Genomic DNA, 72,089 nt, shown 5'->3' with positions numbered 1-72,089 from the left:
TGTTTCATTTTAAGTTTTACAACAATCTAAAGATTTGATCCAATCATTAAATCTATTTTATAGTAGCGCAAAATAAGGCTCAAGTCTCCTGATAATCAGTTCATTCCTTTACCCATATCTCCATGCAGAGACAAATAATGTGACGCTAATAGTTAACTTTTTTTTTTTTATCTCAACAGCTTTAGAGGTACAAGTGATTTTTGGTTACATGGATGAACTGTACAGTGGTGAAATCTAGGATTTTAGTGCACCTCATCCAGGCCTCTGACACCTCATCCCCTTCCCTCATTGCCCCTCACTGCCCCAGGACCAGATTAGTTGAGGCAGAAGCAGTTGGAGGTGCTAGAAAAGCATTAGGGTTTTCACCATCTCCAGAATCTGCTTAGCACATGTCTCAACCTAAGGCAGTGCAGGCAGGACGGAGGCAAGAGCCTTGATTCCATAGCGGTTTCTCTTAGCACAGATTCCAGAAAGTTGAGGATGACATGATAGATGACCCTTGATATCTTTCTTCATTCCTTTTTGCTAAGTTATTCTCTGTTGTGTGGTGCCTGTGTGTGTAAGGCATTTCTAGGCAGAGGAGCTTTCCTGGGTCTGGTCAGTTTTACCATCTCATCTGCTGATCAAGATATAAAAGATGGACAGTGTCTGTTGTTTCCACCAATAATCAGATACCAGTCAGAATGCCAGAGTGATCTTTTCCTTTTCCGCCTTGGAAAGAAAGAGATTGTTTCAAGGAACAGCTGTAGGGTTAGATAGAGAGGACTGACTGGAAAGTGATTTGATGATCTGAAGTCCTGGCATTCCATGAAGGTTGCTCTGGGCTTATAGTACAGTACGAGAGATCTTTGTTGAACTGAAGAAGATGCTCTGACCATTAGGGTCATTAGACACTATGGAACCTTCTCACTGAAGTTCCCTTTTTGGAAACTGCTAAACATTGTACCCAACAGGTAATTTTAAATCCCTTATCCCCTGCCCTTCTGAGGATCCAGTGACCATTATACCACCCCTTATGCCTTTGTGAATCCATAGCTTAGCTCCCACTTGTAAGTGAGAACATGGGTGTTTGGTTTTTGATTCCTGAGTTATATCACCTAGAATAATGGCCTCCAGTTCCATCCAAGTTGCTGCAAAGGACACTATTTTATACGTTTTTATGGCTGAGTGGTACTCCATGGTGTATATATGCCATGTTTTCTTTTTTTATGTTTCAGTAGTTTTTTTCGACTTTTAAGCTCGGGATGCATGTGCAGGTTTGTTACATAGGTAACCTTGTGTCATGGGGGTTTGTTGTCTTACTAATAACTAATGGGTATTAAGCCTAGTACCCATTAATTATTTTTCCTGATCCTTTCCCTCCTCCCACCCTCCAATAGGCCCAGTGTATGTTGTTCCCCTCTATGTGTCCATGTGTTCTCATCAATGAGCTCCGACTTACAAGTGAGAACATGTGGCATTTGGTTTTCTGTTCCTGTGTTAGTTTGCTAAGGATAATGGCCTTCAGCTCCTTTCATGTCCCTGCAAAGGATAGGATCTCATTCTTTTTTCACTAATTTGTTGGTGGACACTTAGGTTAGTTCCATATCTTTCCAATTGTGAATTGTGCTGCAGTAAACATATATGTGCAGTTAGTTGTCTTTTCGATCTATATAGTGACTTCTTTTCCTTTAAGTAGATACCCAGTAGTGGGATTGCAGGATTGAGTGGTAAATGTGCTTTTAGTTTTTTGAAAAATCTCCATACTCTTTTCCATAAAGGTTGTACTAATATACATTCCTACCAGCAGTGTATAAGCGTTCCCTTTTCACCACTTCCACACCGGCATCTATTGTTTCTTGACTTTTTAATAATGGCCATTCTGGCTGGGGTAAGGTGGTATCTCATTGTGGTTCTTCCAATAATTTTTAAAAGGCTGAAAAATGTCATCAGGGCACGGTCCTCTCATTGTGCCATCCTCTCAGTATCCCAGAAAAAAAACTGAGCCCCATGGCATGTTCTGTTTCTGTCTCTGATTGTGGCCTGCTTATGGTCATTCCTTCCCCGTCTACTGCAGGGGAAGGAAAATACCCAGCACCTCCCAGGTAGAAAAAGAAGGAAAAAATGTAAAATGTAAAAACCCAAGCTCGGCAACTATAGAAGATAAACAACGTTGAGTCTCAGTATGGTTCATCGGCAGAATTTTCCCCAGAGCCAACGGCCTGTGTCAGAGCTATATTTTCCACTCCGGCTACTGTGATTTGGTTGTGGCACTCTTGGTTTCTTTCATTTTGGTGGAGACAGACTCTGACGCAAGTTTAAGGCTCTGGCAGGTGTCTGGGGGTTTACGAACTTGTCTGGGCCTCTGACACCTCATCCCCTTCCCCCATTGCCCCCCACTGCCCAGGACCAGATTAGCTGAGGCAGAAGCAGTTAGAGGTGCTGGAAAGTTGTTAGGGTTTTCACTATCTCCAGAATCTGCTTAGCACACGCCTCAACCTAAGGCAGTGCAGGCAGGACGCAGGCAAGAGCCTCGATTCCATAGGGGTTTCTCTTAGCACAGATTCCAGAAAGTTGAGGATGACATGATAGATGACCTTTGATATCTTTCTTCATTCCTTTTTGCTAAGTTATTCTCTGTTGTATGGTGCCTGCGTGTGTAAGGCATTTCTAGGCAGAGGGGCTTTCCCACATCTGGTCAGTTTTACCACCTCATTTGCTGATCAAGATACGAAGATGGACCGTGTATGTTGTATCCACCAATAAACAGATACCAGTCAGAATGCCAGAGTGACCTTTTCCTTTTCCTTCTTGGTAAGAAAGAGATTGTTTCAAGGGACAACTGTAGAGTTAGACAGAGAGGACTAATTGGAAAGTCATTTGTTCATTATCAGGACGGAGCTGGGCAAATTCCCAGCAGCTCTGCTGCTGGGTATGACCAGGAGGTCCTTAGGTTTTTTTTTTTTTTTTTTTTTTTTAGATGGAGTTTCGGTCTTGTTGACCAGGCTGGAGTACAATGGCATGATCTTGGCTCACTGCAACCTCCACCTCCTGGGTTCAAGCGGTTCTTCTGCCTCAGCCTCCCGAGCAGCTGGGATCACAGGCGCCGGCCACCATGCCCAGCTAATTTTTGTATTTTTAGTAGAGACGGGGTTTCACCATGTTGGCCAGGCTGGTCTCGAACTCCTGGCCTCAAGTGATCTGCCCGCCTTGGCCTCCCAAAGTGCTGGGATTACAGGCATGAGCCACTGTGCCCAGTCCCTAGGTTCTGACTTTGGCTCTCTGCACACTGTGCTCAGTCCCAAAGCTTCCTGTGCCCCATGCCCAGCCCCAGTGCCCTCTCACTAGCGTTTTGGCTTTCAAAGCCTCAGTGTGGTTTCCTTCACCAAGAACTTCACCCTCATCAGAGGCTCCTTTCTCCTCCCCCTGTAAAAGCCCCGTTTTCTTAAAGGTAACTGGCCAACTGAACACTTTTAAAAATAGGTTGTAACTGCACCTCTCACCCTCCCAGAAAAAGACTTGTAGTTTTCACTGGTAATATCCCAGACAGGGTGTCTAAGTAAATTGGAACGTTCCTGGTCCTGTGCATGTGTGTGTGTGTGTGTGTGCATTTAAGTGTGGGTGGGGAGGCCCTGGGTCTTCCCAGGCTGGTTGGATTTATCATCTCTTCTGCCTTTCCCAACATTTAAGATGGGCAGTGCCACTCACGGGCAGATGCCCACTTCTCTGGAATTGCCCCATCCTGGTAATATTTGTGGCTTCTGAAGGCTGAGTCTGAGATGCCTTCTCTTGGTTCCAAGATTCTGAGAAAGCCTGGGGAATAGCATAAAAAGTCTACCCTGGAAATAGTATACAAGCAAACCAACTGCCCACCCACTTCCTGAGTGAACATTGCTGAGTGTTCCTGAGTCAGGGGCAGACCTAAATTCCTTAACCATCTTTTTCTTCCCTTTCCCAACCTGGCACGGCCTCATACCCCTCCGCCCCTCCATTAAAGGCTGTATTTATGAGCAATGATGGATGCTCCCTGACAGGGCCACCCTAGAAAAAGTTGTGTAATGACAAAAACATGATGCTCTGATTGACCCTTTGTGGTTAAGTACATTCACAATCCCCCCACCCCGCCTTTTTTTTTCTGAGATGGAGTCTTGCTCTGTCGCACATGCTGGCGTGGAATTGCATGATCTTGGCTCACTGCAAACTCCGCTTCCTGGGTTCAAGTGATTCTCCTGCCTCAGCCTCCCGAGTAGCTGGGATTAGAGGTGCATGCCACCACGCCCAGCTAATTTTTGTATTTTTAGTAGAGACAGGGTTTCACCATGTTGGCCAGGATGGTCTCGATCTCCTGACCTCATGATCCACCCGCCTCAGCCTCCTAAAGTGCTGGGATTACGGAAGTGAGCCACTATACCTGGCCAGATGTATGTACCTCTCTTAAGCCCATCTTATAGGTGAGGAATGTGAGTTCAGAGAGGTGATGTGCCCAATCCAAGCCTACACAGCTGATAAGTGTCAGAACCAGGATTGAATCCTGGGCAGTGTGGCTGCAGAGGCCACACTCTGCTGTCCCTTAACAGAGCTATGGGGAACTAATTGGCATATAATTAGCTGAAATGAAGTACTTCGTGGTGCCTGGCACAAAGGTACCACAATAAATATTAGTTCCCTTGCCCCAAGAATGGTTTGCATTTTAATGACTGTGGAATGAAGGGCTTTCAGGATCCATTGGAGTTAGAAGGATTTGCATCCGAGTGCATGAATGCGCTTGTGGGACACCCACGCAAGCCACTGACAATCCTCAGGGTTGGTCAGCCCCATCCTCAGAGGTTTATACCTGGAGCTAAATCCCGACGGGGACTTCTGCCGATGACTTTTCTAGCTTCTGACATTTCAGTCTCTTCATCTCAGGGATTTGGTTCTCTGAGGACTTTGGGGGTAACAGTTTTAAAAATAATGTAAGGCAGCTGGTGATGGCTGCTTTAGGGGCAGCATGTGAGCTGGGCCCCAGGAGGGGAAAGCCATGAATCAGGGGTCATGTAGCAAGACAGGGCTTTCCTACGGGCTGGATTTGGTCAGCATGGGCCCCTGGTTCCCTTGAGGGATTCCCCAACTGTGCGGCCTGGCAGTCGCACTCTGGTCGAATGCCTCCGATTCCCCCAGCCGGCCTGACTCACCCTGCATCACTCAGACCTCTGTCAAGGTGCTGCTCGGAGAGTCAAAGTGGCTGCAGCAGGCAATCCCCTTGCCCACTGCAAGGCTGGTTGGGAGGCTGAACAAAATGGCACATCCTCTCAACTCCAGAAAGGTTGGGCCTTCCTTTCACCCTCCATTTTATGCCTGGAACCTCAAACAACAGAAAAAAACACAAGGCAGAAAAAAATAATTATTATAGTTATTAATGCTTTCTGAACCTCTAACGCCACTCGATTAGTCACAGTCATAGTTCGAGTGCTTGTTATGATAACACCTCGGTGGCTTCCTTAACTGTTGGTAGTGATTAATGGCATCATCTGGTCGAAGGGCTAGGGAGGAGTGTGCCTGTTGACAAGAAAGAGGGACTGAGTAGCAGGGGAAGGAGAGTGGGGACAGGGAGGTGTGGGTGGAAGCCTGGGCTAAGGCTAGCGTTACTGCACCTGAGTCAAGAGGGCAGATCCCTAAGTTAGAGACCACCACTTAATGTTCCAAAGACATCTAGGTGCTCCTGGGTCATGGCTCTTCAGGTGGTGGATGGGCAATGTTCTCTAGTACCTTAGACACCATGGCCAGGCCAATCTCTTTTCATCACCATCACCTTCAAGTTATTCCCCAGTTTGGTCACTGGGAGAGACTTCTCATTGGCCACCAGAACAACTCTAAATTCATATGAACCTTTCAGTTTCCCCACCTGCAACTTGGAAATAAAGATACTGCCACTCTTATTGGGAGGATAAAATGAAATAACAGATGGAAAGTTCCTGGCACGGCATACAGTAGGCACTCAGTACGTGGTGGTTTATTTCACTCTATTTCTGTCTACGGTCCGTCACATCTTACACTTCATTGTCTGTCACCTGTTCCATGACTCCTGCCCTGCCTCCCACACATTCACTGATTCCCATGACCCCGTGTCCCTCCTTTGTGAAGCCTCTTCCCACTGTTCCAGCTCACGTCGACACCCCCTCTCTGAGCTCTTACACTATGGTTGGCCCCGGGTCCTCCTGTTGGGTCCTCCCTACTTGTAGCATGGGTGTAAGTTTCATCTTCTCACGTAGATTTTAGCTTCTCAAGTTCAGGAACTGGGCTCATTGCTTCTTTTGATTCTCATGCCTGACAAGTCACAAGGTAAGCAATAGGTTCTTTAGAAGAGACCTGCGAGGTGGGTAGGGGTGGGTGTGTGGCAATGGAAAGTTACCCAAAGTAATGGGGAAACCATCTGGGGCACTTCTGTTTGGGGATTTCCCTGGACCACGTTTTGTGACCTGTACCAAGCCCGGTGCTTTGTCAAGCTGGAATCCTGCTATGCTCCCCACTTTCCATACCTATTTCTGCCCATGGCACTCATGTGAATTGGCAAAAGTGCTGTGGGATGGAAAATATTGGAATCTCAGGGAAAAGGGTCAGTGAGTGCATCCTTCAGGGCAGGATGTGGGGTCCCAAAACTGCTTTGTGCCTGGCAGATCACCCAAACACTTCCTCCATTTCCCCATGCCAGCTAAAGCAACCTTGGCTGTTATGCTCTGGCCCAGGTGTCTTTCAGGGCCTTTCATTCTCCACACAAAAAGCTTAGGCATAGGGGCCAGTCTAGATCCAGACACAAGGGCCAGCTGGAGAATTGGGAAGTACAGTAACACCTGGCCACCAAGGCTGGTACAGTTCAGCCTGACAACAGTCTGAGGGCAGTAGTCTGTCGTGAAAGGGGACAGATATGTCACCTTGAAGCTGCAGCACTTTTCTAGAGCAAGCCCACCTTCTTGAACATTTCAGTCTCTTTGCATCCAGCTGGGTGTATTCTGTCATATACACAAGTTGCCTTTGGCTCTGAGGCTGCTTTATAAGAACTAGTCCTGGATGGTGTTTGGTCAGGGATGAGGTTTGAGTTTGCTCAGCACAAGCAGATATGCTTAAATTACTCTCAGATTGGATGCCTCAAGAGCCTGGCCTACTCCTCTCCTACTGACCATCTGTTTTCTACTCAACCCAAGCCAACTCACCATTTGACTCCTTCCCACACTTTTAGGATTGTGAACTGTAGAATGCTGGAGTTGGAAGGAGCTGTAGAGACTAGCTAGTCTACCTTCTTCCTCATTCTATGGATGGGCAGACAGACCCAAGACTTGGGGGCGATTTGCTATGAGCTTCTTACAGCCTCTGCATACTACACATGGATAACTGTTTACCTTCCTGCTTCTGGATCAGAGCCTGCCCTCAAGTTATCCCCCATAGCCCACTCTTGTTCCATCAGTTGTGTCTGAATCAAAGACTCCCTTCTTTTTATTCCTTCTATTAACAGCCTTAAAACTCACCTTCCCCAAGAAGAAGCCTTCTTTGATTAATTCAGTTCATTTTTGTATGAGGATTTTCCAGAGAAACAGAACCAATATAAATATATATATGTGTGTGTGTGTGTGTGTGTATGATTTATTATAAGGTATAAGGTATGGCTCACGTGATTATGGAGGCTGAGAAGCCCCATGATCACCTGTCTGCAGCTGGAGACCCAGGAATGCCAATGGTATAGTTCGAAGGCCAGTTGGAGAGTCCCATGGTCTAGATTCTAGTTCAGGTCTGAAGGCCTAAGAACCAGAAGCTCCCAGGCAGGAGAAGATGGATGTTTCAGTCCAAGCAGTCAGGCAGAAAAGGGGAATTCTCCTTTCCCCTACTTTTTTGTTCTACTGGAACGCTTCGTAGATCAGACCATGCCTACTTACACTGGCAGGGGCAATCTGCTTCACTCGGTCCACAACTTCAAATGCTAATCTCTTCCAGAAACATTCTCACAGGCACACCCAGAAATCATGCTTAACCAGACATCTGGACATCCTGTGATTCAGTCAGGTTGACCATAAATTAGCCATCACAATCCTCCATTCTTTATGAGGCTGGTGGCTTGTACTATGTTAATTTTCACTTACCATTGTTTTTCCCCCATGAGTTCCTGTAGGATTACAGCCATACACCAAGTAATGGTGTTTCTGTCAATAATGGACCACATATATGATGGTGGTCTCATAAGATTATGATGCTGTATTTTACTATACCTTTTCTATGTTTAGATACACAAATAACCTACCATCATGTTACAATTGCCTGCAGTATTCAGTACAGCATCATGCTGTACAGGTTTGTAGCCTAGGAGCAATAGGCCTTACTGTATGGCCTATCTTATTGTGTAAATACACTCTATGATGTTTGCATAATGACAAAACCGCCTAATAAGGCATCTCTCAGAACATATCCCCAACGTTAAGTGACACATGACTGTATTTTAATGTGTTCTATATCACCTTCATTAGTCTGGCAGCTTCCTCCACCATTCTGGGAGGCCCAGACAGTAATGGCTGCCTTGCGACCTTTGTCTGGATTCTCACCCTTTGTCCAGCCTAGGACTACAGACTCAGGGATGTTCACAGCCCAGTAAATGGGAAGTATTGCTCGAAAACCGGATCACAAAGCCTCCTTGTGCTGAGGCTGGGGTAAGACTTGGAGGAAGAAGAACCTTCCCTGACTCCTTCGCTGGGGTCAGCCTCTAAGGGTCAGGGCTCACTCCCTGCAGTGTAGAGACTTTGCTGCGGGACAGGATGTGAACATCCTTGGCTTTTGCATGGTCAAGTTAAGTCACTTGTCCGGGGTCATAGTGACACAATCATTGCCAAACCTGTTCATTTCACCAGGGCCCCATGGGATTTTGCCAAGTCAGTCCTCCTTTGTACTTTCTTGCTCAACTGGTGTAGAATTCTAGAATTCTCAGGCAGGAAGGGAATTCATGGCGGAGGGTGGGGTGAGGTGGAGGTCATGTCGTACATCCTCCTAAGCAGACACATGGACGTCAGAGGCACCAGAGGGTTTCCACACTGACCTGCAGTCACCCATTTACACATACCCCACCTCTGAGAGTTCAGGTATTCTTGCAAATGTCTCCATTTCTGCTACTGTAGCTTATCCTGAGCCCTTTACTCTTTTTCCTGGAAAACAAGAAAATGTTTGGGAATTTGTATATTGGGAATGGGCAGGTGTCTACATTCATTTGCCTTAAAAAATTATTTGAAACATTGCCCTTTAAATGGAAAAATCATTTTCCTGATCTTTTTTCTCAAGGACATTTCCTGCTGCCTCCTCCAGACCTACTCTTATCACTCACAAACCCTAGAGGTTCCATGGCCGAAGGAGGACAGCAGCTGGCCATTTCAGACTATGTCCCCACATGGATCAGGACTCCCTGGGACATGATGGGAGTCTGGAGAAGGTGTCGTGGTTGGCAGGAAGTGCCACATTCAGGGATATTGACTTCTGGCTCTTTCTCCACGTGACTATGAGATGAAGCAATTTCTGAAGAGGGTTAAGATAAAAACCTTAGATGTCATCCAGCCTAATCCCTGATTTTACAGGCAGAAGAAGTGGATTTCAGAGCTAGCTAGTGGCAGAGCCATGACTCACAGGCCACCGACCTCCTGACAGGCAGTCCTTTCTCAGAGAGCCCAGCACCTTCTGTGTTTGGTTGTGTTGAGGTGGAGTTGAAGGAGGAAGCATGGCACACCTGCTGTAGGTCATGGGGACAGATGACTTTCCCCAGACCTCTTGCTGCCTATTTCCTCTTTTAATGTTTTTTGAGATGGGGTCTCACTATATTGCCCAGGCTGGAGTGCAATGGCTCTTCATTCATAGGTGCGATCAAAGTGCACTGCAGCTGCCTAGTTCACATTCTTCACCTGGCCCGTTGTTCCATCCAGTCTTGACCTCGCTAGCCTGCAGGGGGCGTGTGCAAGCCCACACTACAGCCCAGGCATCCCCTCTGCAAGGGAAGTGGTGCTGTTGTGGACCTGTAGTCCTTGGGGGGCTTCAATTTGTATAGAAATGACAAGGACAGAGCAAAGGAAAGTGGGATTTAATTTTAAGCGCCCACCTTCCCACCCCCAAGTCAATTTCCTGTGACGCTAATAAAAGCTTCAGGATCTCTTACTTTCATTAGTCCTTTCCACAGCCAAAGTAATTATAAACACATTTTTTTTCTGAAAAGACAGTTCTCCCTCCCATTATATATGCCTCTGGGCCCCATAAAATCTGGCCACCCTCTTCCCCGACCGGATTTACCAAATGTCAGAGTCCCACAACGCACTGAGAAACACCACTGTCCTCCTGGAGCTCTCCCACACAATACAGGCCTTGATTGAGGGTGTGATTCGGTTCAGAGTAGCTGGGTTGAATTTTTGTAAAGAGGTTGCCGTGTGTGCACTTTTGCCGACCTCAAAGCCACCAGAAGGAGGGAGCTGAGTGTACCTTTTTGTAATGATGACTCTCTATGATTTTCTCCATAGAGCGGTGCTTGCACACACTGACAGGAGTCCAAGAATGTGCACTGAGGGAGCATTTCCGCACAGATCTGCATGTTCCTTACCACTCACACATGTGCACACACATATCCATGTGTGTGTGCCAGTGCTTTGGGGCTCTGTTCCATGGGGTGAGTAATTTCTGCTATAGGGACCCTGGATGTGGAGCCATTCTCTGGGACCAGAGATATCCAGTTTATTTCAAGACTCTGGAAGACTGGGTTTTCAGACACCTATGAACTGACAGGACTGCCTTTGTCTGTCATAAATTTCCTTATTGCCAGACTGCTGGCCAGGTTTAGGGGAGAAGGGGGGGTCACCATACTGGAGATGCTGAGGGTGAGTGAGGGAGTGTAGGGTGGAAAGGCAGACAAATAAACCATATCTGCATACCCCTTCCCCATCAGCTCCCATACTGGTCATGGCCCATTTCTTCACACAACAAAAGTCTTCACCAAGGTTGCTAGCTGCAATGGTACAGTCCAGCTAGCTGCAGCAAAAAGGGGGAATTTACTGTAAGGAGCCTGGGGTGTCTCAGAATATCCATGGGATGGAAGCTGCTGCACGACACAGAGGGACTGGAACCAGGAGCAGAAGTCATCAGAAAGCCAGAACTCAGCTTCTCGCTCTCTGAGGCCACGTAGTCACTCCTTTCTGCTTTTCTTGGCAGCTTTCTCTGCATCTCTGAGCAGTTTGCAGAGGACTGCAACTGCACAGCTCTAGAGGCTACCAGTCTTTAATTCAACGGACCAGCCAAGACTGGCTAGTGCTCTAAAGTCCCAAGACCAAATTACTGGGAGACAGAGACTAACAGATCAGCTTAGGTCAGTTGTCCACTTTCCAATCAGCTATAGCCAGGAGACCAGGGTCACATGGCTGCCTGTGGACCAAGGTCAGGGTGGAAAACATCATCAATGGTGTCCCAAGTTAAATGGCTTGTCCTCTGTGAAGACCCTCTGATCAATCCTATGGAGGAAGTGACCTCTCTCCTGAATACCCACAGCACTTTCTCTTCTTGGCATGTATTGCTTTCTATCTTGTGTACTATTATTTTTATAAACATCTCATCCCCTCTCCCACTTATCTATAAGCAAGTTTGTTTATCTCCATATATTTCACAGCTTGCACAAAAAAAGATATATTTAATAATTATCCAAAGTCATTGATAATCTTCAGATAAATCAATTTTCAGGAACTTAAGCAACTTGGCCAAGTGTTTCATTTCACTGAATTGTCCAGGCTTGATTAAATGCAATTAATTCAACCAATTTTTATTGAGTGCCTTCTACACACCAGACTGCTGAGGGCACAACACTGAACAAGACAAAGTCCATACCCCATTGAGCTTCCAGTGTAGTGGTGAAGACCATCAATCAGTCAACACTGTTTCCTCTAAACTAGGCTTTCAGCTGGGTGCCAAGGATAGAAATGTGTAAGTCTCCAGCATTGCCCTGGAGGAGTTGTCTCCCTGGGGCAGGGCAGTGGTGGTGGGGTGGGGGGGAAGGTCACAGATGAATGGTCTGATATGTTGCTGTGCAACATGACAGTATTATTAGTTAAGGGTTGGGGAAGAAGTGCTGTAAGACCCCAAAGAGAGAGTGATTTACCACCTGGAGGAGGAGGGTGTGATCAAGGGAGGTTTTGCTAAGAACAGTGACACATGACTGAACTTGAAGGGTGAATAGGAGTTTGCCAGGGAGAGTGGGAGTTGAGTATGTGAGTGTGCATGTGTTTAGGGAACCGGGATGGGGAAAGGAGACAGGAATGATGGTGATCAAGCCCTTCCAGATGAAGTCATTTATCTGGAAAAAGATTTTAGGCATTGTGAAAGAGCTGCTGTGTCTGGAGGAAGGTGAGACATTTAGTATATCTGGAACACAAAAAATATGGGGAAAAGAATGGGGAGATTGGCCCTGGCCCCTCCTGGCTGTGTGTGCTAAGTCCGGGAGGCAGTGGGTAAGTAGCCACTGCCAATTGCCTTGGGGTCTGGAAGGCAATGATGTTGGCTGGGCATGAGGACCAGGCACAGCCTGGAGACCAACCACCTCTGGCCAGAAACATATTCCAGAAGGCCTTAGGATGAGACATTACTCCTGCCTGTGGTCGTTGACCTCTGGCTCATGGAGCGAGACGGCTGGATGCTGAGATTCTGGTGAAATTTGTCACTCCCAAATTGCAACCTTCCTCAGAAAGCACTGGATCTTCTAACTTTCACTCTCTCCCTAGTGGAGTGGGATTTTCTAAATTTTGCAATTGAATTTAAGAAATCAAAGAAAGTTGTCCATTCGTAGTTTAAAAAAAAAAAACAACCACAGATGTCTGCCTCCAGACCCCTGTGTCTTTTGAATTACAAGCCTGTAGCCCATGGCCTTCTAGCCAATGATATGAGTGGGACTAGAGATGAGGGATTTCCATGGACTGCTCCTGCTCTGGAATGTTCCTTGGAGATGACAGATCTGCTCTCCACTGTCCTCATGTGCCTGGAGGCGGGGGGTGGAATGGAGGCAACTTCCTGGACCTTTCCCTGGCCAGACTCAAGGCCATTGGCACCTGGTCCTCTTCTCTTTCCAGCTCTGTCTCTGTGCCCTCCCCATTCCTGGTCAGCCTCCAGCACTGTTGGCCCACCTGCCTATCTCAGACCTCTATGGCTCTGGGTCAGTCTTAGACAAACTACTCCCTCTCCTCTCCCTGTCAAACATCACTTATCCTTCCAGTCAAAGTTCTGTGTCTCTATAAAGGCTTCTCCATCCCACCTGAGTCAGACCGAAGAGCTCCCTCTTCTGTGCTGTCCCAGCACTTTTGAGTCACTTCTATTATTACCCCCACTTCCTTGGAGGACAGTTATTTGTTCTTATGTTCATATTGTTCTTATGTTCTTATGTTAAGTAGACTGAATTTCTTGGGGACTAGACCTTAATCATCTCTATATCCCTGGTCATGAGCAACAGTGCCTGACACATCACAGACTCACAATACATACTCTATTTGTCAATGAAGGGTGATTATCTGGGTATCTTGACTGTTGGGATTGAGGTAGGATGAAGGCAGCTTTGGGAAGAACTCCAGTGAGCAGAAAAAGGGAAGGGACATTTGGGTGGAAGAAACAGTTTGAACGAAGGCACCTCCATAGAAAGGCATGGACAAACATGGGAGCTTGCAGGGAAGGAGGGGAAGGGGAGGCTGCAGCACAGGGGGCTCCGAGCATGGTCCTGGGCTCCTTGTGTGCATCAGTGAATGCACCAGGCCTTTGCAGAAACTTGATGTATTGGCACTGATCCATAGAGAAGGGAACAGAGGCCCAGGAAGGAAGGTCACACAGCTTATGAGTTGGTGATGGAGATGGGATTAGACCATTCCATTAGACTTTAAAACACATGGCTTATTGGGGCCCTAGAGAACACCTAGTAATTCAGGTTGCCTGGTGCCTACAGTAAGTCAGTAGGTTGTGAGAGGAAAGGTGTACATGACAGAATTATATTATTCATAATATCTGGGTGGTTTTTTTTTCTGCCTTCCATGTGCCAAAACCTGGGCTAAGCATTTTTATATATTATCTCATCAAAACGAACAGCACCTTTATCAAGCGATTACCCCTATTTTACAGATAAGGAAACTAAATGTCAGAGAGTTCAATAATTTTCCCAAGATCACGAAGCCAATAAGTGATGGAGTCATGACTTAAATTCAGGTCTTTTGATGACACAACCCAGACCAATTGGGAAAGAGCTTCATGGGTAAATCGTGAGTCATACTTAATTTCAATTCCTGGTGACATAATGAAGGTACAAATTTTCAATTTTTTTTTTCTTTTTTTTTTGCCATGGGCAAGTTCCAAGCCTGGGCTTCTCTTCCAACACTGTCCCTCCCTTCCCTGTATAGTTCTGCTCACTTGTCCTGTCTTCTTGCTCTGTCCTCTATGCCCACATGTATAGAACTGGATCCCCAATCAAGGCTAACTGCTAGCCTTAAAGAAAGACCTATCTTCTGGCAGATAAGAAGGACTGTTAAGGAAGACGAGGGGACAGGAAAGCAAGGGGAATGTCAAAGAAATAAGGGGCCTGGCCAATATCTCAAGAACAGAAGCAGCTGTGGCCCTGGAAGGGTGGGGGGGACGTCATTTCCTTTTCCAGATCCCTTTTTTCCTTTGAGGTTCAGTCCCAAATGGGTAAAGTTCAAATACTAGTCTTACTCAGAATTCCCTAGTCCTGCTTGCTCAAAAGGTGGATTTTCTGGCCTCACTCCAATCTTCAAAACATCTTTTTGTGGGGCTTGAGAGTCTGCCTTTTAAAATAGCACCCCAGAGAGTCTACACATTGAGGGCCTTGGCTTCTGTAATGCAGTTACATCCATGGGCTTTCGCTGTTGCTGCTGAGAGAACTTGGGGTGCCAGGAAGTTGGGGTTGGATGCCTTCCAGTTCCCTGCCCTAATCAGAGGCATTGACCTGGAGGCCCTGTGTAGGAGTCCCCATCTTTCGGAATTAGTGATGTGGTTAGAGTAGCAACGTGACTCTGTGGACGGAAGAAGGTAGGTCGGATGTGAGAGTCTCCCTCCATGAACATGTGTGCGTCATCTGAGTCAAAGCTTGTATCTTTACTCTCAAAAACAAGTCATTTTTGTTCCTGTCAGCATCTTGGCCAGCCCACAACAAAGAGTACAAGCTGGATGCTTGTACTGTGCTGCGATAAAGAGGCCCAGACACAGGCCTCAGGTGATCCTACAGAGCATGGCTGGAGAGAACAGGAAAGGATTATTCCCCTGGGGGCTGATGGGGCTGCCTTCAGCAACACAAAAACATGCTTACAGAAAACTGCTGGAGGACATAGGAGTGATCTGCTTGCAATGAGGTTTTTCAACCACCAGGAATGGGGTGACCTAGTCCAGAGCCCTCTAATAAAGTGACTTTCAAACTGACTGCACTTCAAAATAATCCTAAGCTTTAACAAATAGAGATGCCCAGGCTTCATCCCAGATGTACGAAATTCAACTCTCAGGGACAGGGTCTGGGACTCTGTGCAAAGCCCCCTGGGAATTCTGGAACAACTAATCTGGCATTGCTCTAGGAAATAGCACTTGGAAAGCACTCCAGCAAAGTGGGAGGGAAAATTATTCCAGCTTGAACACTACAATATCAAGTAATCCTTTCTCTCTTCGCCCTGTCTCTTCCCTTCCCTTTCTTGCTCTCTGTAACAGGCAGGAGGCTCAGAAGAGCTTCTTCTCTCACGCTTCTTGCAGGGCAGTACAGGGAAAGATGTAGCTGTGTAAATTCCAGGAGGGCTTCAGGTATATTTAAATATGGGTTGCTTGCCACATTCACCTGCCTATCAAGTTTGCAGATGACAACGGCAGAATGTGGCACCCAGGTCTTGAAAGTCATGAAGCAGAATTGGATAACATCTGTCCGAGTCATGACAAAGAGGGTTCCTGTGCTGGGAGTGGGGGCTAATGAACCTGGAGATCCTTTCCAACACAGACATTCCCTGATGCCGATGATAACCTTTTCAAATTGTTGTTTTCTTGATTTTTATCTGTTTCTGGCACCTCATTTGATTCCCTATATGACAATAAACCCCAGGTTGAGTGCACTGAAATAATTTAGGTAATGAGAAGCTGAAAGTTACTACAGATGGAAGGAATTAGGGTGTATAAAGTGTGCATTGTGTGAGTCATAGGCTGTGTCTTTAAGCAACAAGCTTTTATTGGTGTCAGCATCTTTCTAGGCACAATGCAAACCCAGTGAGGATGAGATTTGGGGTTTAAAAGTCTTTCTGACCAGAGATGCCTGAGGAAATGACCCAGGGATCAAACAGAGATGCAAGAGAGCAAGGCTTCAAGGAAACTCACCTCAGCCTGTTTCCTCAACTGCTTTCCACACCTTTGTTTGCGGGTGGAAGAATAGAAAATGGGCTTGAATTTTTCAATCTAAAATTCTCTGTTCAAACCTGAAATTCTCTTACCTTATAGGAAGAGCAGCTGTATCTTTCAAGGATAGAATGGGTGCTAACTGCGTGGGTGAAATTATCTGAATCCCAGAGAAATGCTCTTTAGAAGAATCCACCAGACTCCTTCCTTTCTAAATCATACCCTTCTTCGAAGTTCCTTTCAATCCTTGGATCCTCTGTGGACACTGTTCTGATCATTCAAGCACTAAATGATCACCTGCTGTCTGCATACCTGGCTCTGATTCTAGAGTACACACCTGTATCGGCACAATTTATTTAGCTATTAGTCATGTATGTGTTTCTGATAGCTCTCAGTTAGCTGCCTGGGATGAATATTTACCTTTTTGTGCTAGTTTTACCTTCTCAATGGGACTTTGAGCAAATTAAGAGTGAAAACACATCTGTACTGATCCGTTTACATGTCCAATAAATAGATTTTAGTGCCAACTTGTGCAGCCATTGCTCTAGGTCTTGATACAGATATATACCAGGTGGTAGAGGCTATAAAGACAAAGCAGGCTAAGGGGAGTTAAGTGATAGATTCAGGAAAATCATTGAGCTGAAAAATGAATAATAACCTCATTCACTTTTTTCTGTTTATCAAAGAATGCCATATGCTAGATGCTAAAACAATTTACATCTGTGTGACTAGAGCAAGCCATTATAAAAAGGAAACAATCCAAATGGAAGAAATATTTTATCAGGCTGGAAAACACAGTTATTGAATTAAACTCCAAAATGGAAGCCATAGCTTACAAATGGACACTGCAGAAAACTGAATTAATGAGTAAAAGGCAAACTGAAGATAAATTTCCTAGAACACAAAAGCAAAAGATAAAGAAATGAAAATGAAAGAATAGAGTAAATGTGAAATACAGATATCAAAGAGCTAACCTACACATAACAGGAGTTCCTAAAGATAATGAACAGATTCTTTTGGAGCAGAAGCCATATGTAGAAAATATAATGGCTTTAAGTAAAATCTTATTTTAAAAACTGAATGCGCTTACTGTATTCATCAGGAGTCTGGATCGTGTCAGGCTCAGTTCAAACCAGCTTAAACAAAAAAGGAATTTTGCTGGCTCACTTAATGAAGTCCAAGGGTTCACTAGGAATCCATCCCTGCTGCTCTTGCTTTTCTCTGGATTGCCATCATTCTTGGGAGGGTTGTTCCTGTAGGGTGACATTCAGTATCTCCAGACTCACATTCTCCCAGTTTACCAATCCCAGTGGAAAAGAGAGTTCTAATACATGTACCATTAACCTTGGGTTAATCCTCGTTGATTTTGATTGGCTTGGCTTGGGTCATGTACTCACCCTTGAATCAATCTATGCAACTGAGAAGGGTTGTTGCCTTAATTTCACCGGCAGCACACACCCACTCCTGGGATGAGAGGATGGGTCAGCTTTACCTAGAGTCATATGGACTGCAAATAAGGGAAATATCATTTCCCAGAGGAAAATGGGGTTGCTACTTTCAGAAGAAAGGGGGATGAATGCTAGGTAGGCTAAATAACATCACATTGGGCAGATAGAAAAGAGCTACTACTCTGAAATATATTCAGGTAGAACTTTTACATCTAAAATACTACAAAAACTCAATAAATAAGTAGGCAGGGAGAAAACAAGTCAAGCATTCTTCAGATTTATTTTCCATAACTCTAAATGTGAGAAGACAATGAAACAAAGTATTTTAATCTGTGAAGGAAAGAAGTTGTGTGACCTGAGAATTCTATGCCTAGGTAAATTGTCACTCATAACGTATGCACTCGGAAAATACAATTCCCGGAACTCTCCCTGAACAAACCAGTAAAAAATGTATCACAATAAGGATAAATTAGAGTTGGTACAAATTATCACCCAGTCCTATCATTCTACCTCTGAAATATATTACAATTTGGTCCCCTTTCCACTATCAATCTGGTATCGTGTTAGTCCAAGTCAATATCATATTTTATCTGGACCATTGTCACAGCCTATTAAGTTGCCTGTCTCTTCCACTCTCAACCCTTCTAAGCCATTTTGTACATGTCATCCAATGGTCTAGTAAACCAGATCATGTCACTTCCTTGCTTAAAATAATTTTACAGCTTCTTATGGGTATTAGTTCATTCTCCCACTGCTATAAAAACATACCCAAGACTGGGTAATTTATAAAGGAAAGAGGTTTAATTGACTCACAGTCCTGCAGGGCTGGGGAGGCCTCAGGAAACTTACAATCATGGCAGAAGTGGAAGCAAACATGTCCTTCTTCATATGGTGGCAGGAAGAAGTGCTGAGCAAAGAGGGAACAGCCCCTTATAAAACCAGCAGATCTCATGAGAACTCACCCACTATTACGAGAACAGCAGCATGGGGGTAACTGCTCCCATAATTCAATTACCTCCCACCAGGTCCCTCCCCATGTGGGAATTATGGGAACTACAATTCAAGATGAGATTTGGGTGGAGATACAGCCAAACCATATCCTATGGCATGTAGAGTCAACTCAAGTTCCTTACTATGACCTTCAAGACCTTGCCTGATTCCACCTCTGCAGTTATTCCCAGCCCAGCCACACTATCCTCTACTCACCATGCTATAGTCATATAGCCACTGATCAGTTCTTGCTGTGCACATGCTAAGCTCCTTCTTCTCTCAGGGCCTTCACTCATGTTGTTCCCTCAACCTGGAACTCTCTTCCCTCAACCCTTTCTTTTCCTGGCTCCTTCTTTCTCATTACATCTCAGCTTACTTATATCACCTCTTCAGATGTTCTCTGGTCTCAAAATCTGAAAATAAGGTTCCTTTGTTTTTTTGGCACCCTTATCTCAGACCACTAATCACAAATTGTAGCTATATATTTATGTGTTTAGTTGTGTTACATTTGTCTTCTCTTAGAGTATGAACCCCACAAAAGCAGGGACCATGTTTATTTTATTTGTCACTGAATTCCCAGGTCTTAGCACTGTGTATGACAAAGAAATGGTGTGCAATTTATATTTGTAGGAGGAAGGCAAAAAGAAACATTGAAATGGTGTAACTATATATAGAAGCAAATATATAGAAAGAAGTTATGGGAATTGATTTAACTATAATTTCTAAGGTGATGGTAAACTTTTTTTCTATTAAAGAGATGAACTATGATGTTAAAAAATGGAGCAGAAAGCATATTTAAAACAGTAAATAAACACATTCATTATGTAGTGCTTTTGGTTCCTAATTTGGTGCCATAAAAATTGATATAGGCCAGGTGTGGCGGCTCATGCCTGTAATCCCAACACTTTGGGAGGCTGAGGCAGGCATATCACTTGAGGCCAGGAGTTCAAGACCAGCCTGGCCAACATGGCGAAACCCTGTCTCTACCAAAAATACAAAAATTAGCCAGGTGTGGTGACATATACCTGTAATCCCAGCTACTCTGGTGGCTGAGGCACGAAAATCACTTGAACCCTGAAGGCGGAGGTTGCGGTGAGCCAAGATTGCACTACTGCACTCCAGCCTGAGAAACAGGGTGAGACTCCATCTAAACAAAAAAAACAACAACAAAAAACAAACCATACCAAACAAAAGATATTGACTGATGTGATGTGAAGCTCTGAGAGTAGAATTAACCGTGCATGTAGAGTGACTGTGGCCTTGAAGGAAGGATAGAATTCAGAAAATTAGGGAGAGGTATGAAGGGAATTGTGTGTGTGCGTGTGTGTGTGTGTGTGTGTGTGCGCGCATGTGCACCCATGGTGGGGTGAGGCAGGAAAAAACTAGGTGAGCAGAGATCTGGCACTGAGACAGAGTAAATGGAGTGAAGTGGGAGGGTGAGGAGCCCCTAAGACTTCCAGGTACAAGAAAACTCGTGGTAGGTTAAACTCACAGAGGGTAGTGTAGAAAGTGTTGCCATGAGGACAAAGCATCCACCTTAGAGGGGCTTGTTGCTATGTATGTGTGCCTGCAGTTGACACAAGTCTTAGCAGGAGTCCTAAGAAAAGGCTCCCAGCCCATTTGGTCTGTGGACAATAAGGACCCCTTGTGGTGCAACAAAGAAGGTGAGACACAGATGTAGTGAAGAGGCTGCAGGGGCTAGAGATGCTGGCCAGGAAAGGACAGCCTGGGTGGGGCATCATGAGTGAAGAGGGTGCATGAGGATTCTGTATGACAGAGAAGGAAGGCAGAAGGTTCTGGAAACAAACTTGTACTACTCCCCATGAACTCAAAAGCAGGTCTTGTTTAGGGGGAGAGAGCAAAGCTGCTCTCTGTTCTTGGCAAACAGTCTTTGTGTATGTTGATCATGATGTCCCTCAAAGCAGCCCCCATGGGCGTTGCCCCCACTGCTTCACCTAGGAGCTGTGAGGAGTGGTAGATACAGCATTCCTAGGCAGCAGACCTGGGCTGGAATACCTGTCTCTGCTATTTGCTATCTGTGTAAACCCAAGCTGGTTCATTATCTTAAGACTGCTCTCATCTGAAAGGAAGGGATAATAATGCATGATTTCCACATCCCTATGTGAGATCTCCACATGTGATAGGCTTTTTAGTCTGTACTGTTAGTTGTACTTGGTGTGGGGTGGGTGGGCATGAACTTCAGAAGATGCTGTGGGCCTGACCTCCACTGGCTTTTCCTGCAGGTCTTCACTTTAGCTCAGCTTCAAGGGAAGACTCTGTTGGCCAACTGGGTAGAATATTTCTCTGCCCAGCCCACAGTTCTGGTAGGGACTTCAAAAGATGATTTTATGCTGCACCATTGTAGACTGAAAAAGTACCATACCAACCTCTGGGCATCTATCTAGTTTTAGGAAAATCACCAGAAAAGGTGAATCTGCCCTCTTGATCTACTGTAAGTAGCATGTAAAGTATAAGGCGGGTTGCGCAATTGGCACTAGATGGCACTGTAGCAGCCTGGGTGCATTAGATGAGACCTGCTTCAAACAAGAAATATAGTAGCTGGGAGGTGGGGTTGGGCCCAGGATAATGATAAGGACAAATTTCCATTAAATGACTTGCAAGATACTGTCCTTCATTTATAATGAGTCTGACAGGAACTTCCCCAGATTCATCAGTAGATTGCATGTTGCAGCTCAGCAATCACCACCAGGTGTGGAATCAACCATCCCAACCACGTTTGTGAAAAACCTTATAACAACTTCACTTGGGGCAGTTTCCTTCAAGGGAATGAATTCTCCTTCTTCTCAAGACCCATCCCAACCTCTCTTTATTGCCACTCGTCTCACCATTAGGGTCGGATCTCACCCTTCTTTGGGGGTTGGAGGGCATGGACAAAGTCCGACTCAGAATAGTTTATACACTAAAAGAAGTGCAAGACTTTACTAATAAATACTGGCAGAATCTTGGGAAATATGTGTGAGAATAGATTCTAAGGGTGTTAGACCAAGGAGGATAGAATATAGCACTGGATTGGATTGAATTTATTGGGGTTATTTATGAGACATTCTGGGTTTAGTGAGCTAGCTCTTGCAACTGGAAGTGGCTCTAAAATTTCTTGGTTGGCTGACTAAACCTTGGACTCAATGGTGGCATATGTTCAATAAGGCTGGAATGTCAGAACTTCCCTGACACAATGTAGAGGAAGGCATCCAAGACTTAAGGAGGAAGGAATGATGGAGTGACTTTATCACATGAAATCTCTACATCTACCAGCCTCACATCCATCCCCCAGAATGCCTAGAGGACAATCCTTTCATAAAGACATTAAGAAACACATTGACGAAGGTAGCACTTGCATCTCTGAAAAGCTCTGTGGTGGCTGTCTTCTATAAGCCAGGTATGATGGTGAAAGACACCTCCATTGAGTTGAATCTCTGATTTTAATAGAAATGATGAGACTCCCATATAGCAGAGGCCAAATGCTATAATTTAACCATTAGAGACAAGGGGACTGCAAATACTGACATAGTTTGGATGCCTGTCCCCTCCAAATCTCATGCTGAAATGTGATCCCCAATGCTGGAGTTGGAGGTGGGGCCTACTGGGAAGTGTTTGGGTCAGGAGGACAGATCCTTCATGAATGGCTTGGTGCCCTCCTCAGAGTAATGAGTGAGTTCTCACTCTATTTGTTCACATGAGAGCTAGTTGTTTAAAAGAGCATGGCATCTCTCTTGCTTCCTATCTCACCATGTAACATGCCCCCTTTGCTTTCCACCATGATTGGATTCTTCCTGGAGCCCTCGCCAGAAGCAGATGCCAGTGCAATGCTTCTTGCACAGTCTGCAGAACTGCGAGCCAAAATAAACCTCTTTTCTTTATAAAGTATCCAGCCTCAGGTATTCCTGTATAGAAATGCAAAATAGACTAAGACAAATACCATAAAAAACAGAAAGGGCATAGTGATAATCAAACTGTTTTGAAACCTAGAGATTTTTAGTGAGGCGAATTGATCACGGTGCATCTAGGAATGAAAAAGATGGCCAGCTACTAAAATGTCATCTGAGCTATATAAAAAGTTTGGTGACCCCACACCTCTACTAAAAATACAAAAAAATTAGCCAGGTGTGGTGGCAGGAACCTGTAGTCCCAGCTACTCAGGAGGCTGAGGCGGGAGAATGGTGAGAACGCAGGAAGTGGAGCTTGTAGTGAGCCGAGATCTTGCCACTGCACTCCAGCCTGGGTGACAGAGCAAGACTCCGTCTCAAAAAAAAAAAAAAAAAAAAAAAAAAAAAGTTTGGTGACCAAAAACTTGAGCTGCCTTTCATTCTATTTCCAGACCTAGAATCTCTTGATTGAAGGTGGACAAATGACGCATCCTGTGGATTTCAGTTAATATCTTTCTCCAGCTATTCTTGTGCTTGCTCAATGGCCCTGAGCATAAAGTGGCCATAATGTCAGGGATGAGGACTATGCATGGATTTAACAACATGGACTTACCCTAGTCAAGGCGTTTTTGAATACCAACACTGCTGAATGCCTAGCTTGCCAACTAAACTAAGCCTCTGTTATGGTACAACTCCCTAAAAGGCCCAGCCATCCCCCAGGGGCAGATTGATTACAGTGCAACCCTTCCATCATGGAAGGAAGGAAAAATGTTTCCTTAGTGCAGGAGATATGAATTCTGAGTACAGATTTGCTTTCCTGTCCAAAAATCTTCTGGCAGCTGTGACTACAAAATATGGTGTACTGCATACAACATTTCTTCTGATCAAGAAAGTAATTTCAAAAGAACTGCAGCAATGGGTTTATGCCCATAGAATTAACTGGTACAACCACATATGCTAATCCCCAGAAGCAGATGGCTTAATAGAAAGATTTGATGGTCTACTGAAGATTCAGTTATGGTACCAGTTGGGAGATTACAGTCTGAAAGGATGGGGTTCTACATTACAGGATGTAGATTATACTTTGAATCACAGAACCAACTATATGTTTCCATATTTCCCATAGCCAGACTACACAGGTCTGGGAATCAGTGGTGGAAGGGGAACTAGCTCTTCACACTCTCACATCTCGTAGCCTACTCACAGAATTTTTGCTTTTCATCCCTGTGCCTTTGAACTCTGTTGGTTTGGAGTCTTGGTTCCTAAGGAACAAATGTCTCTACCAGGAAATACATCAATGTCCCATTGGTTTGGAAGATGAGACTACCATTTGGCCATTTGGGGATGCCAAACCAACAGGCTAAGAAGAAGGTTACTCTATGACTGGGGCGACTGATTACCAAAGTGAAATTGGATTGCTGCCACTCAATGGGCCCAAAGAGGACAATATCTGGAACCCAGGGGGATTTTCTGGGGTGCCTTTTAGGATTTTCAAGTCCAATAGTAAAAGTTAACGGAAGATGACCACTTCTCCAGCCCCTGGCTAAAGGCATAACCACTGATGATTCAGACCCTTCAGGCCAGATGGATTACCCCACCACATAAAAAACCCCAACCGTGTGAGGTGCTGGATGAAGGCAAAGGAAACATAAAATAGGCAGTGGAAGAAGGAAGTTATAAATATAATTATGGCCTCATGACTAGTTAGTTGCTTACTGTGTGTATTTGTATATATTAATTATTTTATTATTTCTTCTTATTCATATCATTTTATACAGGTTTTGTTGGAAGTTAACTTTGCAATTTGGTTTTTAGAAAACATATTCAGATGGGACTGTGACTGAATTTGAGAAGTAATTCAAACAGATACAATGACTTGAGACTTTATAATCCTGAATTTGGGGAGAAGGTGATGCTCGCCTGTTTTATATGCTGAATAGTTGCATTTTGTTGGGAGGAAATGAATTGTTTTGTGGTTGTATAAAAGCTCAAATTTTTGTGGAGCAGTGTAATGGATGCTAAATAGCCAAAGGGGTGGACTGTATCAGTTATTGCCTCTCAGTTCTAAACCCAACCTTCTATAGTCTGCTTTGCGATCCTAGAGACTGGACCCTAAAAACCACATTTCTGCATTGCCGGTTGGCTCTGCCAATAGGGGCACTAGCTGGAGACTTCAAAGCTGGAGGCAGAAAAAGGGGTTTTCTCCTTCCTATATGCTTCCTGAGGGTTTCCCGTCTGCTTGTGGTTCCTGTGAGTGTTACCCCAGAGAAGCTCCTTCATCATAACTTTTTTTTCCCTTGTAGCAGCAGCTAAATCTAGTTTTCAGTTTTTCTAACTTGCAGAATCAGCTTCAGCATGTGTCCCTTGGGGACACCAGCAATAGCCAGCCAGTGTCTCTTCTGCAGAGATTTGGATCCTAATCCCCTGGATCCCTCCCTGTGGACTAAGACAACAAGCACTGGCCAAGCAATGCCTCTTACAGATCTGAGTTTCAGTTCCTTGGGGCTTCTCTACTAAGTTTCTAATTTTTAATAATTTTAACCTTTTCTCTTTGCCTCTTGGCTCTCAGCAGTTGCAACCTTTATGATATTTTAGAGTTCTCTTTTAACTTTTTTTAGTTACTGTGGTTGTTAGTTTTATATATCAGTTTGGCTTGGCTGTAGTACCTAGTTATTTAATTAAGCACTAATCAGGTATTGTTGTGAAGGTGTGTTGCAGAGCTACACTAAATTGACTTTAAGTAAAGGAGATGGCCCTCAATAGTGTGGGCGGGCCTCATTCAATCAGTTGAATGACCTGAAGAGCAAAAACTGAGGATTCCTGGAGGAAGAAGAAATTCTCAAGACTGCAAATTAGCTCTTGTCTGACAGTTTCCAGCCTGCCAATCTGCCCTACAGGTTTCAGGCTTGCTAGCCCCCATGGTTGTATCAGTTAATTTCTTGAAATAAATCTATTTGTATATAGTAAGAGATGCTGGTTCTGTTTTTCTGAAGATCCCTGGCTGATATAGTTATCTAGTTAGTATCTTTGTACCTATTGGCATATATTTAAAAAACTGTTGTGGTTTCCATCTCCTGATTGAACTCTAACTGATTCAAGCAATGCACAATTGGAAGTTTTCAATAAAGACTCCTATACTAAGTGTAAGTTTGAACAGCAATTATGAGCACAGATTGCAGCCAGTAAATATTAATAGAACATTGCTTAGGCAGAGAATATGCCAAACCCAAGTATGTAGCTTAGGAGAGCAGCAAGAGACAATGGTTAACACATAGAACAGGTAAACAGCATTCTGCAGAGGATAATGGAGGGAATCAGAATGCTTTGGGCCTGGCGCGGTGGCTCACACCTGTAATCCCAGCTCTTTAGGAGGCTAAGGTGGCAGATCACTTGAGGCCAGGCATTTGAGATCAGCCTAGCCAATATGGCAAAACCCTGTCTCTACTAAAAACACACAAAAAATTAACCAGGCATAGTGACGGCCCCCTGTAATCCCAGCTACTCGAGGGGCTGAGGCATGAGAATCACTTGAACCTGGGAGGCGGAGGTTGTAGTGAGTCGAGACTGTGCCACTGCACTCCAGCCTGGGCAACAGAGTGAAACTCTGTCACACACACACACACACACACACACACACACACACACATAATTCACTTTGAACATATGCAGAGTGGAAGCACAACTACTTTCTATGAATAGCAGTGTGAGTCCTACTAGGACAGGACTGTGTCAATGCAGAAGAAAAAGAGAATGGAACCCCTTGGGTCAAATAGAAGATTAGAAGTTAGAAAAGAGGAAACAACCCTGGATCACAGCAGAAGTTACTTACTTGAGACAGTTCTGTGTCACTAATCATCTGAAACCTTAGAGACCTAAAACAACAACAATCATTTATTTTGCTCACAAATATACAATCTGGGCAGGGCTCAGTACAGATAGATCATTTCTGTTTCATATAATTTTAGCTGAAACAGCTCAATGAGGACTGCCAGATCCACTTTCAAGATATCTCATTCATATGGCTGAGGCTGGCTCTCTGGGAGCTCTGCCAGAGCAGTGGGCTGTGAACCTCCTTCCCATGTGAGTCTATCTCCAGGATGTTTGGGATCATTTATGGCTGGGTTCCAAGAACAAACAGCCTGAGAGAGAAAATGAGAAACTGACGGAGTCTTAATGTCTGGACCAAAAAAACTTGGTTCTGCTGCATTCTATCAGTTAAGTGGTCACAGTACCCAGATTCGAGGGCAGGAGATATAGATGTCATGTCTCAGTGGGAAGAATGTCAAATAATTTTGGTACCATGTTTTAAGATGGCCACAGAGGAAATAATTAGAACAGGCAGCCAAAATTTTACTCTTGAGAATTCCTAATAGGCCAAGTTAACTGCTAAATAAAGTGTATGTAGTTCTCTTTGGATTGGGTGGATTTAGTCACACAAGTCCTTTTAAAATCCTGAGTTAAAAATATTCCTTTTTTTACTATTATTTATGACTCAGTTAGGTCAATCCTACCTGATTATCCACCACGATTTTGGAGATTAACATCAGCAAAATAGGAGTAGCATAATCCTATATGAAACATAGTCTTGGTAAGAAAATGACACCAAGCAAGTCATAACCAGACATATCTTAAAAGCAACTATATAAAAGAGACACCCATGGGGAGAGGAAGAAAGATAAAAATGATAGCAAATTTCTCATTGGAAGTAATGCAAATAAGAAGATGGCAAAGCAGTATCTTTAAAGTACAGTAAGTCCTCACTTAACATTGTAGATAGGTTCTTGAAAATGGCAACTTTTAGCAAAATGATGTACAGCAGGCCCTCGAATAACATTGTTTCCTTCGACATTTTTTCATTACAATGTTGATGAGAAAAAATGCTTTTATTATACGTTGTTTTGTTTAAAGTTTCCAAGAACCTACTGATGACATTGAGGACCTACTGTACTGAAAACAAAACAAAACAAAACAAAAAAATCTGCCAGCCTAAAATTCTGTATCCAGTGAAATTATCTCTGAAAAATAAAGATGAAATAAAGGCTTTTCAGGCATATAAAAGTTGAAAAAATGCATTGCCAGCAGACCTGCACTACAAGAAATGTTAATGTCCTTTAGGCAGGAAGAAAATGATATCAGATGGAATTCTGAATATACACAAAGAAATAAAGGGCACTGGAAATGGTACTACATGGGTAAATGTATAAGATTTTAAGAATATCTTTAAAAGATAATTATTTTTAGAAAATAATGTACTTTGGAATTTATAAAATAGGTATAGGTAAAATGTATGAAAATAATAGCATAAAAGCTGGAAGTGAAGAAATGGAAGTACACTATCATAAGGCTCTGATACCTTACATGAAATATATAGTATGATTTGAAGGCAGACTGTGGTGAGTTAAAAGCATATGGTATATATGAAACCCTAAAGCAGCCACTGCCACTAATATAATAAAACAAAGTTATATACAATAAGTCAATAAAGGAGATAAAATGGAATAATGAAAATACTTAATGAAATCAAAAGAAGGCAGAAAAAGGGGCAAAGGTATTTAAAAAAAGATGGTACAAATAGAAAACAAATAGCAAGAGGATAGCCCCAAACCTAGCCATATCAATAATCACATTAAATACAAATGGCCTAAATATGACCATTAAAAAGGAGACATAATCAGACTGAATTTTTTAAGAAAATACGTGAGAACAAACTATATGAGAGACATACTTTAAAAACACAAATAGGTTAACAGTGAAAGAATGCAGAAAATGGAGAAAGATATACTATGCTAATGAACTGTCCCTCAGTGAGTTAAAGAAACCAACGACTAAATTTTTGGGCTTATAGGATAGCAGATAAGAAAAGAAACAACTTGCTGAAAAGCTGAAACTGAAACTGTGCACCAAGAGTAAGAAACCAGTAACTAACAGAAACTCTTGAGCTGGCAGGATATCAGATAAGAAGCAACTTGCTGAAACGCTGAAACTCCCTTGGCTTCTGATATCAAGAAAAAAAAACTGGCTGAAATCAGTTGGAACCAAGATGGCCCACTGGAATTTGCACAGAATGAGCTTGCTGACATCACAGCCTAAATTTCCACCATATGTTTCATACTAACTCCCCCTGATTTGCACATGAGACCTGTGATCTAGCATGAAGAGATAACTGCGCATGCCTAAGGACTTCCCAGCCCTCCCTTTCCTTCCACCAATCACCTACTGATCTCAGAATCTACCCCCTGAACTTTTCCTAAAATAAATATTGTCTTGAAGCCAGCACAGGGAGACAGATTTGAGCTTGACACTCTTATTTTCTTGTGAGTCAACTTGCAATATAAAGCTTTTCTTTTCTCAAAAACTCAATGTCATAATATTGGCTTCTAGCACATCCAACAGCAAGACACTTCTGTGCAGTAACACTAATAGTGGTCAAAAGAAAGCTGGCTATCTACATATGTCTACCTATTTATCTAGAGGTATAAATCTCATCTATATCTCTATCACACATATTTCAGAGAGGCATATTACCAGGGATAAAGAAGGTCATTTCATAATGATAAAGAGGTAAATTTATCAAGAGGACATAACAGTCTTAAGTGTTTATGCACCTAATAACAGAGCTTTAAAGTAGATAAAACTTCACAGAACTACAAGGAGATATAGAAAAATTTACAATTATGGTAGAAGATTTCTTTTTTTTTTTTTTTTAATTTGAGACAAAGTCTTTCTCTTTTGCCCAGGCTGGAGTACAATGGTGCAATCTTGTCTCACTGCAACCTCTGCCTTCTGGGTTCAAGCGATTCTCCTGCCTCAGCCTCCTGAGTAGCTGAGATTACAGGCGTGTGCCACCACTACCAGCTAATAGTAGTATTTTTAGTAGAGATGGGGTTTCACCATGTTGGCCAGGCTGGTCTCAAACTCCTGACCTCAAGTGTTCTGCCTGCCTCAGCCTCCAAAAGTGCTGGGATTGCAGGCGTGAGCCACCACGCCCGGCCAGTTATGGTAGAAGATTTCAATACCCATTTCTCAATAATCCATAGAATAAGGAGGCAGAGTTAGCAAGGATATAGTAGACTTAAATAACACTGTCAACCAAGTTGACCTAATTAACATATATAGAACACTCTACCTAACAATATTAGAATGTTCATCCTTTTTGAGTGCAAACAGAATCTTTACCAAGACAGACCATATTCTGGGCTGATAAACTGGAAGTAGCTCAAATGTCCATCAGAAGGAGAATGGGCAAACAAATTGCGGCATAGCCATATAATGGCTACTACTAAGCATTAGAAAGAAATCAACTGGTCATACATGCAACACCATGGACAAATCTCAAGATAATTATGTTCAGTTGAAACCGGACAAAAAATACTACATACTGTATGATTCTATTTACATAATATACTAGAAAACCCAAATTAGTCTATACTTTCGGAAAGCAGATTAGTGCTTGCCTGAGCAGGGTTGGAGTGGGGATGTGGGTGAGAGGGTAGGAGAAAAGGATTAAAATGGAGCAGGAGAAACTGCTGGGGCTACTGAGTATGTTCACAGTTTAATTGAGGTGATGGTTTTATGGATGTCTGGATATGCCAAAGCTTATCAAATTGTACACTTTCGTTACAATAAAAAGTCAGCCCATTTAGAAGTTTATAAAGAAAAGTGAAAATTGTTTCTCTGCTCCAGATCTTACTTAGGTTTAGAGTTTGTATTTTCTTTCTTTCTTTCTTTCTTTTTTCTTTCTTTTTTTTTTTTTTTTTTTTTTTTTGAGGCAGAGTCTAGTTCTGTCACCCAGACTGGAGTGCAGTGGCATGATCTTGGCTCACTGCAACCTCCGCCTCCCAGGTTCAAGCGATTCTCCTGCGTCAGCCTCCTGAGTAGCTGGGATTACAGGCACCTGCCACAGCGCCCAGGTAATTTTTGTATTTTTAGTAGAGATGGGGTTTCACTGTGTTGGCCAGGCTGGTCTCGAACTCCTGACCTCGTGATCTGCCTGCCTTGGCCTCCCAAAGTGCTGGGATTATAGGCGTGAGCCACTGCACCCAGCTTTTTTTTTTCTTTTAAGGGATGGGTCTTGCTGTGTTGCTTGGGCTGGCCTCAAACTCCTGGGCTCAAGCAATCCTCCTGTCTCAGAGTTTAGCATTTCTTAACATCATCTTAACCCACACTGTTCAATATAATAACCTACTAGCCACAAGTGGCCATCCAAATTTAAATTAATTACAATTAAAATGTAAAACTGGGCTAGGTACAGTAGCTCACGCCTGTAATCCCAGCACTTTGGGAGGCTGAGGCGGGCGGATCACGAGGTCAGGAGTTCCAGATCAGCCTGGCCAATATGGTGAAACCCCATCTCTACTAAAAATACAAAAATTAGCCGGGTGTGGTGGTGTGCGCCTGTAGTTCTAGCTACTCGGGAGGCTGAGGCAGAAGAATCACTTGAACCTGGGAGGCGGAGGTTGCAGTGAGCCAAGATGTGACACTAACTCTACCCTGGGTGACAGAGCAAGACTCCGTCTAAAAAAAAAAAAGGAAAACTCAGTCCTTAGTTGCAATAGGCACATTCCAAGAACTCAATAGCCATTTGTGGCTAGAGGCCAACATATTGGAGAGTTCAGATTATAGAACATTTCTGCCATTAGAGAAAGTTCTTTTGGATAGATTTTTCCTGGGCTATGTAGAGACTCAGCACTATTACAAGCAACTTAGATCTTTCACTGGCCACTTATTGAGCACTTACTTTTGCCAGAAACTGCCAGGTCCTTTATATGAATTATCTCTAATTCTTGCAGGGAAAGTCTAAGAGAAGCTTGAATAATTTTCCAAGGGTCACAGTTACTAACTGGTATACCTAACATGTAAACCTATGTCTACCTAACCCCAAAGCCTAAATTCTTATGTGGGTCTCATATCTCCTGTGACTGGGCCATACCCCTTTCCTTCTATACTTGTGAAGGATTCTTTTCATATTCAACCACGGAGTCTTATATTTATCCCTCCTAAATTTTATCTTGTTCGATTAAGCTTATTGCTCCAGATTGTCAAAATATTTTAGGATCCTCATCCTGTCATTCCATATGCTCACTCGCCTTCCAAGCTTCATGTATTTACTGACTTTGATAAATATGGCCCCCCTAAACTTCATCTGAGTGATCGATAAAAGTCATTGCTAAGACAAGGGAAAGGATGAAGGCCTGTGGTCGGCTATCAGAAACCCTCCCGCTTGAGGTTGACATCAGTTTACCAGTCTGTAACCTTCAAGATACCAGCATACCAACCCACTTCTACTCTTATCTCCAGATTCTGAGGGATATGTTCTATATTTGGAGCCTAAAGACCTACTAGCACCATCTAGAATCATATGCTGGTTATAAATGACTTCCAGATGTTAGCCAAACAATGTTTGCTTCTAACCAAACATAAGGGCCAGAAGGATCAAGATATTGGCACCAGTGTTGATGCTTGTCATTTCCACTTAGCCCTCCTTGCTGCCCTCACCTCTAAAGTGGTTGTTTGATAATTTGTTGCTAAAAGCAAACCATCCCACAACAGCGGCTTCAAATAATAGCAATCATTTATTTGCTGATGAATTTGAAATGTGGACATGGCTGGGTGAGAACAGTGGGCCTCTACTTTACTGTGGCATTGGCTGAGCTTAAAGAACAGCTGTGGACTGGCACAATGAGGTTCCTCTAGCACAACTCTGAGAGTCTTGTCAGCTTTTCTCATGGCTTCCTGCCGCCTCCTCCCCACCCCGCTTTCAAACACTGCCCATATTGACCAACATGTGTTTCCCACAATGTGCCATCATTGACCATCTCTAGGGCTCCATCCAGTGTGCCTGTCCTTTTCCATGAATCCTCGAAGACTCAGCCAAGGTGTCACCTCTACCTAGAAGCCTTCCCTGATATCCCCTGCCCCCACACAACTTGGTTTGCATTACTGTCTCTCTACTGTGTTCCACAGCACGCTTTATTTCCCCTTTTCAAAGCACTTATCCCACTGTAATGGATTATCCTCTTTGTTTGCCTGTCTTTCCCATGAGATCCTCAGCTCTTCAGGGAATGAAATTGTTGTCATTTTGCATTCCCAGACCATAGCATAGTGTGTAAGATATAGTGGGTGCTCAATCTGTTGAATCAATGAGTGATATGATGATGACAGGTTCTGGAAGTTAAAATGATACTATCGAAATACCAGATTAGCAACAGGACCTGGCACCTGTAAAGAGCCACAGTGAAGCAGGTTCTACCGGACATAAGATTAAATGTGTTCAAGTCCATAAAGCATTTGGAGCAGTGTCTCTCACATAGTAGGCGCCATATAAGCATTTGTTGTTGCTATTATCATTGTTACGATGCCTGCGGCTTTCAGGTGTAGAGCTGTCTTTGCCAAAGGTTCTTTTTGCTCTCCCATTAGAGTTTTTCTTTAACAGGGACCTTGGACGACGTTGGCACTTCCTCCTCCTCTGGGAGTTCCCTGGGAGGAATCCTCTGGAAGAGAAAGTGTGTTCAAGACTAACAGAGTCTGCATGTGTTTTTCTCTTGGCAAAGGCTCAGTCCCTGCTCTAGCACCATTAGCTTCGCTCCTATTGGCTTCCACTGCAGCAGGTGGATGCAGGGATCACCACCTGCCAGGTGCTTCTAAGCTTCCCCAGGCACAGCAGGGTTAAGAAAAGGGAGAAGTGAGTTCAGGGACAGAGTGCTCTGGTATGCCGCCACCCTGGGATCAACAGCTCCCATTCCCCCAGGATGTCCTTTGTGGGAAGGCTGGAAGGAAAGCCGCCCACTGAAATGAAAACTCCTCACACTTTGGGAGAGGGTTTGGTCTGCACCTTAATTTGGAAGAGGTGTCCAGGTTTTTCAAGTTCCCACAGGCCTTGTTCTTGCCCTGCCTTTCTTGGGTAGCCGGAAGCTGACAAGTCCCAGAGTTCTCTCGTCATGTCCGTGCCCCACCGTGCCTGGAATCTGGAGGAACTTGAGCACGGCAGTTTTAGCCTGAACTGTGATTAATATTTGGTGCTGGGAAAACTGGGGGTTCTGGGCTAAGCCTGAAATTATTCTGGGCAAGGGGGAAAGGGGAATTTCCAAGATGCCCTCGAGAGAATGAGCGGGGCAGGGTCCTGGGTAAGAGGCTTGCATGAAGGGGGAAATGGAGAAGGGTGATAGGGAAACACCCCTGGGTAGAAGGGCTAAGAAGCAAGATAAGTGGGAATGGCAGCTGCAGGGCCCACGAAGAGCCATAGCTATGGGCAAAGTTGGCACAAGAATCCTGGAGGAGAATGCTGGAGGCTGGTGGGTGATATGGAGGAAAGAATGGGGTTGAGATGTTCTACCTGTGCTCCTCCTCCATGTCTCAGGTTAAACCTCACTTCCTTAGAGAGGCCTTTCCTGATCTTCATAACCCTCATTCCATTCCGGAGTCAGTCTCCGTGGGTCTGGATCTCAGCTCCTCACTTACAAGCTGGACAACCTTGTCCAAGTGTTTAAACTCTTTTAACTTCAGTTTTATCAATCTGTGTTATGTGGCTAAAGATAGTACCTTCTCACAAGGTTGTAAGGATTAAATAAATTAATATATTGAAAATGCTTAGCACAGAGCCCAGGTCTTGACTGGTAAGAGTGATCATGACATCTGTTTAATGGCCTGTCTCTCCTACTACTGTGAGGTCTGTGGGGCCGGGAATATGCTGTCCACTTTGGTGTCCCCCAACGGTTCGGTGTCCCCCAAACCTAGTGCAGGGCCTGGCTTGTTGTAGGGGCCCAGTTGAATGAATGTGTAAGTGACCAGGGTGGACTCAGGTGGTTGCATCCTTGTGGGGGTTAGGGTCTAGGGTTATATTTCACTGCATGGATCCTTTCTTTTTCTTTCTTTCTTTTTTTGTTTGAAATGAAGTCTCACTCTGTTGCCTGGGCTGGAGTATAGTGGTGTGATCTCGGCTCACTGCAACCTCTACCTCCTAGGTTCCAGTGATTTTCCTGTCTCAGCCTCCTGAGTAGCTGGGACTAAAGGCATGTGCCACCATGCCTGGCTAATTTTTGTATTTGTAGTAGAGACGGGGTTTCTCCATGTTGGCCAGGCTGGTCTCAAAACCCTGACCTCAAGTGATCCACTAGCCTCGGCATCCCAAAGTGCTGGGAGGCATCTGCCACCGCACCTGGCCTAAACATTTTTTTTCTAGGTGATCCAAGTTAGAAAAGACACAAGATGGCTGGGTGTGGTGGCTCACTCCTGTAATCCCAGCACTTTGGGAGGCTGAGGTGGGCGGATCACGAGGTCAGGAGATTGAGACCATCCTGGCAAACATGGTGAAACCCCTTCTCTACTAAAAATACAAAAAAAATTAGCTGGGTGTGGTGGCGTGCGCCTGCAGTCCCAGCTACTTGGGTTGCTGAGGCAGGAGAATGGTGTGAACCCGGGAGGTGGAGATTGCAGTGAGCCGAGATCATGCCACTGCACTCTAACCTGGTGACAGCGAGACTCCGTCTAAAAAAAAAAAAAAAAAAAAGACACCAAGACACCAAGATTATTCCTGGATAGAATAACTGTGGATGACCATTTGTCTTTCCTTCTAGTTTTTTATTCCATTATCTATTTTATTTTTGTGTTCTCTATAATTTTTCCATACCAAAGGAAGGATTACTTTTCTAATGGCTGAGAAAAGAAAATGTTATTAAACAAACATAACACTCTCCGTTGTCTGGAGGTGAGGAGCCATCACTGAAGGATAAGAATGGGTAAGAAATGCAGGGAATAAACAGTGTGTGATGGGAAGGCTTCTCAGCCTTCCAAGGCCTGTTGGAGGTTTCACAGGATGTTCCTGCCAAGGGAATTCTCAAAGCTCAAAGCCATGGGGGTGGAGGCCCTGCTTCCCTCCGTCTTAAGAAGGATGTGACTTGGGCAAGTTTCAGTTTTAGCAGGATCGCCGTGTCTTCAGAGGGAAAGAATGTTCTCAACCTTGAATCTTTTGCCAAGAAATGGTCCTGAGTGTTTTGAGGGGCAAAACTGCTGCTCCTGCTGCTCACTCAAGCACTGTTACTTGATATCAGCGGATTATTTCTCTCCAGAGGCTTGGGGCCCCTGGATGGAGGGCAACCCTAGCTGTTGCCCCAGGGGGAAGGCAGGGAGGAGGCTCGGACGGAGTTAAGAAGCCTAGGTAGGCTGAGTTCTAGCTCCAGCTGGCTGCATGATCCTTCAATCATTGAGCCTTAGCCTTCCCATCTAAAGAAAGGAGGACATCTTCCCTATTGATATGGAAGATCTTCCCTGTTGACATGGAATTCCGAGTGTAAAGTAATGCTATATGTGAAAAATGCCCTGGAGATCATAAAGTGATGGACAGATGCTGTTTGTGAATGAGAAGAGTATTGGTGGAATAGAGGAAAACATATACTCTCTTCAGTGAATTAAGTTTATGTTTCTTGCATCTGCCGATTCAAAAACATGTATGGCATTTCCTCCTTCTTGTAGGAGCTTCCTGTATGTTATACTGTCTGTTCCTCATTTGCCACATGTTATAGATGAGAAAACTGGGGCTAAGGGAAGATAGACTGATCTGGTTTTCCCAAGATCACAGAGCTAGTAAGAGTAGGGGAGGAATTATCACCCCCATTTCTCCGGATGAGGAAACTGAGGCACAGAGAGATTAATTCATTTGTCTGAAGTTATAGAGCCAGCAAGTGTGAAAGTTATACCTGAGTCTAAAAGAAAAAAATCTTTTTTTTGAGATGGAGTTTTGTTCTTGTTGCCCAGGCTGGAGTGCAATGGCACGATCTCGGCTCACTGCAACCTCTGCCTCCTGGGTTCAAGCGATTATCCTGCCTTAGCCTCCTGGGATTACAGGCACCCATCACCACACCCTGCTAATTTTCTGTATTTTTAGTAGAGATGGGGTTTCACTGTGTTGGCCAGGCTGTTCTCGAACTCCTGACCTCAGGCGATCTGTCTACCTCGGCCTCCCAAAGTGCTGGGATTATAGGCATGAGCCACTGCGCCAGGCCCCCTGAATCCAAATCTTTTAATGTTACTAATTTAGGGTTCATGGACTCTTGAGGGGTTCTCAGAAAGACATCAGAAGGAAAGTTTGCATATGTGTACATTTTTGTGGGGAGAGGGATTCCATATATTGAATCAACTTCTCAAATGAATCAGAAATCTTGGACCTGTAGTTGGTGCATAAGTAACTCTTTCTGTATTTAAACATTGATCATACTACAAGAAAAGCTTTAGTGATGGCAAGTTACTCTGGCACTTAAAATGAGCTTAATTGTTACTGTGCTTCAAGGCTGTGAGTCAAAATGATTGATTTGCCTTTGATGCAGCTGGCCAACTTGAATTTTTCTTTCTCCTGGCTTAATAACTCTTCAATATCTATAAGATGTCAAGATCAAAATTTTTCCTTCTGATACCATATTTTGTTTAATCTTCAACTTAGGTGCAAACCCTAGAAGAAAAAAGAATGTAATTCAACTCTTCAGTAGCCAGGATTGCCTGTCTCCAACTCCTTCTGAATCTAGTTATGTTGGATACTGGGAGAGAAGCATGTAGACTCTTCGGGCCTGACCTTTCTGATTTTTCTCTGGAAGGGCTTCACTGAAGCGGCACAGAAGAATAATGTTTCTACAGCATAGATCCAGGGGCTCCTCCCCACCAGGAACCCAGCTTAGCAGGCAGGCTGTTCATGTGGAACTCGCCAAAACCCCGTGCAGGTGGATGTGCGGAAACACCAAAGAACTGCACGATTGTCCCTGCCTTTGGAAGGTCTCATTCCCTGCCATTCCTTCATTCAGTCAACAAACTTGGAGGACCCAGTATGTGCTACATTTTGAGGATAAAGTGATGAACAACACAGACAAGATCCCTGCCCTTGTGGAGTCTATATTCAAACCAGAGCTTGACCTTCAAACTGAGAGACCAACTTAAAAATGGGGCCATCTGGCCACTAACTGTTATACACCCTCTGCTTGGGACACACGGTCTCAGCCCTCCTCCACCTTCAAGTCTGATAGGAGAGAGATTTCAGAGTGGCCCAAACAATCTAAAGTAAAAGTGAACAGAGTTCAAAATAAGTCCTCAAGGGCTGAGGGGAGACCAAGGGGAAGATAATGCGGTGAGGGCACTGAGAGAGGGATTCCTAGAGGAATTGCACCTTGCTTTGAATTTTAGCCCTAAGCTGCAAATCCTAGCTAACTTCTAAGTAGATGCTGACAGCTGGCTTCTATTTGGCCTGCCATATTGAATGGCTTTGTCCCCAGGACATGGTGGAGATTTAGACAACCCAGGGCAGAAAATCCTCTAGGAAAGGAAGTCTGAACTACACCGCTGGCTTTCTGAAAGGACAGGATTTGAGGAGCTGGGATGGTAGTAGGGGAGAGGGCAGCTGGGTGGGGTTTCTTCCAGGAAACAATGTGGATGCAAGATGCAGTCCTCGTCCCTGGCCTGCCCTTACCGCTTTAGTATTTCAGATGAGTCAGCTCTCACTCTGCCACCTGCTTTCTGTAACTCTGCAGCAGGCCAGTAGCCTCCAGTCCACCCTCTCCTCCTCCCAGGGCTCTGGGGTGAAGCCCTCCCCAGGAACTCCCTGGCTCCCAGTACCCATGGGAGAAGCTCTTTTCAACTGACATGATTTATTTTAACAATAAGGGGAAAAAACCACATCCGATTTCCACAGAATTAGAGTTCCTCCTGACACGCCTGGACTTGCCAGTTGGGAAGGACACTCTCAAGCCGTCCTCTATGCCATTTGCCGTTCTGCTGTTCCTTTGCTTGGAGGGAAGAGATGCCTGTTTCTATAGGGAGGAAGTTTGAAGTGAGAAGAGAGGACAAAGATTCTGTGAATGGAAAGAGCACTGGACTGAGAGTTCAGGGATGTGGCCTCCGGTCCCAGCTCCACCACTACTCAGTTGTCTGACGAAGGAAACAGAAAGTTGTGATACAATGTGGGTGACACATTGCCTAGAAAGAAGTGCCGTTGTGATACGTTTATGTTGGTGGGATGGGGGAAAGAAATAACAGGTTTGTATGGAGTGTTATGAAAGAATTAAATCTTAACCTTCCATTGGGGTAAGCTGATGGAAACAACCATAGCAAAGGACAGACTGAATATTTTTTTATTCTCTTTATAGAAAATAACAGTAAAAAAAAGTATTGACATAGGAGAAGGAAACAAAAAGTTGTCAGGAGTTAATGAATAGAAATATTTTTTTTTCTGGATTTTATGGTGTTTGTGGTATTTGTTAGCTTTTATGAATTTGTAATTTGTTGTAATTTCTTTCTAAATAAGTATTTACTTTTGTCTCTAATTTTGTCCATCTATTTTTGAATTCAATTTTCAAATTCTAAATGCTTCTCTCGGCCGGGCACGGTGGCTCATGCCTGTAATCCCAGCACTTTGGGAGGTCGAGGCGGGCGGATCACGAGGTCAGGAGATCAAGACCATCCTGGCTAACACAGTGAAACCCCATCTCTACTAAAAATACAAAAAATTAGCCAGGCGAGGTGGTGGGCGCCTGTAGTCCCAGCTACTCGGGAGGCTGAGGCAGGAGAATGGCGTGAACCCCGGGGGGCGGAGCCTGCAGTGAGCCGAGATCGTGCCACTGCACTCCAGCCTGGGTGACAGCGAGACTCCGTCTCAAAAAAAAAAAAAAAAAAAGAACAAAATGCTTCTCTCTGGGCCTCAGCTGTTTCCTCATCTGTAAATGAGAAGGGTGGGCCAGATGCTCTTTCATGTCTGGTGTAATGAAGCCCTGGAGTGGGCTGCCTATGACTGCACCCAGCTGTACCACACCCCACCTGGGTGTCTTTGGGTGAGGTACTTGGTAGCTCCAAGTCTCATCTTCCTTATCCAAAATGATGGACACAAAAATAGTATTGACCTCATGGAATAGGTGTGAAGATGAAAACAGACAATGCATATGGATGCTTCACACAGACCCTGGGGTGGCAAATGTGCTCAGTACTTGTTAGCTATTAGTGTGAGTCTACTCTTTTAGTCTATGAATTTTGTTAGAGGAACTCCTGCTTACCAGGCCTCTGGTTTAATAAAACATGACTGGAGTGACTCCATCCTGAAGTGAGTAGGCTAGGCACTCACAAGTCACCTATAGCGTTAATGCTTTATGGTCTGAAAATAGCCACATTTCTAAGCTCACCACCACTTATAATTACAGAAGATTGATGGCTATATAGGACATCTCCCACCAAGCCTGCAGAATGTCCGGATGTCCCAAGTGCAGCCCACTTTACTCAGAGATAATGTCAGTGAGCAGACTCAAGTTGAAGGATTGATGCTCACTAGAGCACCAACAGCCCCTACCTTTAGTGAGCACATCTGCACATTCCAAGTTTAATCATAGCTCCTTACAGCTTCTTATAAGCAGAGATGTTCCTAAAGGACAGGGGTTCCTCCTCCTGCTTTCTGGGCATGCCCTACTCTCTAATGGAGTAGTTTCCAATAAATTTGCTTCTTTGTCTGTGCTCCAATTCTTTCCTGTGTGAGATCTAAGAACCCACTCTTGGGGTCTAGATTGGGATCCTCTTTTCTGGCAACATCTTGAGTATGTGACCATGAGAAATGTTAGAAACTGGAGTGAAAGGTACATAAACATTTGAACCCAATGCCATTCTCTGGTTCTCCCAGAGGCACAGTAAAAAAAAGTATTGACATAGAAGAAGGAAACAAAAAGTTGTCAGGAGTTAAAGAATAAAGATTTTTTTTTCTGGATTTTGTGGTGTTTGTGGTATTTGTTAGCTTTTATGATTTGTAATTTGTTGTAATTTCTCTTTCTAAATAAACATTTACTTTTGTCTCTAATTTTGTACTTCTATTTTTGAATTCAATTTATTTTCCCGCAGACAGGGTCTCACTCTGTTGCCCAGGCTGGAGTGCAATGGTGAAATTATGGCAGACTGCAGTCTTCAACTCCTGACCTCAAGCAATTGTCCTGCCTCCTCAACTTCCTGACTACAGGTGTGCATGAGGACTATAGGCAGGCATGTGCCAACACATGCAGCTTTTTTTTTTTTTTTTTTTTCAGAGATGTGGTCTCGCTTTGTTGCCTACACTGGTCTCAAACTCTTGGCCTCAAGGGATCCTCCCACCTCGGCTTCCCAAAGTGCAGAGATTACAGGTGTGAGCCACTGTGCCCAGCCTGAATTCAATTTCTTAAAAGGACTCTCCCCACCCAATTGTATGAGCTATGCATGGCCAGATTTAGCAAATACAAATACAAGACACCCAGTTAACTTGGAATTTCAGGTAGATAAACACTGAGATGTTTTTGTTGAAATTCAAAGTTAAATATGCATCTTGTATCCAGCGGGAATATAAAAAAGGAAAGTAGTGGTCAACTCAACCAGGGTTGAAGTGGGGAGGAGGAGGGGAGTAGGGAGAGGAAAGGAAGAGGGGAGAAGTTTCACAAAGGAAGTCATACTGGAGCTAGGTTTTGAACATTAGGTTGGTGTTTACAAGGTAGGTGAGGCAGCGGGGCTTTCTAGGTGAGATGAGCCTGTGAGGTGTGGGAGATCTGCAAGAGAGATGAGGCGGAAAATGTAGGCGAAGTCCAGGCTGTGATGGGTCTGGATGCTGTGGGGAGCAGATTTTCTGCTACTGGGAGGCCCCAGGGCGTTATGCTGGGAGTTTTAGACTGGAGAGTTCCAAGACTGGGTTTGCATTTTAAAAAGTCCACCTACCTAGGGAAGTGTGGATTGTTCAGGAGAGGAATGGGGAGGCATCAGTTGGGCTCTTTCCATTACTATCCCTCCATCCCATCACCACTGGGGCTCTTTCATAACATTTCAACCACAGAGCCCATTGACATAAGATGTGTCACCCAGGGTCTGAGGCTTTGAACAGACTTTGACCGAGATCCCTGTGGGCAAAAAAGGAGGAGGAGAAGGAAGTACAGGCTGAAGTGGCATAGGTGCCCAATGTGGATTTGAGCTTCCCTCCCCAGGAGCACAGGTGTGGCCAGTTTGGATTTCCTTAAGTCCTCAGCTTCCTGGGTAATGACAAGTCAGAACAGCATGGCTTGGGAGAGTTATGTCACCTCCTCTGCTGAATGGGCTTGAGGTTCCTCACAAGTCTAGGTTTCTTTCCACTCTACCTAATCCTAGAGTGAAAGGGCAGCATGGGGTTAGAAAGGGCGCTGAGCCAGAGGTAAGGAGATAGAGGTTTGAGAGCAGTTGTGCCACTTCCTTGCGGTGCCATGGAGGGCTGGTTCACTTCTCTATTTCCTCATCGCTGTAATGTGAACATTGAACTGAGTTATCTCTGTTATATTTTCTGACTCTCATTTCCAAATATCACAATAAAGGAGAGCCAACCCCACTGAAAATGAGGAATAAAAGAGAGAGAAAAGATATAAAAACAAAAACAAAACAAAGGAGAAACTTCTTTAGGTTTAAATTTCCCAGTTCTTTTTCTCACCGTTTTTTTTTGTTTTATTTTCAAAGCTATACAGAAGTTCACACATATCATTATGATCTAGATATATTTACCAAGACATTTAAACATTTATGTATTCTGTTTTAAAATCCCTATTAGCTTCCCAAATAAAATACCCATCCATCATTATCAGTTTTTTATATATATATATATATTTGAGATGGAGTCTTGCTCTGTTGCCCAGGCTGGAGTGCAGTGGTGCGGTCTCGGCTCACTGCAAGCTCTGCCTCCCGGGTTCATGCCATTCTCCCGCCTCTGCCTGCCGAGTAGCTGGAATTACAGGTGCTGCCACCACGCCCGGCTAATTTTTTGTATTTTTAGTAGAGACAGGGTTTCACCACATTGGCTAGGATGATCTCGATCTCCTGACCTCGTGATCCGCCCGCCTTGGCCTCCCAAAGTGCTGGGATTACAGGCGTGAGCCACCGCTCCTGGCCTATATTTCTTTTTTTACAAATTCGTTCTCAGTCATACTTCTTCATGTTTTATAGTCCTCATAATGATAGGTTCTTTCTCAAATCTAACCAAAATTACTCATATAGATCTAATGCATTTCATCTAAATCCTGCAATGGGCCACACATTGCTCAACTCCATGGAGCCTCATTCCCATAGAAGGCAATAGGCATGGTACCCTCTGGAATTATGCAATTTTTGTATGCGCTCAAGACTCAGTACTTAGGAATGGCCAGGATCCACTCTTTTAAGGGAAGGAAATTGCCCTGGCATCATTATGAAAAATTCATGAGGTTGGAGTGCATGTTAGGCGGGGATAAGGAATTGGAAGACATGAGAGAGTTGTGTCCAGAACATGTCAAACTCAAAGCATTCTCCATTCAGGCTCGCCAATCTTCCCTCACATTCTTTCTGCTTCCCAACTCAACAAGTGGAAAATTGAGCTCTGATATCTCAATGGTGGGTCCATTGGTCCCAGAAGTCCTAATTCTAAGGCAGAGGCAACCTTGTGTCTGGAGACCAGATTCATAATTGAATTGCAATCCTGGGAAAGATGCCATTCTATCTCAATCTATATTCTTATTTTTGATATTAGGGGTCAGGCAGCAAGGCTTAAGATGAAGAGAACTTATTTCTTATTGTTCCCCCTTCTTCCTGATTTAGGAGCTCTAAAGAGAATTATAAAATTGATAATAAATGTCATTTTCAAGTTGCTTATTATGCGCCAGGTACTGTGCTGAGGAATTATGTGTAATCACTTCATCTTCATGCTGCGCCTACATGGTGAACGTGCAGTAGGCATGATGTGTGCCATTTTACAGATGAGTAAACTGGCACTGAGATTAAGTGGCTTGCCTTCAGTCTGACAGCCATAGAAAGCAGAGCCAGTCAACCCAGCTTCCAGTACCAGCGATTATGGTACACCACATGCTGGAAGAGGAGCTATAAACACATCACTTATTTCCCTTCCCCTGCAAGCTTCCTGATATGACATATCTGCCCTGAAATGAAAGCTAGGTCAGAACATATAGCCTGAGCACAAGGGGTGAATGTGGGGTGAGACTCAGCATGGACAGTGTTGCAAATCCCCTTACATGTGCAGCTGGGCTCTGAGCTGCTATTCTCACATGTGCAGAGGGACTCTGAGCCAGGCAGCTCAGGCCCTGCTGGGAAAATAGCACCCACCTCCCTCCATCCCACCCCTCTGGGGGAAACAAGGGTGGGGGTAGGGGAGATTCCCGAGGTCAAGAGTAGCTCTTTGCCCCCTCTCCAAAGGAGCAGAAAGATGTCCATTAGCTCCTAACAAAGGTGTCTTCTCCTTTTCCAGGTGCCTGGCACACAGGATAGAAATACATAATATTTATTAAGGAGTACTTACTATGATACAGGTCCTTTAGCTCATTCAAATCCTCACAGTTTTATTTTACCTATTTTATGGAGCTTCAGAAAGGCTTTAAGTAGCTTTTCCAGTGTCTATAGACCTAATGCATTTCATCCAGACTCTGCAATAGGGCCACATATTGCTCAACTCCATGGAGCCTCATTCCCATAGAAGGCAATAGGCATGGTACCCTTTCTGAGCAAGGCAGAGAGGGTACCTGCCTGGCCATACCCTCGTCTTATTTCCTTACTTGTTTTCTTTCTTCTTTAAGATATAGCTGATTAATCATTATTATGAAATGCCTCTTTCTTCTGGGTCTTGACATGCAGCTTCTAGGAAAAATGACAAACTCCCCATCTCCATGCAAATGAGAATTTTTTTGCAATTCTATGTTCATACAGAAAAATCCAAGTTAGGTCACTTTCCTGAGAGCTGTGGCATGCTACCAAGAAGAGAAGGGAGATAAGGAAGAAGAGAAGAGAGAGAACCAGGGTTTAAATCTAGAACTACATTGTGAACCACTATAGTCTACCACTTCCCTCAACACTTACCATTTTATTATGTCCAAGATGCTGGACCACAAGACATCAAGTCCCTGGGGTTTCTTTCCCTTGCACCTGTCCCGTAAAAGGCCCTGATCTTTCCTGTCCCTTTTCCTTCTCTGCCGGTGCCCTGTGGCCCTCTCTGTCTCCCGAATCTGGCTGCAGGAACAGGGTTTGTACCAGCCCAGTGGGGTCTCATAATTGCACCTCATCCCAAGGTCACTTCATTTGGTTAAAAATAAGCTCCATTTATTCTGGGAGTCTGTGTTTGGGGATGTCAAAAGACAAAATTACAACACATTTAGTTTAAAGATCTTAATTGGCTTTTATTTGCAATTCTAGAATCAGGCAACATCCTATTTTATAAAAATAGAATGAGTGGTCCCATGAGCTGACAGAGGAGAGTGGTTTTGTAGGCAGACAACTGCTAGAGGAAGCAGAAACAGAGAACAAAAAGCAAACTGGTCATTTAAAAGTTACTTTCCTTGTAAAGGTTAGAGCAGAGGAGACTTCCTTATATGCTGGCTAAAACTGGCTTGTTTCAGGATTTGGCTATTATCTTTCTCTCTCCTGATTTCTCAGAAGGTTAGATAAACAGTTTAGTTTCAGCTTGGTGGTGTGGAACTTCATTCAGCATGAGCAACTCCATTTAGGTTTGGCCTATTGGCCTAGTGCAGTAACTCAGTCCAAACCAATCACCCCCTGGAAATTTTATTTAATAGGAAGAAACTGTTTATACCCTATCTTTTCATTGCCCCAAACCTGATCCCTAGAGAACTTCTTGGTAAAGAGTTTATGTAAAAAGGTAATTTAGTTAGAGAGTCTTCTAGCCCAAGAATAAGGATTTCAGGTCCTGGCTCTGCCACTGGCTGATCTTAAACCTCTCTTCTTTCCAGTCTCATTTTCTCTCTCTCTGCATTAATCAAGAATGAGAGAACCCTCCAGGGGACAAGATGAAGGGGAAACAGATGATGTGCAAAGAAATCCTTGCTTTATGAGGGGAAAAAGTGTTCCTCATGAAGTTCAACAAAATGATGCAGGTAAAGCAGTTAGCTAGCACCTGGCACATGGCAGACACTCATAGCTGCCTAAGGCATTGGAGAACTGGATCGTGCTGCAGCCAGAGGCACCTGCAGAGCCTCATGGGCTGACTGCTGCAGGGTGTGGCTGATTGAGAGTGCTTTTGTGAGTTGGCCTGCAGGGTACACTTGGTAACGTGCCACAGCTCCCAGGAAAGTGACCTAAGTTGGATTTTTCTGCATGGACATAGAATTGCAAAAAATTCTCATTTGCATGGAGATGGGGAGTTTATTTTTCCTAGAAGCTGCATGTCAAGACCCAGAAGAAAGAGGCATTTCATAATAATGATTAATCAGCTATATCTTAAAGAAGAAAGAAAACAATTAAGGAAATACGATACTAAGAAAACAAGGGGAAGAACAATCTCCCCAAGGTGGATCCACCCAGCAAACCTTGACAGCATTTCCTCTTATCCACCTGAATAAAAATGACCAGCCCTTTCCAAATGGCAGAGAGCACTGAGAGGAGACACAAGGAGCAGCCCGCAAGCACCAAGTGAGAGGTGAGGCTCACGCTGTCCGTCGTCAGGGGCTCCTATGCACCGCCATCCTAGCGCTCCTCCTTCACTGCCGCAGGGAGGTGACCTGTTACCATTGTGTATGGCTATGATGTTCCAGATGCTGGGCATTTGGTAGAATGGGAAGGGGTACTCTATAGAAAAGGTGAATTTTCTAGTATCTTATTTTCAACGAGAAGAGATAGAGAGTGGGAAAGAAGGAGTGAAGGAAGGAAAGGTCAAGGATTTAATGTCTTTACTATTGCTTTTTTGTTCCAAGAACGGTGTCGGGCACTTTATAATGTGTTATCATTGTTTAATCCTTTGCAATGTGAAATATCTTTTTAAATGTAAGGAGCATCACTGGTTCAGAAATGGGTTCCTGTCTGTCTGGTGTCAGGGGAGCTACTGGGATCCCAGGCTGTGATGTCAGAGGGAAACAATGTTGTAAGTGGGGTGGAGTAGCAGTAAAGACAGTCAGCTCAGGGACTGGCCCGCCTTCTCTCAAACCCTGGCTTGGGCAGGTTACTTCATTTTTTTGGTAAAATGGGAACAGAAACAGAGCCTACTTCATAGGGTGGTTGTGAGCATTAAATGAGAAAATTACGTAAAATTCTTGGGACAGTGCCCAATGCACATGGCACGCAGAATAAATGTTACCTACTACTAATATCTGAATTAGCCAAGATGTCTGGAATTGCCTCACCAAGTTAAGGGAGACATCTTTCTCCTCCACAAAATGCGCAAGTCTCCTGGCATGGGATGAGCAGGCAATATCTGCCTGCTTCTGAGAGTTACCTTGTCAGAAGAAAAACTGCACTCTCTTGGCTTTCTAGAAGCACCCCAGTAGCCTTCTGAGGGGACAGAGCTCTGGGGCACTCTCTACAAACTTCCCTGGCAATGGGGCCCATCCTTGTTTAGCCAGAAAGAGAGGTTGATAAAAGAGGAAAGGAGCTCTTTGGCCTAATGCCTGCCACGTGGTAAGGTCTCGACATACAGCTGTCTATTCCCTGGGAATGATGCCCAGTTAAGGAGAGACAGGCAAAAATGGTTTCTAAACAGGATTTGCTGTTTCTGGTTTTCCAGAGAAGGAGCTGGGAATCCTGAGGAAGGCATGGGGAGTGGGGGCAGCTGGGGTTCACACTCACATGTGTGAGTTACAGCAGCTTTAACTATAGCTCTACAGTCCTCGCAGCTGGCTCCCTGTGTCTGATGCCCTCCTCTCCTCCACGGCCACACATGATACACTTACCTTGGCACACACAGCTGTAAATGGGAGATCTCAGTGGGCACCATGCAAAGTGCATAGCAGAGGGCTGCTTTCGTCACATGTGTTGTCATACGACGTGCGTTAAGGCTAAGCTCTATTTATAAGCTTGTGAAATGTGGGTGAAAACAGAGATAACCCCATAAGCTGTACCATTATATTTTATGCACTTTTCTCTGTGCGCATTATATGGCACAATACAAAGTGGTTAAATGAAGAGGCAGCCAGAAAGACAGAGGCAAGAAGGGTAAGAGAATGAGAAGAGGTGGCAAACCTCTCAGGGTCTGGCCCTGGCTATGAAGCAGCTGGCTGCAAACATGCTCCTCATACCCTTTGGCTCAGCAGATGACTGACGGGAAGTTGACAAGCTGCCCTCTACCATTGGCTTCTTCCCCTAGCTCCTTATTGTGGCTAATTAGTTCTTGAAGATGCCTTGTGCCTCCCTTTCCCATCCTCTCCAGAAGGTGAAATCTCCACAGCTGGCTTCAAACAAATGATTTTAAGCAGATACACTCTTGAGGTTTATAAGAAAAGGGTGTTACTTATTTCGGGGGCAAACATCAAAAACCAAGTGTGTTTTTATGGTTTTTCACATCTGTTGCCGAATTCCTAGGGCATCTTACCAACCCTGCTTTTCCTACTTAATTTATTAAAAACAATGCTTTTCACCCCTGTTGACAAAGTAGGCTGTGTTGAGTCATAGGAGAGTGATATGCACACAAGTATGCTTCCTGGGACTTAAGAGAGTGGTGTATCGTGTTTTCTGGGGTGGAGGTGGGGGCATGGGGTGAGGGTGGGGAAGAACTCATATCCAGTTGACTCAAGAAAACCAGAGGAGATACATACCCCTGTAACTCCTCAAGGCTGAAGTGTTTAGTGTTGTTTTCTTGTATTCCTCCCGGCCTGCCTTCGAGGCTGGAAAGGAGCGTCAATCAGGGGTCTTCTTTTTCATTGCCCTCCACTCTTGGCTGGACAGCTGACTTCCTCTCCTTTCTGCAGGCATGAAGTTACAGTGTGTTTCCCTTTGGCTTCTGGGTACAATACTGATATTGTGCTCAGTAGACAACCACGGTCTCAGGAGATGTCTGATTTCCACAGACATGCACCATATAGAAGAGAGTTTCCAAGAAATCAAAAGAGCCATCGTGAGTATGGGTTGGTGTAAAGGTGTGGATGACGGGGTATGCCTCCCCTTACATCTTAGCTTGAAAATGAGTTCCTTCTCATTGCCTTTTGCATCTCAGAAGAACACAGGATACCGATTGCTTATGTCTGTTCTTATGTTTCCCTCCACAGCAAGCTAAGGACACCTTCCCAAATGTCACTATCCTGTCCACATTGGAGACTCTGCAGATCATTAAGGTATTGGCCTGTGTCTGCTTTTTCCAGTATTTTTATCTTCATGTCTAAATGGCTCTGGGCTGAGAAAGAAATCCCTACCTTGTCCCCTTCTCTTTCCTAATCTCCAATGTACTCTAAATGCACCAGGCTTCTTTGTCAGATGATGTCTTAGGGCACGCTAGTGTCCCAGGGACATGTAACCCCTGGGAGGAATTAAAGAAGTGCTGCTTCCTAGAGAGTGATTGGGGGTGCCAGGTGCTCAGAGGGGACAGGATTTCTGTGGCTTGGGGGTAATTTTGGAAGGTCCCATGGAGGTAGCTAAGAAAACAAACAATGACTTAACCCAAGGAGGTTGTAGATCAGTGAATAAGAGGGAGGAAGGAATTTGGGCAGGATAAGATAATGGGTGTAAGATCAGTGAAGGTCGGACATAGAGGTGACCAGGTTTGTGACCCAAAGGACATATAAGTGAGTGGTGGGAGATGAGGTGAAAAAATACCCTGGAGTCATTTTATAAAGGTCCCTGGAGCCAGGCTGAGCCTCAGGCTTATAATACAGACAATAGGCTGGGTGCAGTGGCTTATGCCTGTAATTTCAGCATTTTGGGAGGCTGAGGCTGGTAGGATTGCTTGAGATCAGGGGCTTGAGACCAGCCTGAGCAACATAGCATGACCTCGTCTCTACAAAACAAAACAAAACAATTATCAGGGCATAGTGGCATGCAACTCTAGTCCCAGCTACTTGGGCGGCTGAGCTGGGAGGATTGCTTGAGCCTGGGAGGTCAAAGCTGCAGTGAGCCATGATTGTGTCACTGCACTCCAGCCTGGGTGCCAGATTGAGACACCCAAAAAGAATAAAAGAATGTGTGTTAGGGCATGCTAGTGTCCCAAGGACTTGGAATCCCTGGGAGGAATTAAAGAAGTGCCGCTTCCTAGAGAGTGATTGGGAGCTCCCAGTGCTCAGAGGGGATTAGGATTTCTGTGGCTTAGGGGTAATTTTGGAAGGCCCCATGGGGGTATAAAAGAATAAAAGAAAATAATAGCAGCAATAGAGAGTCAATGAGATTTTTGACCCCAAAGTTATATGATCATAAATTGTTTTAGAAAGACAGTCTGGTGCTGTTCTTACAATGGACAACGTGAGGCAGGAAAGCCAGTGACAAGATCTGCCCAATCATCTAGACAGGAGGTGATGAAAGTATGTTACAAAATAGCTGGCTTACCAGGTGATCATTCATTTTACAAAAAGGCCCATGAGACATGCCTTTAAAAGAGAGTTCCTCCAGTCCTGGGAAGTATTCTAGACAGATCCAGTTTTGGGAGGGATTTTGTATGACAGAGTGTAAGATATATTTGTATTGAGTTACTTTTTTCTCAGGTTTCTCTGCATACGTGAGACACACACACACACACCTCTTCATAATTCTTCTAAGCAGTGATTTATTTGTGGTGAAGAAATGTAGCCACTTACTAAATAATATTCTAGCCAACTGTATTATAGACACAGAAGATATGACAGCTAGAAGGGACCCAAAAGACCATCTATTCCAAAACCATCATTTTCAAATGAGGACAGGGAGACCTTGGGAGGGAGCATGACTAGTTAGTGGCAGAGTTAGGAATAGACCCCCAAATATATGCCCCCATCTTCAGATTCTTTCTCCTCTCAAGGTTGGGAAGTAGCTCATGTGGAATAAGAAAAGGAGTCAATAAGGATTCAGGTTCCTTCCCTTCCTTTCCCTTCCCTTCCCTTCCCTTCCCTTCCTCTCTCCTTCCCTTCCTTTCTCAGCCCCACCTTCCTTTTTTCTACAGTGTTCCTTTTTCTAGTACCACAGTCTTTGATAGTGCAGAGGGGTGTAACATTTTGCCCTTCTGGTTAAGAGAATCAGCAACAGTGAAGGAAGAGAAGGGTTTTTGTGTTGCCATCTAGGAAAAGCTGACACTGGGGCCAAGGAGGCTTTGCTTCTTGAATGAAGATGGGTGTGCTGTCCCACCGTTAACCACTCCCTGCTTAGACTGCACAGTTAATCTTCTGCAGAGTAACTGGCTCTCAGGGCAGATGGCGGGCAAACTTCTAGAAGGAAACTGTCTAGCCAACTTCACTGGGCTGTGCCTGGGAATTTAGAGACTATTTCTTTGGGACATCTGCACTCTGCAGGCTGCAGACCTACCCAAATATGCCCATTTCTGCAGCTGTCAGTCTCTCTTGCAAATCTCAGCCTCATTCCAATGACCTTTCTGGTTTAAAAGGACAGACTACAGGAGAGCTGAGCAGTGTGGTCCAGAGTAAGGTGGCCAGAATGAATGCAATGTGATTACAGTTGGAGGAATGCATACCTAGCAGGATGACTGGCATGCAACAGCCCTTGCATGTTGGCAGATGGGAGACATAACAGAGAGGCAACTTCAGCCCCTGTAGTGTAGGGAAGTTCTTTTCAAGAAAGCTGCTCAGCCATCAGTCCTTTTAAAAAGGAGGCAACTGGTTCCTGGAAAGATTTCAGTGGAAGTTAGTGATGACACGCTAGGGATACTGTAGAGAGAATTAGCCTATGATGGATTCTGGGCCCCATCCTTAGTAAATGTATTTCTCGGCCATACAGAAAAAGGGGAGAACTGGAATCTCTTCTCACTACTTTTGTCATAAGTAGCTTTGATGGGAATAAGAGAGGATGAACACTCTGAGACCATTACGAATTTTTCCAAAATGACTTTTAGTTCTCTCATGTATCGCTGCCCCTACTCAAATGGACTGCCCTGGTCTCCAACATAATGAGAGAAGAGGCCTCTAGTGTTTCCCTAATTTGTGTTTGTAGCCCTTAGATGTGTGCTGCGTGACCAAGAACCTCCTGGAGTTCTACGTGGACAGGGTGTTCAAGGATCATCAGGAGCCAAACCCCAAAATCTTGAGAAAAGTCAGCAGCATTGCCAACTCTTTCCTCTACATGCAGAAAACTCTGCGGCAATGTGTGAGTCACTGGGTCAGAATTCCAGCATCTGCTCCCCGTCTGCCCCAGGAGAGGCCAGGAAGTGCTGGCCCCCATTGGCCTCCTGATATGGTGCTTGGAGTCAAAGGAAATTCTCTGCGCACGTCCACAGGGAGAACTGTGGAGAACCTCTCCCAGTGGCCACTGCTTCCCCAGGGCTCCCTGCCTGCTGACAGCTCCTCAGATGGTCTCCTCCTAGATAACCCTCCCGGGGTGACCAACTTATGTCAACATATTCCTTAGTAAGAGGCATGGCAAGGACTCCAGTTCTACTGTAAGCATACCCCTGGTTTCTTTATTTCTGGCCCTTTGGTGTCTTTACATCAATAAACCTCTGGGTAGTTCCTTGGTATGGCCTATCCCTAAAGGTTACCTAGAAATTCATTGCGATCTATTCAAATCCAACATCAGAAACAAAACCAACACAAACCAACAAAAACTTAGACCAGGAGAGAACCTGGGCTCTAGCCCCATTCCTGCTGATTTCCTGTGAGACTTTATGGCAAGTGACTTCACCTCTCTGTGCCTCGGATTCTAAAATTGTTAGAAGAGTTGATGGCCCCTGTCCTACTTGCATTAATATGATAATGGACTCAAATAAATTCACCTAACCAGTTGTTTAATTAATAATTCATTAAAATTAATTATCTAATTAATAATTAATATTTAACAAATGTTTGTTGAGTGCCTACCCTGTGGGATGCAGCACTCAAGAGTGGTGATAAGACAGATATGGTGCCTGCTTTCCCAGTGCTGACAGTCTGATGTGTTCTAAATGCAGAAAAAACAAAAGGCGTGGGCAGATGCAGGTGACTCTACAGACAAGCTCTATTCTTCCGTGGCTGCTCCCACCTGAGTTTACTCATCTGACTCTCACTGTGGGAGGGAAGAGAAATGTCACTTCTCATGTGGGGAGGCAGGAGTAAGAGAGGGCCAGAGTGGAAATGTCCTCTGATAGGAGCTTCCTCCACTTTATCACAGCAGGAACAGAGGCAGTGTCACTGCAGGCAGGAAGCCACCAATGCCACCAGAGTCATCCACGACAACTATGATCAGGTAAGATCTGGGAAGAGGTTGGGGAAGATGGAAGATGAGAGGTAGATCAGGAGGGTGCCAGGCCTTCAGCCTCCTCTCCACTTAAATTCATGCATTCACTCTATAAGCAGCCATTGTGGGCAGGCCTCAATTCTCTGTGTCTGTAAAGAGAGTTTTGATTTTACCTCATTTGCTAATCTCCTGGGCTCCCCATCTCCATCATTCCTCCACCATTTTCTCATACCCTCATATATCAAGCCTGACCTGTATGATTTGGGGAAAGCACCCACTGCTTAAGATGGGATGACACAGAGGGAGCAAAGATCCCCCATGAAATGTGAGCTGTTACGCCTGAAACGTGTTACCTGCACGCTGTCACTGCGATCACTACCTGCCCCCCATATTGTGTGTAGTGATGAAGACATGGTACTTCTCATGTTGATGTTGGTGTAAAATGCACATCTCACGTGGATGTAGAGGAAGAAGCAGTGTTTCTCATGAGCATCAGTTCAAGATCTTGTTAAAATGCAGATTCTGGCTCAGCAGGGCTGGGATGAGCCTGAGTTTCTGCATTTAGATCACACTGTCAAATGATACCAATGCTTTGAAGAGCAAGAGTTAGGGAGTCTGTTATGGGCTCTGCTTCTTTGTGGAGAGACTCTGTAAGATAATGTTATAGAAATAGCTAAGAGTTACATGGTTCTTACTATAAGCCAGGTATTGCTCTAGGCACACAACAAGTATTAACACACATTCGTCCTTCCCAACAATGCTATGAGTCATTATCTGCGTTGGATACATTAAGAAACTGAGGCTCGAGCAGGTAAAGTAACTAAACTAAGTTCACACTGCAACTGCACGGCAGAGGTAGGATTCAATTCCATGCTGGCTGGCTCTACAGGACGTGCTAAAAGCATGAACTCAGTCTGCTGAGGAAGGAGGTGGAATAAGGCAGGAGACTTGGGTTTCATTTCCAGCTCTGTTACTAACTGGCTGTGTGACATTGGGTAGAACACTTGCTCTAGGGGCTTTAGTGCTCTAATATGTCAAATGAGGACAACATGCTCTCCCTACCCACTGTCCAGCACCTCAGGGACAAAGATGTTCTGGGATAACAGAAGCACTAAAGCAAGCTGGTGTGGAGAAGAAAATCAGCGGAACTGGCCAGTAAGGCAGATTTTTTTTTTCCTGTGAAAAACAGAGGAAAAAAAAAACCTGAGGGAAAAGAATGAAGAATTTTAAAGTTCTGTTTATAAGGAGCTGACATAATTTAACTACTTGTTTGTGGGGAAAAAAAATTGGTTGCCTGCGAGGAAAATAATATTGAGTCTGTATGTTATGCAAATATATTTCGTGACAAAAAACAAAAACAGAAACAAAACCTTGTGGGAACCAGCATATGAAGAAAGGGACTTGAAAACCATTACACAGTCTAGAAAGGTGGGTTCTTATGTTGATCTCTGATTTCAGCTGGAGGTCCGCGCTGCTGCCATTAAATCCCTGGGAGAGCTCGATGTCTTTCTAGCCTGGATTAATAAGAATCATGAAGTAACGTCCTCAGCTTGATGACAAGGAACCTGTATAGTGATCCAGGGATGAACACCCCCTGTGCGGTTTACTGTGGGAGACAGCCCACCTTGAAGGGGAAAGAGATGGGGAAGGCCCCGTGCAGCTGAAAGTCCCACTGGCTGGCCTCGGGCTGTCTGATTCCACTTGAAAATAGCCAAAAAGTCTACTGTGGTATTTATAATAAACTCTATCTGCTGAAAGGGCCTGCAGGCCATCCTGGGAGTAAAGGGCTGCCTCTCCTCTAATTTATTGTGAAGTCATATAGTCCGTGTCTGTGATGTGAGCCAAGTGATATCCTGTAGTACACATTGTACTGAGTGGTTTTTCTGAATAAATTCCATATTTTACCTATGAATGGAAGGATCTTTTCATTCAGGGAGAGTCAGTCAAGACTGAGGACAGGGTGTTACTGACAGAGGGATGGTTGTCATGGTGACAAAGCTGAACAAGCACAGACACAAGTAAGTAGAGAGGCCACTGGGTAGAGAGGCCGAAAAGGGTACCAACATCTAGATGGACACTGCATAGATGATTCAGAGCACAAATGTGTATCTTTCAGATTTCATATCACATGCTTTCATGGAAAGAACAAGACCTCTGAAGTCCAATTGATCTGGTTCCAATCCTATGTGACTTTGAACGAAGCACTTAACGTTTCTAAGACTCAGTGTCCTCTATTGTAAAGTGGAGATATTAACACCAGTCCTGTAGTGTTGCTGTGAGCATCGAGTTAGGAAAAGGTCTCTCATGACCTCAGCAGGGTGGGAGACAGCACGGTGCAATATAAAGACTGCCGACTCAGGGGCCACCTTCTGGTTCTAAGGCATCTCCTGCCATGAATTTCCCAGGGCAGGTCAGTACATTTCTTTGGTCCTTAGTTGTTGGTATTGTGGGTACTGACCCTTCTGTACTACCTGCTCCATATAATTATTTATTTATTTATGGAGACAGGGTCTCACTTTGTCACCCAGGCTGGAGCACAGTGGCATGGTCATAGCTCACTGTAGTCTCAAACTCCTAGCTCAATCAATCCTCCCTCCTCGGCCTCCCAAAGTTCTGGCATTACAGACTTAAGCCACCACACCTGCCTCTATATAATCATTTTAAAGCTGGAGTCATTATGAGGGCTTTGACAACCCTGATATCTGCACACGCCCCCCTCCTGGCTGTTTTCCCTAACTGTGTCCCTGCTCCTTCCCCGGGCTCACTGTGACCCAGCCATAGTTGTTTGCTCTGTGTTTCTCAAACACACCAGGCATGTTCTCACCATACAGTGTATGCACTTTGTGTACATGCACACTCATAAACTGAGGTAGGGTTAAAAAATAAAACAAACCCTCCACACATTATGCGTTAATGGGATTCATACGCTATTAGGGAGCAGGGTTGTTTGCTGAGGACCTAACTTTTCCAAAGTGACCTTGGGTGGGCACCCACCCTGAGCAGGCTGGGTGATGGCAGTTATAGCATTTCTGATCTTTTATCACTGCCCTGGGATGTGCTTCCCCCGGACACCTGCATGGCTTGCACCTCCACGTCTTTCAGACCTTCACTCCAAAGGTCTCCTATTGGAGGATAACCCCCCATTTCCACCTTCAGCACACTTTGTACCCCTTTCCTGTTTATCTAGCATCCTATTTTGTTTATTAGCTGTTTCTCCACATGAATGTAAGCTTCATGAGTGTAGGGATGGTTTAGTTTGTTCACTGCCTGGCACTTAGTAGGTGTTAAATTCACAATTCACCTAGATTATTTATTCAAGAAATGTGAATAACCACAAACATGTATATAGTGCTTCCTATATGCCAGCCGATAGTCTAAGAAATATACTTCTTGTAATATAATATAAATACACATATATATATTTCATTTAATTCTCACAACAATCCTATTGTAGGGTTTTTAGAATGAAATAAAATGAAAAAGGCCACCTCATTGATTGTTAGCAGTATGGATAATTAAACCCTAAGAAGGAAACTAGGCACAGAGAGGTTAAGTAACTTACCCTAGGCCACACATCGCATAAGTAGAAGAGCTGAGCTTCCAATCCAGGCAGCCGCATTCCAGAATGAACTATAATGTCCACAATAATGTACATATGTTGAGTTCATCATGTGCCAGGCACCAAGGTGAGAACTTAACTTATGGCTCCTCCTTTACTCCTCACGATAGTTCTCTAAGGTAAGATTATAATTATAATGTGAATAACTCTGCACTTTGGGAGGCTGAGGTGGGTGGATCACTAGGTCAGGAGTTCGAGACCAGCCAGGTCAACACAGTGAAACTCCGTCTCTACTAAAAATATAAAAAATAGCCAGGCATGGTGGCGGGCGCCTATAATCCCAGCTACTGGGGAGGCTGAGGCAAGAGAATTGCTTGAACTCGGGTGGCAGAGGTTGCAGTGAGCCGAGATTGCTTCACTGCACTCCAGCCTGGGTGACAGAGCTAGACTCTGTCTCAAAAAAAAAAAAAATTGTCTGGAGATTAGTGAGGTTTGACAATACACCTAAGGCCATGTTTCTGGTTGTAGAACAGAGATTCAAACTCCAGGTGTCCTACTCCAAAGCCTGAGCCCTCCATCATGATGGTTTGTGGCTTGTGCATCTTGCTCATGTGACAAGAAGCCCACAAGAGAAGGTGATTTACTGGCATAATGACCTGCACCTGTAGGAAATATTGTTATTATCAATGGTAGTAGAAGTACTAGTAGGAGAGGAGGAGGAGCAGGAGGAAGATAATTGAAGAAGAGCTCATCCTTTCTGAAATGGCTAGTATCTTGCTTAAAACTCTCCTAGGTCTCTTGTTTGCTTCCTTTCCTCGTCTACTTTTCCTTTCTCCTTTTTCAGACTTGAAGAATATGTCCCAATGCTTTTTGAGTTCGCAGTAGGTCTGGCATAGTGGGGTGTGTGTGTGTGTGTATGTGTGCGTGTGTGTGTTTGTGTGTGTTTCTTCACAGAGCTGGTGCTTAAGAAATACGTGCTAAGAACCCAAGAGTAACATTATCTCCCAAACCATGCTGAGTCCTCTGTCAGCCCCTAGTAGGTACCCTTGAAAAATCTGGAGCTCACTTCCACTGCTAAGGTGCAAGGGGAGGGAACCCATGTCACACACCAGGGCCATGACAGGTACTTTACACATAGGACCTCATTCAAGCCTCAGAGGAAGCCAAGGGGGTTGGAGTTCTTATCCTCACATGGTCAGTGAAGGCATCTCAGGCTCAGGGAGGTGGGGGAGCTTGCCCAAGTCCACAAAGCTTTGGGATGGCAGATCCAGAAAATGAATCCAGGCCCCATCTTCCTGGCTTTGGTGCCCTCTCCTTTTGCTGCTAGGGGAGTTCATTTTATCCTGGACAAGACTGTATAACCTAGGGCCCAGGTTACTATGTTGAATGCCAGCAATGCAGATAACTAAACCCAGATGCACCAAAAGGGGCTTGGACTAACTAGCCACAAGCTTCTGAAGTTACACATGAAATTATGGACATACACAGAGCAAAGGAGCAGAGGCCAACTTCTGAGTGTGTCACGCAATGTTCCTGGCCCAGCTGAGGCCTGGGCTCCTCCTGGGGATGCTCTATCCTCCTTCCATCTTCCAGAGCAAATTATTAATAACCACACATGTTCATACTGCTGAAACTTCATACTGCTGAAAAAGGCACTGAAGAGGTAGGAAAAACAGTCTTGAATCGCTGATGCCACCCTGTCCCCAATCCCCCAGCAGTGGCAGTGTGGTGCAGAGAGCAGTTTTGTGTGCTGGGGAGAGGGAGAGCGCAGCAATTGTGAGGCATTGAAATCAGTACTGTCCTTGTTACAGGAGAAAGCAAAACTGGAACACATTCACCTGATGGCCACCCATGGAGGGAGATTTAAACCAGCCCTACCCAGAGGGGAGTCACTGACCCCAACAGTCAGAACTTGAGTTTCTGCAAGCCTTACCACTGTGGGCTAAAGTGCTCTGGGGTTCCAAATAAACTTGAAATTCAGTCTAGGCCAGAGGGACTGCAACTCCTAGGCAAGTACTAGTGTTGAACTGGGCCCAGAGCCAGCAGACTAGGGTGTGAATGCACACAATATACTGAGACACCAACCAAGGCAGCTAAAGTGGTACCAGCATTACCCCTCCTCTAAACCCAGGCTGCACAGCTCATAGTTCAAAATAATGAGACTCCTTCCTTCCACTTGAGGAGTGGAGACAAAAGAGTAGGGAGGACTTTGTCTTGTATCTTGGATACCAGCTCAACCACAGAAGGATAGGGCACTGGTCAGTCATGAGGCCCCCTTTCCAGGCCCTAGCTCCCACTTGACATTTCTAGGCACCCCCTGGGCCAGAAGGGAACCAGTTGCCTAGAAGGGAAGAACCCAGTTTTGGCAGGATACATCACTGGCTAACTGAAGAGCCCTTGGGCCCTGAATAACCAGCAATGATATCCAGGCACTATGTCGACGGCCTTGGGTGAGACTCTGAGACTTGCTGGCTTCACATGAGACTCAGCACATTCCTAACTATGGTAGCTATGGGGTGAGACTTCTTCTGCTTGGGAAAAGTGGAGGGAAATGTAAAGGGGACTTTGTTTTGCACCTTAGGTACCAGCTTGGACACAATGGGGTACAGAACCAACTGGGCTCCTGGGGTCCCTGATTCTAGGACTTGGCTCTTGGATGGCATTTCTGAACCTGCCCTGGGGAACAGTGGAGCCCACAGCCCTGAAGGGTGAGTCCCAGGCCTAGAAGCATTCACCGCAAGCTGACTGAAGAGCCCTTGGGAACACTGGCAGTAGTGTGGCAGTACTCTCTGTGGGCCTGAAGTGGCGGTAGCCATCCGATGAGGCTCTCCTGCCTTTGGAAAGCGGTAGAAAGAGTGGGAAAGTCTACATCTTGTGATTTGAGTGCCAGCTCAGGTGCAGTACAATAAAGAACAGAACACAGGGTAGACTCCTGAGGTTTTTTACTCTAGTCTCTGACTCCTAGATAGCACCTCTGGGGGCCTGGGGAACTTGTCACCCTGATAAGAAGACTCTAGTCTCTGACTTCCAGATAGCACCTCTGGGGGCCTGGGGGAACTTGTCACCCTGATAAGAATGACACAGGCCTGGCTGGCTTTGCTACCTGCTGATTGTAGGGCCCCAGGGCCTTGAGCAAACACAGGCAGTAGCTAGGCAATGGTTACAGAAGGCCTTGGGTGAGACCCAGTGCTGTGATGGCTTCAGGTCTGACCCAGCACAGTCCTTGGTGGCCACAGGGGTGCTTGTGTCACTCCACCCTGAGCTCCAGGTGTCTCAAAACAGAGAGATAGACTGTTTGGGAGAAAGTAAGGGAAGAAAACAGGAATCTTTGCCTGGTAATCCAGAGAATTCTTCTGGATCTTGTCCAAGATTGTCAAGGTGGTACCTCTACAAGTCTGCAAGAATCACAGTGTTACTGGGCTTGGGGTGCCCCCTAAAGCAGATAGAGCTTAGATCACAACACTCAAGTCCTTTTGAACATCTGGAAAGCCTTCCTAAGAAGGACAGGTACAAACAAGCCCAGACTGTGAAGATTACAATACCTAACTCTTACAATTAATAGCTAAATGCCTAGACACAGAGAAACATCTACAAGCATCAAGATAATCTAGGAAAATATTACCTCACCTAGTGAAATAAATAAGGCACCAGGGACCAACCAATCCTGGAGAAACAGAGATATGTGACCTTTCAGGGAGAGAATTCAAAATAGCTGCGTTGAGAAAACCCAAAGAAATTCAAGATCACACAGAGAAGGAATTCAGAATTCTATCAGATAAATTTAACAAAGAGATTGAAATAATGAGAAAAATAAAGCAGAAATTCTGGAGCTGAAAAATGCAATTGGCATACTGAAGAATACGTCAGAGTTTGTTTTTCGTTTTTGGTTTTTTTTTTTTTTTTTTGACAGAGTCTCACTCTGTTGCCCAGGCTGGAGTGCAGTGGACGATCTCGGCTCACTGCAAGCTCCGCCTCCCAGGTTCACGCCATTCTCCCACCTCAGCCTCCCCAGTAGCTGGGACTACAGGCACCTGCCACTGCTTCCGGCTAATTTTGTTTTTGTATTTTTAGTAGAGACGGGGTTTCACCATGTTAGCCAGGATGGTCTCAATCTCCTGACCTCGTGATCTGCCCGCCTCGGCCTCCCAAAGTGCTGGGATTACAGGCGTGAGCCACTGCGCCCGGCCACATCAGAGTTTTTTAATAGCAGAATTCAGCAAGCAGAAGACAGGCTATATGAAAATATACAGCAAGAGGAGACAAAAGAAAAAGTAATAAAAAACAATGAAGCACGCCTACAGGATCTAGAAAATAACTTCAAAAGGGCAAATCTAAGAGTTATTGGCCTTAAAGAGGAAGTACAGGGGTAGGGGTAGAAAATTTATTGAAAGGAATAATAACAGAGAACTTCTCAAGCCCAGAGAAAGATATTAATATTGAAGTACAAGAAGTTTATAGAACACCAAGCAAATTTAACGCAAAGGAGACTACCTCAAGGCATTTAATAATCAAACTCCCAAAAGTCAAAGATAAAGAAAGGATCCTAAAAGCAGGAAGAAAAAAGAAACAACATACACCGTAGCTTCAATACATCTGGCAGCAGACTTTTCAGTGGAAACCTTGTAGGCCAAGAGAGAGTGGCATCATGACCTATTTAAAGTGCTGAAGGAAAAAACTTTTACTGTAGAATATCAGATCTAGTGAAAATAGCCTTCAAAGATGAAAAAGAAATAAGGACTTTCCAAGACAAACAAAAGCTGAGGGATTTCATCAACACCAGACCTGTCCTGCAAGAGATGTTAAAGGGAGTGCTTTAATCAGAAAGAAAAGGATGTTAATAAGCAGTAAGGAATCATTTGAAAGTACAAAACTCACTGGTAATAGTAAGTGCACAGAAAAATACAGAATATTATAACACTGTAACTGTTGTATGTAAACTACTTTTATCTTAAGTAGAAAGACTAAACAATGAAAAATTACGAAATACAGTAACTTCCACTTGAGGAGTGGAACAAGTTTTCGAGACACAGACAGTACAATAAGATATAAATAGTAACAACAAAAAGTTAAAAAGTGTGGGAACAAAGTTAAGGCATAGAGTCTTTATTAGTTTTTTTTTTTTTGCTTGCTTTTTGTTTCCTTGTTTATGCAAACAGTGTTAAGTTGTTATCAAGTTAAATTAACGGACTATAAAATAGTATTTGCAAGCCTCATGGTAACCTCAAACCAAAAAACATACAATGGATACACACAGGCACAAAAATGAAAAGCAAGAAACTAAATTCTATCACCAGAGAAAATCGCTTTCACTAAAAGGAAGACAGGAAGGAAAGACAGAAGAAAGGGAAGGTCACAAACCAGCCAGAAAACAAATCACAAAATGGCAGGAGTAAGTCCTTACTTATCAATAATAACATTGAATGTAAATGGACTAAATGCTCCAATCAAAAGACATAGAGTGACTGAACGGATTTTTTAAAAAAGACCCAACGATCTACTGCCTATAAGAAACATATTTCATCTATTAAGACACACAGAGTGAAAATAAAGGGATGGACAAACATATTCCACGCAAATTGAAACCAAAAAATAGCAGGAGTGGCTACAGTTAAATCAGACAAAATAGATTTCAAGACAAAAGCTGTAAGAAGAGACAAAGAAGGTCACTACATAATGAAAATGGGTCAATTCAGCAAGAGGATATAACAATTATAAATACATATGAACTTGATACTGAAGCACCCAGATATAAAGCAAATATTAGAACAAAAGAGAGATAGACCCTGATACAATAAAAGCTGGAGACTTCAACAGCCCACTTTCAGCACTGAAAAGATCTTCCAGACAGAAAATCCACGAAGAAACTTAATCTGCACTATAGACCAAAAGAACCTAATAGATATTTACAGAACATTTCATCCAACTGCTGCAGAACACACATTCTTTTCCTCATGAGGCACATGGCTCATTCTCAAGGATAGACCACATGTTAGGTCATAAAACAAGTCAAAACATTTTTAAAAATTTGAGATACCAAGCATCTTCTCTGACCACAATGGAATAAAACTAGAAACGAACAACAAGAGGAATTTTGGAAATTATACAAATACATGGAAATTAAACAATATGCTCCTGAATAACCAGCAGGTAAATGAAGAAAGAAATTGAAAAATTTCTTGAAGCAAATGATAACAGAAACACAAGATGCCAAAACCTATGGGATACAGGAAAAGCAGTACTAAAAAGTAAGTTTATAGCTATAAGTGCCTACATGAAAAAAGAAGAGAAATGTCAACTAAATAACTTAACAATACATCTTAAACAACTTGAGAAGTAAGAGCAAACCTAATCCAAAATTAGTAGAAGAAAAGAAATAATAAAATCAGAGCAGAAATAAAAGAAATTGAAATGAAGAAAACAATACAAAAGATCAATGAAACAAAAAGTTGGTTTTTTGAAAAGTTAAACAAAGTGGACAAACCTTTAGCCAGACTAACTAGGAAAAAAGATTCAAACAAATAAAATCGGAGATGAAAAAGGAGACATTACAACTGATACCACAGAAATTCAAAGGATCATTAGTGGGTTACTATGAGCAACTATATGCCAACAAATTGGAAAATCTAGAAGAAATGAAAAAATGAAAAAATTCCTAGACACATACAACCTATCAAGCTTTTGAAGAAATCCAAAACCTGAACAGACCAATAACAAGTAACAAGATTAAAGCTGTAATAAAAAGTCTCCCAGTGGAAAAAAAAGCCCGGGACCCGATGGCTTCACTGCTGAATTCTACAAGCATTTAAAGAAGAACTAGTACCAATCTTACTCAAACTATTCTGAAAAATAGAGGAAGAGGGAATATTTCCAAACTCCTTCTATGAGGCCAGTATTATCATTGGCTCATTCTCAAGGATAGACAATATGTTAGGTCACAAAACAAGTCAAAACATTTTTTAAAAAAGGAAATATCAAGCATCTTCTCTGACCACAATGGAATAAAACTAGAAACCAATAGCAAGAGGAATTTTGGAAATTATACAGATACATGGAAATTAAACAATACACTCCTGAACCACAGAAATTCAAAGGATCATTAGTGGTTACTATGAACCATTAAAGACAAAACCAAGCAAAGGCCTCTCAAAAAAAGAAAACTACAGGCCAATATCTCTGATAACTATTGATGCAAAAATCCTCAACAAAATACTGGCAAACCGAATTTCACAATACATTGAGATCATTCATCCTGACCAAGTGGGGTTTATCCCTGGCATGCAAGGATGTTTCAACATATGCAAATGAATCCATGTGATACATCATATCAACAGAATGAAGGATAAAAACCATGTGATTATTTCAATTGATGCTGAAAAAGCATTTGGTAAAATTTAACATCCCTTCATAAAAATCCCCAAAAAACTGGATATAAAAGGAACATACTTCAACATAATAAAAGCCATATAGGACATACTCACAGCGAGTATCATACTGAATGAGGAAAAACTGAAAGCCTTTCCCCTAAGATATGGAACACCATGAGGATGTCCACTTTCACCACTGTTATTAAATGTAGTACTTGAAGTGCTAGCTAGAGCAATCAGGCAAAAGAAAGAAATAAAGGGCATCCAAATTAGAAAAGAAAAAGCCAAATTATTCTTGTTTACACATGACATAATCTTATATTTGGAAAAACCTAAAGACTCAACCAAAAACTATTAGAACTGATAAACACATTCAGTAAAGTGGCAGAATACAAAATTAACATACAAAAATCAGTTGCATTTCTCTATGCCAGTAGTGAACAATCTGAAAAATACATCGAGAAAGTAATCTCATTTACACTAGGCACAAATAAAATTAAATACCTAGGGATTAACAGAAGAGGTGAAAAGTCTCTATAATGACGATGATAAAACACTGATAAAAGAAATTGATGAGGACACCAAAAAATGGAAAGATATTCCATGTTCATGGATTGGAAGAACCAATATTGTTAAAATGTCCATACTACCCAAAGCAATCTACAGATTCAATGGAATCCCTATCAAAATACAGACATTCTTCATAGAAATAGAAAAACTATCCTAAAATTTATATGGAACCACAAAAGACCCTGAATAGTCGAAGCTATCCTAAGCAAAAAGAACAAAACTGGAGGAATCATATTATCTGACTTTAAATTATATTTCAGAGCTATAGTAACCAAAACAGCATGGTACTGGCATAAAAACAGACATATACACCAATGGAACAGAATAGAGAACCCAGAAACAAATCTACACACTTACAGTGAACTCATTTTTGACAAAGGTGCCAAGAACATACACTGGGAAAAAGACAGTCTCTTCAATAAATGGTGCTTGGAAAACTGGATATCCATATGCAGAAGAATGAAATGAGACCCCTACCTTTCACCATATACAAAATTCAAATCAAAATGGATTAAAGACTTAAATCTAAGACCCCAAACCATGAAACTACTACAAGAAAACATTAGGGAAACTCTCCAGGACATTGGCCCAGGCAAAAATTTCTTCAGCAATATTTCACAAGCCCAGGTAACCAAAACAAACATAGATGAATGGGATCACATCAAGTTTTTCTGTACAGCAAAGAATACAATCAACAAAGTGAAAAGGCAATCAACAGAATGAGAGAAAATATTTTAAAACTACCCATATGATGAGGGATTAATCATCAAAATATATAAGGAGCTCAAATAATTCTCTAGGAAAACATCTAATAACCCAATCAAAACATGGGCAAAAGATTTGAATAGACATTTCTCTAAAGAAGGCATACAAATGGCAAACAAGCGTATGAAAAGGTGCTCAACATCACTGATCATCAGAGAAATGCAAATCAAAACTACAACGAGATATCATGTCACTCCAGTTAAAAAGCCTTATATCTAAAAGACAGGCAATAATAAATGCTGGCAAAGATATGGAGAAAAGTGAACCCTCGTACACTGTTAATGGGAATGTAAATTAGTACAACCACTACAGAGAACAGTTTGGAGGTTCCTCACAAAACTAAAAATAGAGCTACCATACAATCCAGCAATCCCACTGCTGGGTATGTACTCAAAGGAATGGAAACATTGTATTGAAGAGATGTCTGCACTCCCATGTTTGCTGTAGCTCTGTTCACAATAGCCAAGATCTGGAAAATAACCTAAGTGTCTGTAAACAGATGAATGGATAAAGAAAATGTGGTACATAAACACAGTGGAATACTATTCAGCCATAAAAAAGAATGAGGTTCAGTCATTTGCAACAACATGAATGCAACTGGAGATCATTATGTTAAGTGAAATAAGCCAGGCACAGAAAGACAAATATCACATGTTCTCACTTATTTGTGTGACTGAAAAATCAAAACAATTGAACCCATGGAGATAGAGAATAGAAGGATGGTTGCCAGAGGCTGAGAAGAGTAGTAGGGGGTTTGGGGGGAAGGGGTGATGGTTAATGGGTAAAAAAAAAAAAAAAATAGAATGAATGGGACCTGGTGTTTGATGACCCAACAAGGTGACTATAGTCAATAGTAATTTGTTTGTACATTTTAGAATAACTAGAAGAGTATAACTGGACTGTTTGTAACATGGGAGATAAGTGCTTGAGGGGACGGATGCCCCAATTTTTATGGTGTGGTTGTCACACATTGTATGCCTGTATCAAGGCATCTCATGTGCCCCATAAATATATACACCTGCTGTGTACTCACAAAAATTAAAAATTTTAATAAATGTTGATTGTCCTATTTAATGATTCTTAACTTTCTGATTTTATTTCCCATGTAACAGTGTTGTTTTAGGAGAGTTTTACTTGTACATTTATTTATTTATTTATAACTAGCAAGTATGAAGGCAAGCGACTCTGGCCCAGAGCAGCTGTACTTTCCTCTAGGTCTGCATCTCCAGATGGCTCTCTGCCGTGTCCTGGCAATGGCTCTTGCAGTTTCTGCATGGCCAACCAGGCTCCAGGTAGCCTTCCTGGTTCTCCCTGCTACTCAGGTACCCCTCCCGCAGGCTGGTCCAGTGCTCTGTTCTTCCTCTGTCACAGTACTCATCAGTGTAGGACTCTTCCCTTGACCCTATCCAGACCCCTGCTTTGTTCAGCACTGATTGTCATGCCTAGAACAACCGTTAGCTCATAAGATGCACTCAATACTCCCCATGCAGCCATGAGCAATGCCTGACTGTGGGTGGCAGGGCTAAGCAATTATTCCTGGATGTAGGTCCACAGCAGGAGTCAGCATGTCACATTTGGCCAAGGACTTCGGGAGAGGATAAATTCTTAAAAAGTTGCTATGAGCTCAAGTTACATTGGTTTTTTTGTTTGTTTTTGTTTCTTAAGTAGCAGGTGAGATAAGGCATTCCAGAGATAGAGTTCTTTTTTTTGAAATGGAGTCTCACTCTGTGGACCAGGCTGGAGTGCAGTGGTGTGATCTTGGCTCACTGCAAGCTCCGCCTCCCAGGTTCAAGCGATTCTCCTGCCTCAGCCTCCCGAGTAGCTGGGATTACAGGTGTGCACCACCACACCTGGCTAATTTTTGTATTTTTTTAGTAGAGATGGGGTTTCACCATGTTGGCCAGGCTGGTCTCGAACTCCTTCTGACCTCAGGTGATCTGCCTGCCTTGGCACCTCAAAGTGCTGGGATTACAGGTGTGAGCCACAGCACTCGGCCCAAGATAGAGCATTCTCTAGAACTGCAGTCTCCAACCTTTTTGGCACCAGTGACTGGTTTTGTGGAAGACAATTTTGCCACCAGGTCAAGGGTGGGGAGGGCGGATGGTTTTGGGATGAAACTGTTCCACCTCAGATCATCAGGCATTAGTTAGATTCTCATAAGGAGTGCAAGTTAGATCCCTCACATGCGTAGTTCACTGGGGTTCACATCCTATGAGAATCTAATGCCACCGCTGATCTGACAGGTGGTAGAGCTCAGGCAGTAATGCTCGCTGGCCTGCAGCTCACCTCCTACTGTGGCCTGGTTCCTAACAGGCCACCAACCAGTACTGGTCCATGGCCTGGGGGTTGGGGACCCCTGCTCTAGAGCATTCTAGAGACGTCTATATACTTCGCATTCTGTTACTGAAAGACATTCAGTTAGTTCAGTTTCAGAGCTCTGCCACAGAACCACCTTCAGCGAAGATTCAAGTGCTGTAAATGAGGCTGGATCCAGAACCAGGTCCCATGGAAGGACCATCATGGGAGTGGGAGTGGGTTCAGAATCTAGCTTTCATATCAGGAGATAAGTGTGACTCAGCACACTCCGGTCTGGATGCCTCTGCTGATCACTTCCCTAGACTATGTAAGAGCACTCTGTGCCTCAATTTCCTTATTTGGAAAATGAAGAGAATAAGCACACATACTTCATGGGGTTGCATGAGAATTAAAGGAACTAGTATTTCATGAAGTCCATAGTGCCTGGCACACAGTAAGTGCTACAAACAAACAACAAAAGAGCCTGTGGTCACCTTCTAGTGCATCTTAACTCTACCCCCAGCACAGGCTTAACTTCCCAAGAACTGCAGCGCTTCCCCCAGGGCAGACAGCAGTCTTCCTCTTGCTCCTTCTTCTCTACCTCCACTCTTAGTTGTGTTCCTTGGGACCCAGAATGGTTTTCCAGTTCTTGACAAGTCAGAGATACCTCAGTATCCATTTCCTGTCTCAGATTCTGAGCTTCCGAGGGTACAGCTACTTTGTAAATGGCTGCACTCAGTATATAAATGTTCATTGAATGAATGAATACATGCATGAAGCAAAGGCGGAGCCCACTTAAAGGAAGCCTGTGGCTTTGTCATTGGTTTCGGAACTTCTCAGCCTTCCTTTTATCCTCCACTTGGATCCTCTGCCTCTGTTCCATGTCCTTGGTTTCTAGCTCCACGGCAAAGGAGTCAGTTTTCTGTCTGTCCTTCTTGCCTTTCATTTCTCTTTCACCCCTGATTATTGTCCTATGGTCCTTAACTTCACATCCTGAAGCCTGAAGACTAGTGTCTCCACTCAACTCCTTGGCTGGCCAGGGCTCTGGGTGTCTTGCTAACTGGGGCCCTTCTCACCTAGGAGTGGTGCAGTCCCAAGCATGCAGGCTAGAGGGCATCATCTGTTCCGACAAGGTCAGTAGTGGCAGAAGCAGCACCTTCTCACTTGGGCCAGAGGTTCAGCTTTTTCAGACCAGCCGCCCTATGAGTGGGGAGAAAGAACTCAAGACTTCACCTCTTCTTCCTCACCTCCTCAATGGCTCCAAAATGTCCCTCACACCTCGCTCAAGAAGAGCAAGGTGTAAGTCTAGATGAGATACCCCTGAGGCAGAGTGCAGGCAGGGTCCTTCTGATACCACTAGGTGGCTAGAAATTGTGTCTAATGTGAAAGTTGTTGGATAGTAGAAATCTCAGTCTCTCTGTAGGAAACCAGTGAATGAAAAAGTACTTTGAAAGCCAGAGTTTGAGACCAGCCTGGGCAAAATAGCGAGACACCACAGCTACAAAAATAAAAAATTAGCCAGGCATGGTGGTGAATGCCTGTAGTCCTAGCTACTAAGGAGGCTAAGATGTGAGAGTTGCTTAAACCCAGGAGTTTGAGGTTACAGTGAGCTATGACTATACCACCGCACCCCAGCCTGGATGACAAAACAAGACCCTGTCTCTATATGTCTCTCTAAAAAAAAAAGGTGCTTTGAATTTGAAATTAGGGAAACACATCAGTAAGCAAGTCAGTTGACCTATTATGACGTATGATGTTGGTCTAGATTCTGAGTGGGTTACCAAAGGAAAACAGTCACTGATTCTTAGAACGTCTCAGAGTGTAGTTTCTCAAGTTCTTGCTCACAGTTCATTGCAATTCCACCGTTTTTTTCGACTTTCTTCAATACCTGCTCCTGAACCCCGCCCAGCATCCCCGGGTCACCATACCTCAGGTACAGGAGGTAGAAGTGCTCTCTGGCCTCAGGAATTTTGTTCCATTTTTCCTTACTGGAAGGAGTAAGGGTTCTTCTGACCCTGCCACATTCTCCATCCTCAAAGCTCACAAACCCATTAGTCTGTCAATGGGTTTGTGACATACTAACCCTTGCTCAAACCAGACTTTCTCTAAGAAATCTCAGATACCCTCCTTGCCCCTCAGAAGGAATCTCAGTGCCTTTCTCCTCTCCTCACCCAAATGCCTATTATGAACATAGACTCTGATTTTTTTAGGAATGTCCTGATAACAAAAATCCTTCCCATCATCCCCTTTATGTCACCTCATTTTTCTCAGACTGTGTGTCACAACTGGGGAGTTGTGGTCACCATGCCCACAGGTATTACAGCAAGGCCTCTTAACCTTTTGTGTGCCATGGATTCCTTTGGCATGCCAGTGAAGCTTATGAACTCAGAATAATATTTCTAAATGCATAAAGTAAAAGAAATAGGGTTATAAAGGAAACTGGTAGTAGTAAAATACAGCTATCAAAATGTGGAAATGGCAAATAGGTAATATATATGTGCTTCTTTATTAATGCATTAATGCATGATCTAGCAGTAGGCCTACAAACTGCTGACATTTCTAAGTAGTAATGAATATAAGTGATATTTTGAGATACCTGAAACCACTGTAATGTGATACAAAAATATTTGTGATTTCCATCAGTGGCAAAGTCATTGGTACTGCTAATACTATTGTGGTTTGTATTTGTTGCTTATCCTTATAATTGAAGAAAATGCTGAATTTCAATTAGGGGTTAGCAAAAAAAAAAAAAAAAAAAAAAAAAAGACATAGTGTCTTCTCATCTACCTTCTCCCAAGTTAAGAACTCCTGCATTAGAGGGTCTGTTGCTTTCCTGATGCTATGAGGTCCCATGGAGGGGGGTCCCAAGAGACCACATCTTTTCCACTTTGGTAGCCCTTGGGTCAATCCAGCTCAGTGCTCACACATGGGAGACTCTCTGTGCTTGTTTGTGAAATTAAAAGGAAAAGAACTGGCTGGGTGTGGTGGCTCATGCCTGTAATCCCAGGACTTTGGGAGGCTGAGGCAGGTGGATCGCTTGAGCCTAGGAGTTTGAGACCAGCCTGGGCAACATGGTCAAACCGTGTCTCTACTAAAAACACAAAAATTAGCCAGGCGTGGTGGCGTGCACCTGTAATCCCAGCTACTTGGGAGGCTGAGTCATGAGAATTGCTTAAACCCAAGAGGTGGAGGTTGCAGTGAGCAGAGATCACGCCACTGCACTCCAGCCTGGGTGACAGAGTGAGACTCGGTCTCAAAAAATAAATTAATAAAATAAAATAAAATAAAAGGGAAAGAACTGGTACATCCCTACTCTCTCAGGTGAAGAAACTGTTAAGTCAAGTCCTTGTCTGGATTTTTGTTCCCAACTCCAATTCCAGAGGAGGAAATAAATGCCCAGTGTCTCTTGCTCTGCAGGCACGGGGCAGGAGGAATTAACCAACTTTGGGGATCCAGCTATGTCAGAAGAAGTCTCAGGAGAAAGCCTGGAAACAAGTTGAGCTGGTTAAACAGAGCATGATGAAAAAACACAGGAAAGGGAAATGATGTCACTCATGCTGGCAGCTTTGAGGACAAGGAAGCGAAAATGTACGCTTCTGATAGTTAACTACCCCGCCTATCCCACCCTGCTGTCTCCCAGGAAGGTAGCTGGAACTGCAAGTGGGGCAAAGCTCCCAGCACTACCAGCCAGTGGCAAGGGCCTTCACCTGCCCACCTTTTGAACTGAGGTTTTTCCTCCAGCAGAACCGAAGGCCCATGTGCTTCCCTGCAAAGTGATGCAACTGGGCAGGAAGCTCAGATGTCAGCAACTGTGATGTCCTAGATAGGGAAAACCCTGCACTGCAAACTCAGGTCTTGTTTTGGAAAAAAAGGAGTGGCTGGATTTCCTTCTTGCTGTCTAGAAAATTGTTTCCTGCCCAAAAATGGCTTGATTCAGAAGCTGAGTTTGTTTCCTAGGAAGGGATTCTCCTTCTCTTCCTTCTGCGTGGCTTACCTTTACAATGCCACTGGCACCGATTATAGCCTGACTCCCGGGTTTGGAACCTCACTTTCTCAAGCTGGCTTGATGTGCCCATGAAATGTACCCCTGGCTTCTCTAACACAGTTGCGTCCCCCATCTGTTCCACTGGAGCACTAGCAAGGTGCCAAGCACTTGCTGCCCTTGAAGACCCCATGGTTCATGCGCAGCTATTCCCACATCTCTCCCCCACTATAAGAGTCTTCAGTGGCCCTATGGCCTTAAGGGGGAAAAGTCAAGAATTACAGAATTAAGAAAGCCAAGTAGAAAGGGGCTTAATAAATCATTTCATTTATTTTCCCATAATTTACAGATAAGGAAAGGAAGTTATTTTACCAAGACCACACAATGAGGTGAAGGTAAAGCTAGAGCTAGAACTTCAGTTTCTAGACTCCCAGATCAAATTCATATTCCTTGGTATGGTATTCTTGGTCACTGATATTATAGCCATATTTCCAATTTGATTCTCCATGGCTTCTCCCCATGACACCGAGCTCCAGCCAAACAAATCTATTTGCCAGTCCTCAAGTACCTTGTGGGTTTTTCTGTCCTCTCATTTCTGTTTTGAGTGTCCTTTGTTCAACTTCGCCCTCCTCTCTATCCCTCCCTAGCATCTCTGCTCATTTAAATTCTGCCTACCCTTCAAGGCTTATCTCAAGCTCTCCTATGTGATAGTGCCCTCCTCTGTGCCCCTTGGCACTTAACTTTCTGCGCGCTCAGCAGTACTGATCTTGGTTCTGCAAACGTACCTCTTATCCTCCAACAAGGCTGTAGGCAGGTAGTGGCCAGAGACCTGCC

General features: G+C 43.9%; 1 protein-coding gene across 4 annotated transcripts; it reads left to right on the top strand.

Moving 5' to 3' along the window:
* Positions 1–29,869: 29,869 nt before the first annotated feature.
* Positions 29,870–54,628, top strand: IL19 (interleukin 19). 4 transcript variants are annotated; one of them, XM_057301442.2, is made up of 9 exons: positions 29,870–30,067; positions 37,119–38,698; positions 40,538–40,652; positions 45,403–46,088; positions 48,349–48,494; positions 48,646–48,711; positions 51,503–51,655; positions 52,655–52,729; positions 54,179–54,628. In XM_057301442.2, exons 5-9 carry the CDS (start codon positions 48,351–48,353, stop codon positions 54,272–54,274), a joined length of 534 nt encoding a protein of 177 aa, XP_057157425.1. In that variant the 5' UTR covers positions 29,870–30,067; positions 37,119–38,698; positions 40,538–40,652; positions 45,403–46,088; positions 48,349–48,350; the 3' UTR covers positions 54,275–54,628. The 4 variants fall into 4 exon arrangements, with proteins under 4 accessions (XP_057157425.1, XP_063453464.1, XP_063453465.1 ...); XM_063597394.1 differs by lacking the exons at positions 52,655–52,729; positions 54,179–54,628 and having other exon boundaries at positions 51,503–51,979; XM_063597395.1 differs by lacking the exons at positions 29,870–30,067; positions 37,119–38,698; positions 40,538–40,652; positions 45,403–46,088 and having other exon boundaries at positions 48,157–48,494.
* Positions 54,629–72,089: the final 17,461 nt, after the last annotated feature.

Source organism: Pan paniscus, chromosome 1 (genome assembly GCF_029289425.2).
Source record: "Pan paniscus chromosome 1, NHGRI_mPanPan1-v2.0_pri, whole genome shotgun sequence".
NCBI classification, from domain to species: domain Eukaryota; kingdom Metazoa; phylum Chordata; class Mammalia; order Primates; family Hominidae; genus Pan; species Pan paniscus.
This window is presented reverse-complemented; position numbering and strand designations above follow the sequence as displayed.

Bases quoted from the DNA above. Each gene is read 5' to 3' on its own strand.
- IL19 (XM_057301441.2), top strand. From the start codon at position 48,351: ATGAAGTTACAGTGTGTTTCCCTTTGGCTTCTGGGTACAATACTGATA. The intron at 48,495-48,645 runs GTGAGTATGGGT...TTCCCTCCACAG, and splicing joins AAGAAATCAAAAGAGCCATC to CAAGCTAAGGACACCTTCCC. The intron at 48,712-51,502 runs GTATTGGCCTGT...TTGTGTTTGTAG, and splicing joins AGACTCTGCAGATCATTAAG to CCCTTAGATGTGTGCTGCGT.